This window comes from Panulirus ornatus, chromosome 23 (assembly GCF_036320965.1).
Source record: "Panulirus ornatus isolate Po-2019 chromosome 23, ASM3632096v1, whole genome shotgun sequence".
Classification (NCBI taxonomy): domain Eukaryota; kingdom Metazoa; phylum Arthropoda; class Malacostraca; order Decapoda; family Palinuridae; genus Panulirus; species Panulirus ornatus.
The window spans coordinates 6,096,571-6,168,659 of NC_092246.1; the positions used below are offsets into that span (position 1 = coordinate 6,096,571).

The window sequence follows — 72,089 nt, forward strand, 5'->3', positions numbered from 1 at the left end:
TCCTTGTGGCTACTGGTGGAATAACAACACAAGCTGTCACTCGAATAAGACTCGACCTTTATTTAGATGTAGCGAAGGAACGTCTGACGAGGGGATCCTACTGAACCCAGTACACTCCTCCTCCTCCTCCTCCTGCTCTACCTGCAGCGCCAGCTCCCTCCCTCCTCTCTAACACTTGTCTCCTCCTCTTTCCTCCAACGTTCGCTTTCTACCCTGCCCTCCAACACACCCCCACCTCCTCTTCCCTCCAACACACCCCCGACCATCACCTTGCCTCTCCACTTCCCTCTATTATATCTCAGTTTTTCACTTCCCTCCATTATTCCTTGCCCTCCACTTCCCTACAGTGCTCTTTCCTTCTTCCCTTGTGTTCACCAGTAGCCCCACATGTGGTGAAATTCTGTATCAATAAAGATAACTTGTTCCTCTCTCCCTTCTAACTTGGGACGTTGGGACGTACTATCGCTGCTAAGATGTGTCTCTGGACTAGAGTAAACTTCAGTGATGTCTTGTCTCATGATAGATTTTGTTATATAGTTATATAGTATTTAGAGAGTACAGCCATATGGGTGTGCGGGAAGCTCGGCAGAGAAGCAGAGATGGGTGAGGCAGTTGGCGAGAGGCATGAAGCTCTCGTATGTCCTCCACATGAAGATAAATATGACACGTCAAGGGCACCACCGGGTTGCTGCCGCGTCAAGGGCAACACCGGATTTGCCTCCTCGGAGGCAGAGACCCGCTGGTACACTCACTAGTTTCACTCCACACTAATAGTTTGCCCAGGGAGGTGGTAGTTTGCCTGGGGAGGTGGTAGTTTGCCTGGGGAGGTGGTAGTTTACCTGGGGAGGTGGTAGTTTACCTGGGGAGGTGGTACTTTACCTGGGGAGGTGGTAGTTTACCTGGAGAGGTGGTAGTTTACCTGGAGAGGTGGTAGTTTACCTGGAGAGGTGGTAGTTTACCTGGGGAGGTGGTAGTTTACTTGGGGAGGTCGGCGGTGCAGCGGGCGCTTGCTGCACAGGTAAGGGGTACTGTGGGAGGTTGGTCTGAGTTTGGCCATAGCTGGGACGCGAGCGGATTCCTCAGAGAAAAACGGGAGGGAAAAACGAGAACCCTCACCCTCCTCCTCCCCCTCAAGTTACAACTTCACCTCAGGGGATGTCGAGGAAGGTCGCGCGTCGTGTCTGTTGCTGGCTCGACTGGGGAGACAGGAGAGTGACTTGATGTACGTCACCTTGTGCACGGCGGCTCTGGCCTTTGGGTAGGATGATGTTAACCTTTAAGGTGACCTTTTGAAGGACTTAGGTCATTGGTGACCTTATGATACTGGAGGCTTGTTACTATCACGCTCGAGAGAAGATGTTTCGAACCAACCCATAGTACTGTAGTCTCCCGCCTCTGGTGCTGCCCAGCGCTGTGTCATACATACGCAAGTGACCATACCCGTATCTTGTGTCCTCTGCCACAGCGACGATTCCTAGAGCGCCCTCTGCCACAGCGACGAGTCCTAGAGCGTCCTCTGCCACAGCGACGATTCCTAGAGCGTCCTCTGCCACAGCGACGATTCCTAGAGCGTCCTGACGATTCCTAGAGCGCCCTCTGCCACAGCGACGAGTCCTAGAGCGTCCTCTGCCACAGCGACGATTCCTAGAGCGTCCTCTGCCACAGCGACGATTCCTAGAGCGTCCTCTGCCACAGCGACGATTCCTAGAGCGTCCTCTGCCACAGCGACGATTCCTAGAGCGTCCTCTGCCACAGCGACGATTCCTAGAGCGTCCTCTGCCACAGCGACGATTCCTAGAGCGTCCTCTGCCACAGCGACGATTCCTAGAGCGTCCTCTGCCACAGCGACGATTCCTAGAGCGTCCTCTGTAAAAAAAAAAAAAAGAGAGAGATAGTCGACTGTGGCGAACCATATTGCCGCCTACTAGACCATGCAAACCATCAATGTTGTTTCCTTCTTCTCGAAACTTTGGATCATGATTTCTGTCATGATTTTCGGGGAGGCATATAAGCAGCCGAGTGATCTCGCCCTCTGTAAGAAAATGAGTGAAATAATCTATTTCTATCCTCTCAATCCTGTTTGCAGTAGTTACCTGAATGTAAATAATGCAGAAATATACCTTTCACTTCATCCGGCATCTCTCTAGCTACCTGATTTTTTTTTTTTTTTTTTTACGTTGGGTTCAAAATGGAAATTAGACAAGCTAGAAAAAAAAGCCTCAAATTAGGCAAAGATCAAAGCAACAAGAAATGGCCAGATCATGCCTGGGAAATTGAGAGGGAAGACCTTAGCTCTCTCGAACCCCTCATCAAGAACTGGGGAGTAATGATGCAGGGTGAGAGACAGGGAGGGCTTAATATGCAGCTAGGTTTCCACTCAACGGAGAGGTTCTGACGTGGAAATCTGGTGGAAGAACTTCCATCAATTCTTCAACTAAGTTCATAGAATGTAAAGGTTTATTCTCTCAACCACGAAGGTACGACCCTTCGAGATGACGGCCAGGCCTTTAATTCAAGGGTCGTATCGTCGTGCTCACGGGAGTACACTACCTCGATCAGGTGTGTACAGTACCTCGGTCAGGTGTGTACAGTACCTCGGTCAGGTGTGTACAGTACCTCGGTCAGGTGTGTACAGTACCTCGGTCAGGCGTGTACAGTACCTCGGTCAGGTGTGTATAGGAAGTATATGGCTGGAGACGAGACATTCATCCGTCTTTGCAAGACGTCTTCAAGACGTACTTCCTCGTGTAAACGTATCTTGTCCCATCTCGAGACACGAGCCTATCGAATAACGAGGTCAAGCCTAGTGGCACGCATTGGTCGAGGCTCAGTGTGGGACAGTCCCAGGACTGGTGGTGGTACGGGACAGTCCCAGGACTGGTGGTGGTGTGGGGCAGTCCCAGGACTGGTGGTGGTGTGGGGCAGTCCCAGAACAGGTGGTGGCGTGGGATAGTTCAAGGATTGGTGGGGGTGTGGGACAGTTCAAGGACTGGTGGCGGCGTGGGACAGTCCCAGGACTGGTGGAGGCTTGGAACAGTCCCAGGACTGGTGTTGACGTAGGACAGTCCCAGGACAGGTAGTAGCGTAGGACAGTTCCAAGACCGGTGGTGGCGTGGGACAGTCCCAGGACAGGTAGTGGTGTGGGACAGTCCCAGGACTGGTGTTGACGTACGACCGTCCCAGGACAGGTAGTAGCGTAGGACAATCCCAGGACAGGTGGCGGCGTGGGACACTCCTAGACTGCAATCTGCCTGGCTCTGGCAGGTATACTGAATTTCCCCAGCATGGGCGACCCGCCCTTCCGCCTCAGTGACCTTGTGTCATCAAATTTTCCTGACCACTGGGTTCATCGGGACGACGTAACGAGCCCCGCCCGTTTGTTGGCGCGTTCTTTGCCTAACTGTGACCCTTTTTTTTTTTTGACTAATGTCTCAGACTCTTCATCCGCTCCCCAAGCTTTGATATATTTCCAGACGTAATATTGTAACGATGTTGATCGCCACGGGCGGCGGGAAGCAGGAGTGAGGGCACACGCGCGCGCGCTCGGACCTTTGAACAAGACGGTGTGTCGTTCCTCTGGTCCACACGGCATCTCCCTGACGACAGTACACGTCGCTCTCCCACGGTGAGAGGATATGGACACAGACCCGACGTGTCCATTGGAGGAGCGATGATCAGACACACACCGTCACGGAAAGGAACGGGTCGATCAGATTCCACCGTCGCGGAAAGGAACGGGTCGATTAGATCCCACCGTCGCGGAAAGGAACGGGTCGATTAGATCCACCGTCACGGAAAGAAACGGGTCGATCAGATACACCGTCGCGGAAAGGAACGGGTCGATTAGATCCACCGTCGCGGAAAGGAACGGGTCGATCAGAGATCCTATATCGTTGATGGCCACGGATTAATCAAACCCACTGTCACAGAGAGAAACGAGTTGGTTAGACCACACATAGGAGCGGGTTGATCAGCTCCTATTACTAGCAGATGATTGGATCATGCAGGGTTCCGCAAGGCTCTTGGTTGTATGCCGCTGACGCCACAAAATTCGGAAATATAGCCCAAACAGAGGAAACCTTGACTGATTCGTGGACATCTAAACAAACGGATACTAATCTAAATGGACGTCACTGTTAGACATACGTGAAATAAAGCCTTTTTGAAACATTGATGTTAATGTTTGGTCTACCATTATTAGAAGTACAGTAGATGAAAAAAAAAAAGATAAGTAACGTTCTTGAAATACGCATAATGATTCATAGTTGCATAGCAATAGATCGAACGGAATGCTAGGGAATCATAGCTAGAAATATAAACAGTATTACGAATGACCCAATACATGTCCTTTACAGCGTCCCTGTCAGAGCAAACTTAGAATACGGTGGTCAGTTCTGGTCACCAAACTTCATCAAGAGACGAAGAGTAACTTAGGGCGAAGTACTACACAGAACAAAGCCTAATTTCGCCACTGTGCTACAAAACTGGTGAAGAAAGACACAAACATCTAAGATTATTATTTTCTCTGAATAACTGCAGACGACACAGAGGAGATGTATTGACGTTTTCGAGGCATTATATAATTTGGATGATGTAACTACGATAATTTTTTCCACATTACATACACAAACCGGAAATAAGGGTGTGAAGCAGAAGGAAAGGAGTATTGATAAATATGACATGGCTGCTGATAGATACATAGATCGAATGTTTATATGAATGTTGATAAGAGGGTATATATGGTGGGATAAAAACCACCGCAAAAAAAGAAATGTCAGAGAGAAAAATTCTCCAACAAATCTTAATACAAATGGTTCGGTTAGTAGGTACATGAATTACAAATTCTTCCCATGAACTTCAAGTCACAAGGGAAATGAATTGAGTAGGGAGGTGATGTATGGGGTCCACAAGTTCCTGGGTTAATGTTACCGCGCGCCGAAAACTTGCAAACAGTCCGAGTCCCATGTTGACTTGGCCCCCTTCCTCCCACTGCCGCAGGTCGCCATGCAATGGCACTTGGTACTTTACTACTAGGCCACGCCCGACCTTCGGGGCTCTACCCGTCGCATCTCTGAGCCAGCACAGTTAACTAGGGACATGTCGAGGGCGTCTGGACGACTAGCGTCCCAACCCGATGCTGTTTTCTTGCCCCAACGTTGATTTCATTTCCATTTGTTTCGCCTGCGAGTCCAGCCTGAGGGAGTGGTCACCACTATTCCAGGATGGATCTGATGTATGACGAAGGCTTTGATCAGTTGTTTGTGGGGACGCATTCGATTTTTCTGAGAGTGTAGAGGATGTGAGGAAGATTAGATGCCCTTTAGGAGATGAGCTCTTGACGTGGTCTTGCCAAGAGAGGTCGTTGGTGATCGTGACTCCCAACAATTAACAACTATTAACTACCCGGATGATGCTGTTGTTAACAATCGTTAAGTCCCGTTTGACTGGGGGGCTTCCTCACTCGTAAATAGATGTATAACTTGAAACCTTTGTGTGTTGATGAAGACATCGCTTCCTGACGCCCAGACACGGAGGTCCTGAGTGACTTGTTGTGTTGTTGTGTGTGTGTGTGTGTGTGTGTGTGTGTGTGTGTGTGTGTGTGAGGGAGGGAGAGGTTATGCCTACTTCGAGCGTACACGCTGGATGTAGAGATCGTCGACCTCCTTGAGTATCTCGGGGTTACTTGTGTATCTAGTTAGTTTGTGTCCAAGCTCAGTGTCACGTCTCCACCAGCGACTCTGCTTCACCATTCCTACATGGCGGAGGGAGTAGGGTCAAGGAGCGGCGTCAAAAGACTGACACAGTGACACGAGATATTGCCAGCCACCATAGGACGCCATAATTTCCCCCCCAGGTGATGGCCATCTCCACGCGCTACCGACCTGCACTGCTCGTGCCATCCGCCTACCCTGCTCGCCGCTCAGCAGGCTGCCAAGGCCGACGACGGACGACGAGAGTCGCAACAGCAAGCTCCTTCAGCAGCAACAACTCGCCGCTCAGCAGGTTGCCGACGAGAGACGAGCGTTGCAACAGCAGTTTCAAGACATGATGCAACGGGAACTGGACCGTTCCACAGTCGCCGAGTAGAGAGTACGGCCACCACCGGGGCTCAGAATCCTGACGCCACTCCAACAACTGCGTCAGCCATCACCAGCCCAGCCTCACACGCTCGAGTCTAACGCCTCTCTCTCCGCGAATTTAGGTTGTGGAGTCGTGTTTGGTCGGACGACGCAGAACTGCTACAGTTGAAAAGTCGGCCACAACGCACACAACAAGCACACCTCGGGTCCCGCCTCACACCATTGGGGTTACTGACGACACCAATGTGGGTATGGAAGACATCCTCCAGTTCGTCAAGGATCACCTCAAGCGCCACCGCAACTTGACCTTACGTCGAGTGCGCTTCGATGAAGGCTGCCGGCATGAGCTTGCTTGAGGATGCAGAGTTGAGTGAACACTGCATAGACGCCCGTCCAGTGACTCCCATCACGTCGGGCATCCGGAACCAGCAGGAAACTGGGAAGAAACTCCTGGTCATCAACCCTCCACTCGAACTGTCCAACACCCTCTCCCTCTGCCGCTGCGAGATGTCAAAGCGTCGCAAGCGCTCGACCTACACAGTCTACCTTCAGCGTGTCCGGGAGATCCGTCAACAATGTCGCAAACACGGCCATAACCATGACCCGTAGCAAGTTTGTGTGTGCCAGCCAGTCTGCCGAGGGTTTGACAGCAGACCCAGGTGAGGCGACTGTAGATTTCCCCATCCCCACCAACATCAGGAACCTCAGGTCTCGTGAACCAGCCAGCAGACTTCACCACGAGCAGAGCAATAACGGCAGACACCCTCCGCTCCCGTCTCAACCCCAGGAATGATTTCGTGTGGACCTCCGACCACCACGCATCATTCGAGAGAGTGAAACAAGCCCTGACCTCGACTCCAGATCTCGCCCACTTCGATCCCCCTTCTTACAGCTCTGCAGACATCTGATGCTCTGTACATGCCTTAACCCTCTCAAACAATACCTTCCCATATAATTTCCCAGGCATACTCAACAAACTTATACCTCTGTAATTTAAACACTCACCTTTCTCCCCTTTGCCTTTGTACAATGGCACTATGCATGCATTCCGCCAATCCTCAGGCACTTCACCATGAACCATACATACATTGAATATCCTCATCAACCAGTCAACAACACACTCACGCCTTTTTTTAATAAATTACACAGCAATACCATCCAAACCCGCCGCCTTGCCGGCTTTCATCTTCCGCAAAGCTTTCACTACCTCTTCTCTGTTTACCAAATCATTCTTCTTGACCCTTTCACTTCGCACACCACCTCGACCAAAACACCTTATATCTGCCACTCTATCATCAAACACATTCAACAAATCTTCAAAATACTCACTCTATCTCCAATACTTGATGTTACCTCCTTATTTGCCCCCTTCACCGATGTTCCCATTTGTTCTCTTGTCTTACGCACTTTATTTACCTCCTTCCAAAACATTTTTTATTCTCCCTAGCATTTAATGATACTCTCACCCCAACTCTCATTTGCCCTCTTTTTCACCTCTTGCACCTTTCTCTTGACCTCTTGCCTCTTTCCTTTATACATCTCTCCAAATGCCTCTCTCTTCTCTTTCACTAACAATCTTACTTCTTCATCCCACCACTCACTACCCTTTCTAATCTGCCCACCTCCCACCTTTCTCATGCCACAGGCATCTTTTGCGCAAGCCATCACTGCTTCCCTAAATACATCCCATTCCTCCCCCACTCCCCTTACGTCATTTGCTCTCACCTTTTTCCACTCTGCACTCAATCTCTCGTGGTACTTCCTCACACACGTCTCCTTTCCAAGCTCACTTACTCTCACCACTTTCTTCACCCCAACATTCTCTCCTCTCTTCTTAAAACCTCTACATATCTTCAGCTTCGCCTCCGCAAGATATATATATATATATATATATATATATATATATATATATATATATATATATATATATATATATTAAATGATATAGCCTTGATTAGAGCATCATCTGCCCGTGCCGTCTTACCAAAAAAAAAAGGCCTCACGAATATAAAACCATTCCGAGGAAATGGTGATTACACGATATTTTATAATTACAGACGCCAATCCCTGAGTTATTATCTGTATCACTCCATATTTCATTCATCACAATGATTTTTTATGCCAAGTGATCTTGATTTTGAAGTTATCCCCATTCTCTCGCCTAAATTCCTCCATCATTACATACAGGTACGGCCCCAAACATATTCATTAAATACCCTATTGCTAAAAGCGATATCATACGAATAAATGAAAGGTATAAAAAGTATATATATGATATTTTTTATGTAAATGCCATATTTTTAAGTAGAATCTTTTAATTCACGCACTGAATATATTCAAAGTTGTACATTGATTTAGCTTTTTCTCCCGAGTTTCATCTACACAACCCGGAAACATTTTGTTTACAAGAGACGACCTGGGGCTGGATTAGTGTTATATCGTTCCACCTCCCAATACATCAAGCAACCCCAAATATTAAAGAAGACATTACGCCGTTAGCAAATAACATTATTTCTGTAAGGTATGTCACCTCATCTGCCCCTTGCATGCCACTGGAGGAATATCTAGATAGTGTAATATCACCGGGTGAGGAATGTTTTTAGTGTGGGTAGAAGACCGACCATTTACGTAGTGGTAAAATTGCATTACCGATCGGTCAGACTTTTCTTGTAAATAGACCAGTTTGCATTATTACCACATTATCATTGTGTTATCGAATTTCGTTATAAGACAGGTTGATTAGTTATCAGAAAACGGACGGTCAAGATATAACTCTGGAATCACATTAATCCTACGGAATCGGTGTTTAGTGTATAGATAAAGAATTAGGAATGTGGGTTTTGGACTTTCACCATCATTCTTCAATACTAAAGATTATTTTATTGAAAAAAAAGACCATTATCCTTTGGTAATAAAGAATTTAGTAGAGGAAAGTGTTATGAGGTAGAAGAAAAGTGTAGGGTTTGACATTTCAATTTAGGACCACCACTGAAGTAACTTATACATTGGTAGAATTGCATAGCAATATGAATTCCTTATACTTAGAAGTGATTATGAATAGGAGGATATGATTTGGAGCATTATGATTAATGCTGTGGCAGTAGTTAATGATAATGAGGGGCTTTGGTGAACATGAAAAATATGAGTTAAGATTAAGGGAAATACTTCTAGAAATAAAAGTAATTTTTAAAAACCACCAGATTTCCCTTTTCAACATAGATTTATGATAAATCGATGTTGATATATATATATATATATATATATATATATATATATTCCTGGGGATAGGGGAGAAAGAATACTTCCCACGTATTCCCTGCATGTCGTAGAAGGCGACTGAAAGGGAAGGGAGCCTTTCATTGTGCTACCTGAACTACTATTAATTATTACCCATCATTGTTTCAGATGATCAGAGCTGAAAGATTCTAGTGTGACACATACATGCACATGTTTGCACAGCATCATACATGTGATTTTAGTGTGATAAATGCTAAAGGGAAACACTGGACCGCAACATTCTTCATGGCAGTTGCTTGGATGTAAATACTATCATATTTCTTTGAAGTATGTGACATGCTGTCACAGTCGTCTACACACTTAAATAAGGTAAGAAATGTTGATTCGTCCAAAGCCTATCCTGTATTTGATTAGTCGTATTTTGTGTGAAATATATTTTCATCCCCACATTTTACCTGGATTCCAAAGCCACTCCACTTGCAGAGTTCACTTATGGTTGCAGACAGATTGGGGAAGATATTTAGTTATTTTAAAGAGATTTTTTTTTCCTAGCATCAAACCAACTGTCCTCTGAAGTCATTAACAAGAAAAATTGTTATTTAGATATTTGTGTGCTTGCTAAGTGTTGTCTTGGTCACTATAGGTGATTTCTTTAGAGTCTGCCATTCTTTTTTTGTGTGGTTATGATCTCATGCTTGCCAACCACAAAACACTAGAAGGGAGAAAAATTGGTTTTGAAGAATGAAAAGCCATTCCTCTCAGAGATGGTGCCCTTCAAGCAGGTTTTGTAAAGTTCTCTTACCTTGCTTGGCCCTCCCATCTGTATTATAAAGTTCTTTTTTCCTGTTCCTTTTGCTGGCCGCTTTTAGTTAGTGCCATGATCCTTGAAATTGTTAGGGGTTTAGTTTCTATGAACAAATGGGAAGGTGATATCAACCAGAGAGCTGTCATTGATTGGTTGAGTGAACCAAGACAATCAGACTTAGGCTCTTATGGTCTGTGAATCATCCAGGAAGGTTATTTTCCCACCAATCGTATGAGGTAGGATGGAATCCCAACTTGATCTTCCGAGGATATCCCATGGTGGTAGGACACCGCCCTGAATACAAAAGATTTTTCATTCTTATAACCCACATTTTTTGTACAAGAAGGATGAACCTGAAGGTAACTTGCATACTCTTTAATAGTAGTTATCAAACCGATATTTACTGGTGAATTTAGTTTTTGCTGGAAAAGAATCTGGTTTGTAACACTAGCTTTTACATTACAATTTATCTATCTGGCTGTATTTCTGATGCCAATTTCTTCTTTGAACTCCTTCAAAGGGATGGCCTCAGCAATAGTCTCGATAACTAATGAACATCATTGCCACTTCTTAGCCAGTAGTGTCTCACCCTTAACAGGCCACTGGCAGAGGGTAACTCTAGTGCAGTGTTTGCAGAGCCACCTACCTAATGGTCTGACCAACTACTTGTACCTAATGTTCCTGCCTGATGATCTTACCAACAACTTCTAATACTCCTGCGTAAATGTTCCTACCCACTACTTCTATCTATTGCTCCTACCATTTTGCTAAAAGGCAGGGTTGATACATAGTGTGTACCACAGGAATATCTAGTCCCAAAGAAAGGCTGTGTGAGTTAAGTGTTGTCAAGTATGACAAAGAGAGATTGAATGTTTATGGAGAGAATGCCAGTAGTCATATGTGAATGAGACAGAAAGAAAAGACAGCTACCTGAGTCAGAGGAGTGAAACATGACAACCACATTACACACTACTTTGTGTCTTTAGTGTTGAACCCCAAACAAAAAGTTGAAAGGGTTTTGAAAGACATGGAAAATGTAGAGTTGATTTGGTCCTGGGCCTCTCTTAAATTCTCCCGAGACAAATCATCAGCCTCACCCACTGACTCTAGTTCAGATTCCAAACCAGCAAAGAAGGTATCACACGGCTTCACTTTACCAGTTTCATTCTCAAAGGGTGTTCTCAGTCTCTATGTCTCACTAGATTCCAGGCCAGCAAAGAAGGTATCGCACTGCTCCACTTCACTGATTTCACTCTCAGAAGGCATTCTTAGTCTCTCCCTCTCAACTTCTGTCTCCTCAAGCACACTGTCTTCTTTACTATCTGTCATGGACCCGGTAGCTGCACACTCTGGGTATAACTCTGGTACCTGTTCATCAAGTTGCTCTGTCTCCATAGACTCCACCAGGCTTACAAACAACACCAGCACTGGACTCATTTTTCCTCTTACTAGGTCATTGCCTACACAAATTTTTCCTCTTACTAGGTCATTGCCTTACACAAAGTCTACTCCTGAGACAGGCAACTTACACACAATCCCCACAAAAGCAGGTCCTGTGAAGAGATGTTTTCGCTCACACACATTAGCTAGTAGGGCTGCCTTGATCCTCCACAGCCCATCTAACAATACTTGTTTTTCAGACTCTCCCGCAAGCACCAAACCCTCGTAACATCAGAGACTGTGGCACACCAGAATCACACAATACTCTCACGTCTTTTCTCACTCCACAATTTGACACATAAGCCTTAGATTGGAATGCATTGTAGTTCCCCCTAAAAGGATCTTCAACTACAGAGATATTACCGCTCTTATTCTTACCACTTAAATTATCACATTGAGAGGGGTTAGCCACAATTACATCACTAGGTTGGGTCCAAGGTTGAGACAAGACTTACTGGCCTACCTTTTGTAAAATCTCTGGATCCAGCATTCCCTCACCTGATGCCCAGCTTTACCACAACGATAACATCTCCTAACCCACATGTGGTTGTTACTCTTACTTTTAAATTCATACGGCAAGCAGGGGAATTCAGATGGGGTTACATCATTATTGAATTTTCTCTCACCCACAAAATATTCTGGAGGTCTCCCAGTACCAAGTCTGTGAGTCAGTGCGCACTGATCTGCTAGTAAACCAGCCTTGTCAACAGACTTCTCTTCTCTTTCGACCAAATAACTCATCACTTCAAGCAGCACACTGTGTTTACATTCCTTGAGTAACAGTAATTCTTAAAGTTCCTCAAACTCACAAACTTGTTCAGAGGGTAGCTACTATCTTAATAAATCACCCTTTCCACAAAAATAATCTACATAGGTTTTGTCAGGGTTCTTACACTTATTCCTAGACTTGCATCTGTAAGCTTCTGGAATTAATTCATAAGCTTTCAACACGACATCCTTTACTACCTCATAATGAGTACATTGGTCACTAGACAACATTGCGTATGCAGTCCGAGCCTTACCACTAAGGACAGGTTGCAACAAAATCGACCAGAACTTCCTGGGTGAAGAGATTATTAGCCACATTTTCAAATGTGGAAAAATTTAGTTTCATCCTCTTCTCAGAACTTTGGTATAAATTTTACATATTTTGTAAAATCAAACCTTGGTACTGGCTTTGACTCAACTTGTCATATTCTCTCTTGTTCTAAAGTCAGTTTCATCTTCTAAATCCAATCCTTCTGTGCCTGTGTGTTAATTCTAATTATTTCTAGTTGGAACTGCAGGTATTCATGGTTAACATTAAAACTACTAGGGGACTGGGTGGGGCCTAAAATTTTTGCCAACCTCAAGGGTGGAATGGTATTATCAAAACTTTTTTAACATCAGGTTCACCTCCCTCTGCTCCAACCTTAGGCACAGTACCCCTTAACTCCTCACCAACTAACTTATTGCCAAAGCTTCCAACTTGCGTCTACATACATTCCAGTCATACTCCAGTCCTAAAATATTTGCATCAAGCTTCAACTCATAAACTGTTAAAGGTTTAACATCCTTTGGAGAAGGTTCAGACCAACAGAAATCTTCCACGTCAGCATCACTGATTAACGACATGATTAACTACAAGGAAGAGACTCTGTAGGGTAAGAAAATCCTGGCAGGGTTGTCAGTTTCTTGTAATGCAACACGGTCAACACTACTCCAAAGTCATGGAATGAAATTAAACACGGGGATAAAACCTGTTTACATTAAAAGAAACAAACAATACGAAAGGGAATGATTATTTACAGGGCATAAAATGTTACTTTAAACATAATCCAAGTAAGTTTTCAAACCAAGAAATTCTTCCTCCACGCAATTGTAATTATAAAAATGATAATACTAGTACACTTTATACATGGGCGAAATATAGCCCTCCTAAGTTGACAAATAAATGCAGTACAATGCAGTGGCTATAAATTATGGGCAAAAGAAAATTATACTAGTCACTAGGACTATCAGCTTTAAAGAATCGACAGCAGAGCACCTCTTGAGGTATTTATAGGGAAGTAACTAAACAGGGCCAGTTCTGATTGATTGACAAAAAATATGCAAATGAGATACTGACATCGCCTGGGCAGGCCCACATCTCGAGTGTGATTGGCTAGAAATTGAAAACGAAAGACATGAGTAATACTAACATTAGTCGAAAGGTTACTGATGTCATCCGGCAGGCCCTCATCTCAACTCTGATTGGCTTGAGGTCTCTTACCGACCATCACTCCACTCAGTTCTGACATAAATGAGATGCTGATGGCACAGTTGAGCTATGATTGACGCATGGTCACCTACCAGCTGTCACTGATGTCAAACTGCACACCCTCCCTGCTAGCTCTCCCAGCTAAGCCACTGACATACACTTGTTTCACAGTACAGGCACACCACCGAATTACCAGCAACTGTTGGTTCAGCACCTTTAGTCCGGACAAAATTACATGAGGGAACTTGAAATTACCTCGTCCACTAGACTAGTTTACTGGGCAGCCACAGACGGCATTGTGTGTAGGGCACACTTATTTACATTCTTTACACTGCACTTTTTGTTGGTGATACTGCAATTCTGTGAGATTCTTAGCTTATTTTGCTTAAATTTAACCCTAGCTATGGCTTTAAGACATATGAGAGTGTCAGTCATAGTGTCAAACGTAAACACCAGTCCATATCAAATCAAGATAAAGTAGAATTGTTAAAAAAAATGGACCATGGTGTTTCGGTGCGTAAGCTGTGACACCTACAGTATTGGTTCATCAACTGTTTATGATATAAAGAAGCAAAGGGAGAAAATATTGAAATTCTATGCAGACAGCGATTCCAAGAAGCAAATGACGATTAGAAAAACTATGAAAGATTGTAAGAGTACTGAGCACAATCGAGTGATGATGGAGTGGTTTCGACAGTGTCAGAGTGGTGGAGTGGACTTCTCAGGTAACAGGATAATGGACCAGGCTAAGTTTTTCCATAAAGAACTTAAATTACAACATGAGCATGACTATAGTGAAAGATGGCTTCAAAGATTTAAGAAGCGTCATGGAATTTCACTGAATAAAGTGTGCAGAGAAAAGCAGTCTGCAAACCATGAAGGAGCTGCCAAGTATGTGGACGACTTTGCAAAACTTGTAGCTGACAAGTGCCTCAGTCCTGAGTAGCTGTATTTCATTCATTTATTTAATTTACATTTAATATTTGTTTAATTTAAATTTCTAACAGTCCATGGTATACTTTAGACACATGGGAGATTTATAATTAGTGGGTTAGAGGTGTGTTGAAATATTATTACATGACCACAGTTGGTCCGGCAAAATGGTTAATCCTGCAAGTCTTTGGAACCAAGAGCTCCGGGAAATCAGTGGTGTACCTGTACTAAGTCTCTACAGTATAATACAACCCAACACACACAGAATAACACAATTTTATAACAATATGTATGTTGAGATACAAACTCACTTTGAGCATTTTTCTGTGCCTATTGAAAATTTGAATTTCTGAATATCAGAATTTATTGTCACTAGTTTTAGGTATCATGATAAATATTAACTAATATGTGACTTACATATAACTTACAAGTAGATGATCTCTAATGTAAATTCCTTGGGACTGAGGAGTGTTTAGATTTAAGATCTTTTGTGATCAGAGATACCAGTCATTATTTTGATTATTTTTATTATACGTAAATATGTATTATCAAAGAAAGTCAAAAAACAATTATTGTACTTCCCCAGAATTCTTCAACGTTGCTGCTACGAGCAACTTTACTGTATACTAAGATAGAGGGTGGCAGTTACTTAGAAGATGAAATGATAGGAGTGATGTCTGGTTTTTCAAAACATTATTTCTTGGTACTGTGTTATATGGTCATGTTAACAAACCCATAATTCTGACACAGGTTATGCAACAGTTTGTTGTTATCTGATTTTCGTAGAATTTCAACTCTGCATAATGGTAGGTATAACATGCTTCCTCTTCACACTACTGTAAACAGCATCATCTCTTGGATGCTTGATGAACACCATTATAAAAGTAGAATAAGGATGAAAACACTGGAAGCAGCTGAGAAAAGCATGGGGCACTACCTTCTCAGATTCAGATTAAAGAAATTTTATGCCACCTTGGTGGGAATCTTAAGTGCACTGGCAGTCAGATTATGGATTTTTTAAGACTGGGTATTCAATCTGAAGATCTCCTTGTATGTAGCATGATATAGGAAAAATAATGGAAACAAATGATTTGTGACGATTGTAGTGGGTTTGTTATGAGATGTAAGTCACTGCAACAGAGGGATATTTGTGGTCTGTCAATGTGAGATCATTTTATGTCCATCACTTTAATACTGGAGGTTTTTTCTTTGGTGTAAGGTCTCACAGCATTTTTTATATGCATTTCCCATGCTAGCAAGGTAGTGCCGGGAACAGACGAAGAATGGCCGCGTCCGCTTATGTCCATTCTGTAGCTGTCGTGTAGTGCACTGAAACCACAGCTCCTTATCCACATCCAGGCCCTACACACCTTTCCATAGTTTATTCTGGATGCTTCACTTGCCCTGGTTCAGTCATTGACAGCACATACCCCTGTGTACCACATCATTCCAATCGACTGTATCCTGTGCATGCCTTTTTCCCCTTCCTGCATGTTCAGGCCCCAATTGCTCAAAATCTTTTCCACTTCATCCTTCCATTTTCGTTTGATCTCCCCATTCTCCTTGTTTCCTCCATTTCTGACTCATGTATCCTCTTTGACAGCCTTTCCTCTCTCATTCTTTCCATATGTTAAAACCATTTCAGCACACTTCAGCTCTCTCAATCACACTTTTCTTATGATCATGTTTATCTCTTACCCTTTCATTACTTATTCGATCACAACACCACACCACACATTGTCCACAAACATTTCATCAAATGGTCACTTCTCTATTAGGGGCAATCATAGCTGAGTGGTTAGCATTCCCAATTGCCACACAAAGGTCCTGGGTTCAAGTCCTTACCATTGGAGGGCATTATGTGTTCTGTGAGTGCGCATTCATATGCACTATATTCATGTTCAAATACCTCCACATTTGATTGATAGGTTCTGTAAAATGTTAGCTACTGGGAATGTGAGCCTGATGGAGAGTGACTGAACTAGACATCATTGTTCATGGTTGCGAGACGAAGGGTATTCACCATCCACCCTCCTCCAGACAACTTTATCCATAGCCCATGCCTTGCATGAATATGATATTTTTGGAACTATTATACCTTCAAACATATCTATTTTTATATACTTGGATCTCTCTTTCCACACATTCTTTAGCATTCTCAGAGCCTTCACTTTTGACCCACCCAATGACTTGCCTCTGCTTATATGATTCCATTTGCTACTGTGTTCACTTCCAGGTATCTAAAACACTTCGCATCCTCCAGTTATCTTCATTCAAACTAACCCTAAACTAACCTATTTCTCAACCTCACTAAACCTGATAACCTTGCTTTTATTCACATTTACTCTAAACTTTCTCCTTTCACAAACCTTTCCAAACTCAGTCACTGACTTCTGCAGTTCCTCCTTTGAATCTGCCACTAGTGCTGTAGTATTAGCAAACAACAACTGACACTTCCCAGACCCTCTTACCCTCAGTAGACTGCATAATCACCCCTTTCTCCAAGACTTTCGTGTTTACCTCCTTCACCACCCAATTCATAAACAAATTAAACAACCATAGTGACATCACACACCCCTGACATAGACCATAATTCACTTGGAATCATTCACTCTCTTCTTCCAACTCATAGACATGTCTTAAACACTTGATATAAACTTCTCAGCTTCTGGCATCATTCCTCCCACACTATATATTTGTAAGACCTACCATAATTGCCATGTACAAATCCTTCTTACACACATTCTTCCAAGCAAACACCTGATCCACACATTCTGTACCAATTTTTCTTGTGCATGCATGAAATAAATCCCTTAGATTAGTGTGACCCAAGATTTTCCCATAGTAGATTAGGCCAGATGATAGATTTGCATGTTTGCTTTAGAAATGTAGAGTCCTGTTATGATGAACAGTTTTATTAACCTCTGTGGGGAGGGGTAAGTAAAGAGGATTAAAAACTCTGCTGATTAAAAAGGAGTGCTCTTTAATTGAACATACCTCATTCACATGGGCATTCATTGTTCCCTTGCATAATAGTTACAATCAAACTAGGAAAATGTTCCATAGAACACTGTCACCTGCAGTGTGATACTGTATAATTACTGGATGTGATATAAGAATAGGTGAAAAGCATATTTAGCAGGCATTCTGTTTGGGTTGTTGGAGTGGTATAACTGAAAGAGGGGCACAGAAACTCGTTAAATAGCAATGACAGGGACAGTGAGCTACTGGAGGTGTGGGATTATGGTGAAGAAGAGGTAAAGTAAGGAAGATCAAGTAATATGAGACAATTTTGGCAGAGGTCTTGTGATGTTGATAAGCATGCCAGATGAAGCAGGAGCACTTGGGAGAAGTGGATGGCTGGAGTTCTTGTGGGAGGTGGGTGTAGCACATATTGTGGCTCCTGGAGTGGGTGGCAGCTGCCTGTTTGTGCTTGGGTTGAAGGAGTGCTGTGGGTGTGGCTTTAGGTCCCTTGTTGTTACAGCTGCTGCTCATGATGGGTGTAAGCGATGTCCCATGCGAGTCCTGCTGAAGGTTGACATTGGATATGAGGCACCACAGTGAAACCTGCCAGGGAGATGAAACTTCAGGAGTCATGTTGATACTTCTACTGATGAAGGAGACACCGTAATGGTGGCTTGAGTCTGGAGTTGCATCGCCAAGACTTCAGGTACCAGAGTGGTACACTTGTTTTCTAGAGTGAGTCAACTTCCTGACTGCCTTTCTGGGGAAATACCCAGATATATGAGAGGCAAGGAAGGTCAGTTCGTTGAAGGTGAATGTCTCAAGCTCTTACCTTTCTCCATGCTGGTGGACTGAGAGCGGCTCTTCGTATGTAATTATGTAATTACAGAGGCATCTTTTGATCTACCACTACCATACATCACATATGGATGTCATGGGGTAATACCACAGTTGCAGCCACAGGTTGGGCCAACAAACTCTTTTCTCTGAGGATTATTAAGTCAGGTGAGGGCACTTGCTGTGTGACCTGCCACCAAATCAGAGCATCGTCATTAAGGTAACACTTTGTGGAGCACCAGTGGGTTGCTACAGATATATTGAAAATCCTAACTAATGTGGGAACAACACAATAACCTTTCTCAAGAAATTCAACTGCAGTTCCATCTGCTCAAGCCACTTTGATGCACTTCATTTTGCACAAGGCTTTCACCACCTCTTCTATTTTCATCAGACCACTTTCCATTACTATTGCATACTTCCACATCCAAAGCATACCAACCTTCCAGAACATTCACTTCAACCCATCTTCAACTCGTTTCTACCAGTTAGCACTACCCCATTTACCCCATTTGGTGATGCTTTCATATGTTTTTTGTTTTTCTCACTATTAACCTCCTTCCTAAACATTTTCTTTTACTTCCTAAAGTATGGTGATACTGATTCATCCCAGCTTTCATTTTTAACCCCTTCTTCTTCCTCTTGGCATGCCATTTTCTCTTGTACGGCTCCCAATCACTTGCATCCTTCCCCAAAAACAATGCTCATTCACCTTTCTTTTTCTTTTGCAACTTCCTCATCCCACCACTCTTTACCCTTTCTCACCAGTCCACCTCCCACTCTCAGCATGCCACACTTCTCTCACAGTGCTTCTCTAAATACATCCCATTCCTCACCTTTTTCCTTAGCTTCATTTACTCTCACCTTTTGCCAGTCTACACTCATCTCTTCAGGTATCTTTTCTTACAAACATTTTTCACAACCTTCTTTCCACCCTATGTAAACAAGTTCGAAAGTGTTTTCATGGTGGAAGACATTATAACCCCAACATGATTGAAATGGAATGGGAGGAGGCCTTAGGAAACATTGAGATATCAAGAAAAGACATGATAAGATACTAAAGGGTCTTGACCTGTACAGGGCTTATGGCCCTGATGAAATTTCACCAAGTGTGCTGAAGATGTGTGCAGATACACAAGACAGACCTTTGGAAATACTATTCAAGATATTAATGGAGAAAGGCTGTCAAGAGAGTTGAAAAGGGTATACATCATACCCATCTAAAAGAAAGGAGAACTTGAAGAGGCACTGAACTATAGATCAGTATCCCTGATGAGCATGGTCTGTAAGGTACTGAAGAAGTTAACTGAAGAAGTTAATCAGAAAGCAAATAGATGACTTCACAGAAGAAATTGTCTTAGGTGAGAGGCAACACAGTTTCAGGGAAAGGAGGTCTTTGTGCACCAAACTCTTTGATGTTTAAGAGAAAGTTAGGTCTGTCATAAACAAAAGGGAAGGCTGGGTAGATTGTTTGTATCTTGACTGCTGGAAAGTATTTGACACTGTACGACATGAAAGGTTGATAAAGAAGCTGGATCACAAGGCAGGAGGGGACCAAATGACATGTGTTAAAGGAACCCTCTCCAGATGGGTGGAGGTCACCTGTGGAATGCCCCAGGGTTTTATTTTAAGCCTGTTACTCTACTTGATCTATGTAAATGAGTTCCCAGAAGGTTTGGACTTTTACCTAAACATTCTTGCAACTGATCCAAGGGTCATGGGGGGGGAAGTGAAAAGTAGGCAGAATTGCATGTGCTTTCCAGAAGGCATACACAGATTCATAATTTGGTCTGATACATGGTTGATACATGGTAAGTTTGAATGGAGAAAAACTGGAGGAAGTAAAGTGTTTTAGATATCTGGGAGTGGATCTGGCAGCGGATGGAACCATGGAAGCGGAAGTGGATCATAGGGTGGGGGAGGGGGCGAAAATCCTGGGAGCCTTGAAGAATGTGTGGAAGTCGAGAACATTATCTCGGAAAGCAAAAATGGGTATGTTTGAAGGAATAGTGGTTCCAACAATGTTGTATGGTTGCGAGGCGTGGGCTATGGATAGAGTTGTGCGCAGGAGGATGGATGTGCTGGAAATGAGATGTTTGAGGACAATGTGTGGTGTGAGGTGGTTTGATTGAGTAAGTAACATAAGGGTAAGAGAGATGTGTGGAAATAAAAAGAGCATGGTTGAGAGAGCAGAAGAGGGTGTTTTGAAATGGTTTGGGCACATGGAGAGAATGAGTGAGGAAAGATTGACCAAGAGGATATATGTGTCGGAGGTGGAGGGAACGAGGAGAAGTGGGAGACCAAATTGGAGGTGGAAAGATGGAGTGAAAAAGATTTTGTGTGATCGGGGCCTGAACATGCAGGAGGGTGAAAGGAGGGCAAGGAATAGAGTGAATTGGATCGATGTGGTATATCGGGGTTGACGTGCTGTCAGTGAATTGAATCAGGGCATGTGAAGCGTCTGGGGTAAACCATGGAAAGCTGTGTAGGTATGTATATTTGCGTGTGTGGACATATGTATATACATGTGTATGGGGAGGGTTGGGCCATTTCTTTCGTCTGTTTCCTTGCGCTACCTCGCAAACGCGGGAGACAGAAAAAAAAAAAAAAAAACATGGTTGATGACATTCAAACTGTGGAAATGTAAAGTAATGATGATAGGACTGTGAAAGAGGGCTTCAGTATCACATAGCAGGAAACAAGCTTCAGGATTTTGTACATGAGAGAAACTCGGGAGGTGACATCACTACTAACCTGTCACCAGAATCATAAACTTTTTGTTGGCAGATATTAGAATAACACATGGGTAAGGAAATACTTAACAAGTTTTTCATGGCCTATACATGGCCAAAATTAGAATATGCCTCTCAAGTTTGGTCGCTGTACCTAAAGGAGCACAAAGATAGTACCATGATTAAGAGACCTGAGTTACAGGGAAAGGCTGGTTTTGAATTTGCCCACATGGGGTGACCTGATCTCATCCTTTCTTTAAGTTTTTAAAACAAATATGATGTGGGCAGTGAACAGTTATTCAAGAGCTGTAGGGATAGAACAACTGGGAGACATGACATAAGATTAAGTAAGAAACTTGCTGAAAAGGTTTAAGTAGTTATATAGTATAAGAATGGTGGGTGAACAGAATAAAGTGATCATGGACATTGCATATGCAGACCTTACATACATTTAAGAAGTTATATGAAAGTAGAGAATGGTCAAGAGTGGGGCCCCTCAAGTGTAAATTCCCTTCATGTATGTTACAAATTGGTAATTACACATAGGTACACCACCGATTTTCCGGCACTCTTGGTTCCAAAACCTGGTTGGATTAACCATTTTGCCGGACCAACCATGGTCACGTAATAATAATTCATCAACACACCCCTAACCCACTAACTATACATCTCCCATATTTCTAAAGTATACCATGGACTGCTAGAAATTAAATTAAACAAATTAAATGTTTGAGCACCTTAAGATGGTGTCTGTCCTTAGATTCTTTGAATCCTGTGGGGTCTTCTTCGTCTTCTGTTGTTACTGTTTTCCTAGGTGTGCATTGCCAGAATAATGCAGTTTCATCTGCATTATACACTTGCTCAGGACTGAGGCACTCGTCAGCTGTGAGTTTTACAATTTCATCCACATACTCAGCAGCTCCTTCGTGGTGTACAGACCGCTTTTTTCCACACACTTTATTCATGGAAATTCCATGATGCTTCTTGAATCTTTGAAGCCATCCTTCACTATAGTCACACTCATGTAGTAATTTAAGTTCTTTATGGAACAACGTAGCCTAGTCCATTATCATGCTACCTGACAAGTCCACTCCATCACTCCGATGCTGTCAAAACCATTCCATCATCACTTGATCGTGCTCAGTACTTTTACCATCTTTCATAGTTTTTGTAATTGTCATTTGCCCCTTGGAATCACTGTCTGCATAGAATTTCAATTTTTTCTCCCTTTGATTCTTTATATCATAAATAGTTGATGAACCAATACTGTAGATGTCACACAGCTTATGCACCAAAACACCACAGTCCATTTTTTCAACAGTTCTAATTTATCTTGGATCGATTTGGACTGAAGTTTACGTTTGACACCACGACTGACACTCTCATATGTCTTAGAAGCCATAGCTAGGGTTATATTTAAGCAAAATAAGCTAAGAATCTCACTGATTTGCAGTATCGCCACCAACAAGTGCAGTGTGAAGAATGTAAATAAGCGTGCCCTGCACACAACGCCATCTGTGGCCGCCCAGTAAACTAGTCTGGTAGCTGTGGTAATTTCAAGTTCCCTCACGTAATTTTGCCCAGACTAAAGGAGGTGCCAAACCATCAGTTGCCGTAAATTCGGTGGTTTACCTGTACATACATACATGTGTTATTCCTGGGGATGGGGAGAAAAAACATTGCCAACATATTCACTGTGGTCATAGAAGGTGGCTAAGAGGGGTGGGAAGGGGGATGGAAGTCCTCCCCTCCTGTTTTGCTTTAACAAAGAGAAGGGGGCCAGGTGAGGATTTTTCTCTTTGAGGCTCAGTCATCTGTTCTTGGTGCTACCTTACTAGCATGGGAAATGGCAAACGTGGGGAGAAACATAACAATTTACAGTTTCATTTTGCAATTCTTTTAAATGTTGAAATGTCAGTATGATTAACAACACATTACAGGTAGATCTCCAGTCAGAATATCCTTTGTTCAGACACATCCAAATTTCTGTCGCCTGCACATTTAAAATTTGGATCAAGATTTTGCATGGGTTTTCGAGATTTTAATTTGACACAATAGTCCTGCATGCTTTCCTCAATTACTGCTGTGGTTTGTGCCCTTATAATGGTGTCCTACAAGTTTTCATCCTCCAGGACTTCATGTAATAACAAAACTGTAGTTTACATAGCACTTATCAACAGCTGGAACAGATAAGTTTGGGTAAGTACAGTAAATAATTTTTAATGTTTTTTTATATATACATTTACATATGTAATTTATGATTAGCATTTAAAAGCTAAACCTCCCCAAAAGATCAGTATCTACAACCCGAAAGATCCCTAATTGAAATAGTACTGAGTCCCAAGGAATTTGGAGGAGTTGTTCTACCTGTAATATTGGAATGTGATAAGGTCTTAGATGTGTTATGAACTGAAAGTCTGTTTAACTGTTATGTTTCTTATTACAGATTAGAAGAAGTAGAGAGTGCCACAAGAGTTTAGACTATTATATATTTTCAAAAGAATACAAATAAAGAAAAAATGAGTTCTCCAGCCAAAAGCTATGCAGATGAAACTGCTAATAAAGCATCATTATTACAGATAAATCTTCTTAATAGAGATGCTTTGAATCCCCCTGTTGATTACACCAAAAATCACAGTCACTTCTCTGGAGCTCGATTTATAATTGAATGTGGTATCAAACTGAAGGCAAGTGTGTTAACTACAGCTATTGCTGCTACATATTTCCACAAGTTCTATACAGTAGCAACTCTTAAGGAATATGACCCATACCTTATTGGTTCCACATGTATTTACTTGGCTTCAAAAGTGGAAGATGATGATATCAGGGTACGAGATATAATAAATGTCGGAATCAGCTGTGTACGTCGAGGAGAACCTCCACTGTCTCTAGATCCATACTTTTCCATGCATGACTCGCTTATCCAGGCAGAACTGCTCCTGATGCGCGTGTTAGGATTCAGAATGAAAGTAGATCTACCGCATAAATATTTACTTCTCTATATACAGTCCTTGAGGGATTGGCTTGGGAATGAAACATTTAATGAGCAGCCAATAGTCCATCTGGCTTGGACTATAATCCAAGATATTTATCATTCTTCTATGGTTATAAAATATTCTCCTCAGTTGATCTCAGCTGCCATTTTGAATGCAGTCTTGCAGGTATATGGAGTAGTGGTACCAGGAGATGATGAGCTGAATGATAACTCCTGGTTTACTGTTCTTCACCCAGACTGTACAACCCAAGCTGTTTGGGATTTGACCACCCAGATTCTGATAATGTACAGAGAAGAAGAGGACTTGGTTTTAGTATCTTGATGACTCCTGTTAATTGATGAATTGTGAAATATGTCACCTCCCAGAACTTTTTTAGTAGCTATGTTGCATGTGAGGATTTTTCAGCTTTTATTGTTGACATAATTTTCATGATACCCTTGATATTATGAAGGTTACTTACATATTCCCATGATTATTTTGAATGAAGACTGATTGCTTATGTAAATTTGATTGCACATAAACATCTTTGCCCTGCTCCTCTTGTTTGTTTTTTTTCATTTTATCCTTTATCAGAACAAGAAAACAAAGAGTTGGGGTGAACTTTAGGGAGAATATGATGTTTTGGTTATTGTTGTGGGAAGAAAGCTCCTATAAGCAGTGCGAAGTTTTTATTGAGTGAAAGCTATGTGTATGAGTAGGAAGAGAGGAGAATGAGAGGGCCAAACGAAGGTTGGCCTGTGGCAGGGATGTGTGATGTCACCATGGCTGTTTACTTTGTTTATGGATGGGGTGATGAGGGAGGTAAATGCAAGAGTCTTGGAGAGGGGGGGTGAGTATACAGTCTGTCGGGATAAGGTGGCCAGGGAAGTGAGTCAGTTGTTGTTTGCTCTTGATACATCAGTGGTGATAGATTTGAGTGAGAAACTGTAGAGGTGGTGAATGAGTTTGGAAGAGTGTGTGAAAGGAGGAAGTTGAGAGTAAATGTGAATAAAAGCAAGGTTGTTAAGTTTAGCAGGGTTGAGAAACAGGTTAGTTGAGATGCGAGTTTCTTCACCACCGCCAATTGTATCCATACTTTCCCACATAAGGGCCTGTTGCTATTTGAATTCCTTTGTCTTCCTCTGTATTACTGTTTACCAATTTTTTTTCATACTTGATTACCATTTCTCACGATGGCAAGGTAGTGTCAGGAACAAATGAAGAAAGGTTGCATTGGCTTACATCCATTTTCTAGCTGTCATGTGTAAAGCATTGAAACCACAGCTACCTATTCACTCCCAGGCCCCTCAGACCATGGTTGAAGCAATTGCACTTTAAGAATTGAATTATAATTACAAATACTTTCCCTTTTTTTAAATGTTATAATTGAATATATTTGGGAAAATTATTTTGCTTTGTAAGGTTATCCTTTATTTACAAATGTGTCACAAACTATTTTGAAAACAAAATTAAAGATTTCATTGTAGTAAAAGTTGCAGATGGTAACAAAAAAGCAGGTAGTTTTCCAAACAATGGACATTGAAAGTGATACTAAGTTGAGCTCTGTTAGCAGTGAAAATAATTTCTAGCAATGCTGAAAACACACGCCATATATTCTTAATACCTTCCATAGAGCATCTCTATCAACTCTTATCATATGCCTTCTCCAGATCCATAAATGCTACATACAAATCCATTTGCTTTTCTAAGTATTTCTCACATACATTCTTCAAAGCAAACACCTGATCCACACATCCTCTACCACTTCTGAAACCACACTGCTCTTCCCCAATCTGATGCTCTGTACATGCCTTCACCCTCTCAATCAATACCCTCCCATATAATTTACCAGGAATACTCAACAAACTTATACCTCTGTAAGTTGTTAGAAGCAGTGAAAAGTTTTTATCGAGGATGTAAGGCATATGTACATGTAGGAAGAGAGGAAAGTGATTGGTTCTCAGTGAATGTAGGTTTGCGGCAGGGGTGTGTGTCGTCTCCATGGTTGTTTAATTTGTTTATGGATGGGGTTGTTAGGGAGGTAAATGCAAGAGTTTTGGAAAGAGGGGCAAGTATGAAGTCTGTTTTGGATGAGAGAGCTTGGGAAGTGAGTCAGTTGTTGTTCACTGATGATACAGCGCTGGTGGCTGATTCATGTGAGAAACTGCAGAAGCTGGTGACTGAGTTTGGTAAAGTGTGTGAAAGAAGAAAGTTAAGAGTAAATGTGAATAAGAGCAAGGTTATTAGGTACAGTAGGGTTGAGGGGTCAAGTCAATTGGGAGGTAAGTTTGAATGGAGAAAAACTGGAGGAAGTAAAGTGTTTTAGATATCTGGGAGTGGATCTGGCAGCGGATGGAACCATGGAAGCGGAAGTGAATCATAGGGTGGGGGAGGGGGCGAAAATCCTTGGAGCCTTGAAGAATGTGTGGAAGGAGCATTATCTCGGAAAGCAAAAATGGGTATGTTTGAAGGAATAGTGGTTCCAACAATGTTCTATGGTTGCGAGGCGTGGGCTATGGATAGAGTTGTGCACAGGAGGGTGGATGTTCTGGAAATGAGATGTTTGAGGACAATGTGTGGTGTGAGGTGGTTTGATCGAGTAAGTAATGTAAGGGTAAGAGAGATGTGTGGAAATAAAAAGAGCGTGGTTGAGAGAGCAGAATAGGGTGTTCTGAAATGGTTTGGGCACATGGAGAGAATGAGTGAGGAAAGATTGACCAAGAGGATATGTGTGTCGGAGGTGGAGGGAACGAGGAGAAGTGGGAGACCAAATTGGAGGTGGAAAGACGGAGTGAAAAAGATTTTGAGTGATCGGGGCCTGAACATGCAGGAGGGTGAAAGGCGGGCAAGGAATAGAGTGAATTGGATCTATGTGGTATATATATATATATAGAAGAAAGAGAGAGAGGTGCCAATGAGACCCACCTGCATGCAGAGGCACTGCAGACAAGAAGACCAGAGGTGTTCCATCTAAAGCAGACTGTAGTTTACACTCAAGAAAAGATTGGGATGCTGCTAGCAAAAACCATGCCCTTCTGGAGCTTCCTGCCCCAAACACTCACTTACCCATGCTCCTGCTTGGAGTGCAGTCCCAAGCTGTCCCTGGCTGTTATACCAGACCATGGTTCATACCCAAACATCTTCACATTCACACAAATTTTTTGACTTCAGGGAGATGATGGACCTGTCATTATCTCCCACCTATTTATATAAGTCAGTAACATTAAACCTAACCCTGAACCACCAGCACACCTCTGCATATGGTGCCAAATGCCTATCACCAAAAAGCACCACTCCATCAGCATTCATTGGTATCACCTTCCCTGAACATCACTCTCATCCATAAGAGTGTAATTGGAACAATGGAAATACAATAAGCCACCCAGGCAACAACTCCCAAAACCCCATCTCAGACCCCTTCACTTCTGGAACAAACTCCCAACAAACATAGCAGAAAGCACACTCATCTCCACAGAACCTAATGACAAACTGAACACCTTGCAATTCAACAATAGTGGCATCAGGAACAAAAAACACATGGAAGTATTTGACAGACTTAGAGAACACAGTATCCACAAAGTGCTCATCCAAGAAACCAGACCCACATCCACATCTGAGATTTTAATCCTCACCATTCCACTTAATACTTACTCCCGTGATCCCTACAGTGAACTACTCATTAACCAACTAAAACTACTCATATATCCTCATCCTATGCAACCAGCCAACCTGACTCCCAACCCACCACGTCCAGCTGCTGATTTTGCCAAATATCACATTCTGCTCACATGCACTATACGTAAGGACCAACTGGAGTGCTTTACACAAACCATCCTCTGATAACACTCCATTTAGCTCACTCAGTAAGCACAACCACCAAAAAGACTTACATTATAGGAAAGCAAACTGGTCAGCCTTCATACAGTCCATGGAACAAAGCCCCAAAACTTCAGTATAGATGATTTATCATCCCTACATCATGCAGTCTCACCCTTCACCAGCATCTTCAACCAAGCTACCAAAAAGCACATACCACACAGGCATAGAAAGAAATATAACCCAAATTTTTTCCCTTAAATTACACTATCTATATCCCTGATGCCTGTTCCAATAGCATATCCATCAAGGGGATGGCAATGGCAATAGAATCTCCATAACTGGTGAACTCCTGCCCTTTTGTGCCTCACCCTTAACAGGCATTGGCAGAGGGCAACTCTAGCACAGTGTTTGCAAAGGCTTCTACCTAATGTACCTCTGACTACTTCTACCTAATTCACATGCATAAATGTTACTATTTTTCATTCTTAAATGTTACTACCTACTACTTCCATCTATTCCTCCTACCATTTTGCCAAAAGGCAGGGCTAGCCCATAGTGCTCACTACAAAAATATCTAGAGTTACAAAGAATGAGCGGTGTGTGTTACGTGTCTGGTGTTACGTATGTCAAGGAGAAATTGTATGTTTGTGAACAGAAAGCTAATATTTCATGTGTCAGTAAGGCAGAAAGAAAAGAAAGCTACCTGGGCCAGAGGAGTACAATTTGACAACCACTGAAAGGCTGGCTCACTAAGCAGCTGTCAATAACCCTCCCATTACTGGTAATATAACTCCTTGATCGCTGGCTGCCTCCCAGCTATTACCTGTCACAAATTACATACCCCATAAAGCAAAGAAATCAGCTTAGACACAACTATTCACTAGCAATAGATATAAGAGAATAAATCCAAACTCCATATAATGCCAGCACTGACCTAATTAGAAAAAACAGAGTGAATCACAGGACCCACAGCAACCAACACTGGCACACATTAAATAGAATCCATACAAGTCCAGCCCCAATTTGTAAAGCACTCATAACCCATTCTAGTGAGATCCCTGCTCCCACAGAACTCAAACTCATGAGATACTACTCAAAAACCACCCCTAAGCAAGAGAGTCGTGAAAAAGCTGTACAAAATCCAAAACCCGGAAACAACTGCCCACCCACCCTTCACTTCCAATGGTACAAGCATTGCAATTGAAACCTTAAAGAACTCTCCTGCTAAAGGCCCTAACAACATATCAAATTTTCCCCTAAAACACTGGCCCATATGCAATCCAAGCGCCTCAGCTACTCCTGGCTACACAACAAAAGCCATAACGCCTGGAAACTTACCAAGACAATATCAGTCCTATAACCCCTCCAAATCACCCAACTCCCCCACCTCCTACTATACTATTTCAATTATATCATCAGTATCCAAAATGTGTGAAAAAAAAATTAACCACGACAGAATCAAAGAGATCATCCCACTCTAAACTACACAGTATTAGCTTCAAACCCAAACACTCAATCACCATAGTACATACACACTGAGCTCACACAGCATATCCTAGGATTCAACCAACCACAATCCCACTCCCACACAATACTGATGGCAATAGACATCAACAGAGCATTAGACACTGTCCATGACACCCTCACACAAAAATTATTCGACTTCATCCTCATTAATTACCAAAAGTGGTGGGCCACTTAAGCTCTGCAGTGGAGGTCCACAAGGAGCTTGTTTTCTCTAACTCTCTTCAGTCTCTTTGTACACAACCTCCCATTATGTCAAGGAAAAAGTACAGATTAAGGTTGTGGTAATGTTGAAGCACTTGAAGAGTACGTAAATGGGTGTCGCAGAAATGTGTAAGAATTGGTTGGGGAAAGAGAAGGAAAACATGGAATGAAGATGGAAAACGAAACTAATAGAAAAAAATACTGAAATGAGATAGTTAATCTATCAGAAAGTAGTTAAAGAGTAAGAGTCAAAGATTGTAGAGCATGTGATCATTGAAAAAAAATGAAGAATGAATGGTACACATTAACGAAAGGGAAGCAAGTAAGAACTTCAGGAAAAAAGATGATTTAGAATTTAAGGGAGAACAGCAAGTTATACATGAAGTCAGTAGGTGCACAAAAGGAAGTGAAATGAGGATGCTCTAGACAAGGTAGGTAGTTTGTAGTTGACAGGCACCCATCAACCAGGGAGGTATTTTACTGGTACTGCCTGCATGGGTATCATGAGTGTTAGTGATGGCCACATACTGAGCCAGCATTTCAGGGGTTGTCAAGTTACACTCCGATCCAGGTAGCTGTCTTTTCTTTTTGCCTCTCTCTCACATGGACTGTTGGCATTCTCTTTATTAATATACAGTCTCTCCTTGTTGTACATAACACGACAATTCTTAACTCCCATGACTGATTCCTTGCAGCTCATTTTTCTGCATTGAGCACTATGCGTTAACCCTGCCTTTTTGCAAAATGGTAGGAGCAATTACTAGAAGTAATAGGTAGGAGCATTAGACAGGAGCATTTGGTAGTAGTAGGTTAGTAGGTAAGAACATAAGGTGGAGCATTAGGTATAACTAATAGGTTGGAACATTATGTAGACACATTAGGTAGAAGTATTTGATATGAACATTCGGTAGAAGCCTCTGAAAACACTTCGCTAGAGTTGCCCTCTGCCGGGAGTTCGTAAAGGGAAAGGGCACAAGAGATATAGATAAGATAGGACAAGTCACAGAAATTCCATTTAATGTAGGATGAAGCGAGACGTGTTAAATGCTGAAAGAGTATTGTAAAAGAATGTAGCAACTGTATAAGAGCTCTCAGGTGACCAATACTAAGATAGATAAATATAAACAAGTGACATGGTTAGAAATTATTGGTACATCCATGCTTTCTAGCAGCATTATGCTTTCATAAAACATGTTCCTGCTACTTATTTTATTCTTGGGAAGCAGAGTATTGTTTCTAAAGTGAATTAAAGTTACAAAAAAAATGATCATAGGTACATGTAATAATAAGGAGTCACCATGCATCATTATATGCTATAGTTTTTTATCCTTTGATGACTTTGGGTATTCCATTCTATTCTGTCTTGGTGTTAACATTCTCTTTTGTTCTGCTAAATTTATTTTGTTTATTAGCAGGAGTAATAAGTGTTCTTACCATGATATTATTATATTCACTTAGGTCACTCGAGAAGATGGGTTCGTTGGGCTGCCCTCTCTGCTGTCAGCAAGATTTTGTGTCTGTTGTGGCCTTGCATGACCATCTCCTTTACTATGTTTACCGGCCCCTCCAGTGTGGTGTGTGTTGTGCTTATGTTGGGGGAATTCAAGGGCTCACACGTCACCTTGAGAGGCACATGGGAGATGGTATGCCTAACTCTCTACATGCACACAGAATCAAATCAATAGTGTCAGTCTTGGCTGATTCTGGGCCAGATATAAGAGCTGAGGATCAAGACAGGGCAAAAGGTGAGCTGGCTTTTCTTTTTAGCAATTTCTGTTGTTCATCTTCATAATGTTAGGTTGGTTTTTTAGTGAAATATAACTTCCAGGACAAAGTGTTTTTTCATGGAGACACTAGCTTGTTAGAGTTTTTCAAGTTTCTAGGATCCTCATTACCTCAAGATTAGAACCTGTTTGGTATATTTTGTTATGACTTAATGCTGAAACTTGATGCTGGTACACCTAAGCGTGGTTAAAACATTTTGGACTTGCAGTACGTGAGGAATTAGAATACATCGTTGATTTGCAAGACATATGCTACATAGTACATGCATGAAATTTGAAAAATAAAATTAGCTTTGTATCTCTAATGTATGTAATATTTTCTTTTAATAATTAACTATCTTAACATATTGTAAGGTATTTTTGTACATATACATGCTTTAAGGTTGTCACAGCAGAATCGTATTCAATTCATATCACATCAACTGGCAAAATACATTCATATCCCACCCTCTGTCAAACAGCATGTTCTTCATTTCCCACATTAGCAAGGTTATGCCAAGACTAGACAAAGAAAGGCTGCATTCACTCGTATCCATCCTATCGCTGTCACGTATAAAGCATCAAAACCCCTAATCACAACCATGCCCCATAGATCTTACCATGGTTTTCCCCCCAACTGTTTCATATGCCCTAATTCAGGCCTTTGACAGCTTCCAGTATTCACCAAATCACTCTATCCCAGCACACCTTTTTTGACTCCATCCTTAAATCTGATTACCCCTTCCACATCTGACACATCCTCTTTGTCAACCTCTCCTCACGCGGTCTCCCCAGATGTCCAAACCACACTTTTCTTATTACTACACCTCCCTCTTACCCCTTTATTACCTAGTTGATGATGATTTATGTGTGTAATGTATATGTGAGGGAAATAGGAATTGATATTAACAAACAAATTTTTGAACATGAGAGAGAAGCAAGAGTAGGAAATTATAAAAGTGTTGTTTTTGTACAAATAAGGGACTTTGATCATAGTATTGATTTTAGCAACTGTGACATTGTTTTTAAATTGACATTGATCATGGTATTGATTTCAGCAACTGCGACATTTTGAAATCTAATAATTATGTTAAACACTTAATTGTCACATTCAGTCTAATTAGCTCTGTGCATAATTTTAATGTATCTCAGGCCAGTTGTCATTAAACAAAATTATATGGAATAAAGTTAAGAATGTGTAAAATTGCTTACAAGCTTAGGAAGAGTCTGTGGGGTCACTTAATCACTAGGCAGGGCAAGACGTCATGTTAGGCTAGAAAACAGGCGGTCATGTCTGGGGAAGATCTCAGATATATATATATCATTTGATTCTCTGTTCCTGGTGTCATTCCAATTGAGAGGGGCTTGTGAAAAGATGAAACTGTATTTGATTTGAAAATAAACCATCATTTCATGTAGGTAGTGGTAGGTAAGCAACCACTAACCAGGGGGGTATATTATATTGTTACTACCTGCCTGGGTATTATGAGGGTTAGTGATAGCTATGGAGTGAGTTGTACTTCTTTGTCCCAGGTTGCTGTTTTTTCTTTCTGCCTCACCCACATGTGGATTGCTGGTATTCTGTCCACAAGCATCCAATCTCTCCTTGTCACAAATAACAGTTGACAACACTTAAGTAAAACAATTCATTCTTCGTAACTATAGATTTTTCTGCAGTGAGTGCATTGCGCTAGCCATGCCTTATGGCAAAATGGTAGGAGCATTAGAAAGTAGTAGTAGGTACAAACGTGAGACAGGAGTTTTAGGTAGAAACATAGGTTGAAGTAGTAGGTAGGAGCATTTAGCTGGGAGCATTGGATAGAAGTAGCAGGTTGTAACATTAGGCAGGAATATTAGGTAAAAGTAGTTGGTAGGAACATTAGGTAGAAGTACTTGGTGGGAAAATTAGGTAGGAGCCTCCCATAACACTGGGCTAGAGTTGCCCTATGCCAATGGCTTGTTAAGGGTGAGGCAATAGAGGTTAAGAAGCATCATTTGAGTTCACTAGTTATGGAGACTTGCTGTGGCCACCACCATTAGGGAGTTCCAAAAGGGAACAGGCATTAGGGATAGATAGTCCTCATGAGGAGTGCTTTTAACCTAGATAAATAGATATCTCCGTGAAGTGTGGTTTTAACCAAAGTGCTTCTTTACGATTTTTTTTTTTTTTTTTTTTTTTTTTTTTTTTTTTTTTTTTTGCTGTCTCCCGCGTTTGCAAGGTAGAGTAAGGAAACAGACGAAAGAAATGGCCCAACCCACCCCCATACACATGTATATACATACGTCCACACACGCAAATATACATACCTACACAGCTTTCCATGGTTTACCCCAGACGCTTCACATGCCCTGATTCAATCCACTGACAGCACGTCAACCCCGGTATACCACATCGATCCAATTCACTCTATTCCTTGCCCTCCTTTCACCTCCTGCATGTTCAGGCCCCGAACACACAAAATCTTTTTCACTCCATCTTTCCACCTCCAGTTTGGTCTCCCACTTCTCCTCGTTCCCCCCACCTCCGACACATATATCCTCTTGGTCAATCTTTCCTCGCTCATTCTCTCCATGTGCCCAAACCATTTCAAAACACCCTCTTCTGCTCTCTCAACCACGCTCTTTTTATTTCCACACATCTCTCTTACCCTTACGTTACTTACTCGATCAAACCACGTCACACCACACATTGTCCTCAAACATCTCATTTCCAGCACATCCATCCTCCTGCACACAACTCTATCCATAGCCCATGCCTCGCAACCATACAACATTGTTGGAACCACTATTCCTTCAAACATACCCATTTTTGCTTTCCAAGATAATGTTCTCGACTTCCACACATTCTTCAAGGCTCCCAGGATTTTCGCCCCCTCCCCCACCCTGTGATCCACTTCCGCTTCCATGGTTCCATCCGCTGCCAGATCCACTCCCAGATATCTAAAACACTTTACTTCCTCCAGTTTTTCTCCATTCAAACTTACCTCCCAATTGACTTGACCCTCAACCATACTGTACCTAATTACCTTGCTCTTATTCACATTTACTCTTAACTTTCTTCTTTCACACACTTTACCAAACTCAGTCACCAGCTCCTGCAGTTTCTCACATGAATCAGCCACCAGCGCTCTATCATCAGCGAACAACAACTGACTCACTTCCCAAGCTCTCTCATCCCCAACAGACTTCATACTTGCCCCTCTTTCCAAAACTCTTGCATTCACCTCCCTAACAACCCCATCCATAAACAAATTAAACAACCATGGAGACATCACACACCCCTGCCGCAAACCTACATTCACTGAGAACCAATCACTTTCCTCTCTTCATACACGTACACATGCCTTACATCCTCGATAAAAACTTTTCACTGCTTCTAACAACTTGCCTCCCACACCATATATTCTTAATACCTTCCACAGAGCATCAACTCTATCATATGCCTTCTCCAGATCCATAAATGCTACATACAAATCCATTTGCTTTTCTAAGTATTTCTCACATACATTCTTCAAAGCAAACACCTGATCCACACATCCTCTACCACTTCTGAAACCACACTGCTCTTCCCCAATCTGATGCTCTGATACATATGTATTTTTTTATATGCAACCGCGGCTTCCTACTTCAGCGAGGTAGCGGAAGGAAACAGATGAACAAAGGCCCAATCACTCATATACATATATATACATAAATGCTCATTCACACACATATAATTACATGTTGGAAAGGATCACAATTTTGCATGTGATCAAGATATTCCTATGAGTTTTATTTTCCCCGTGGACTCATAGGAATACATACATATACATATCAACATTATTTATTATACTTAACCGCCATCTCCTGCATCATCAAGGTAGTGCAAGGAAACAGACGTATATACATACACAGACATATACATATATACACATGTAAACATTCATACTTTCTGCCTTCATCCATTCCTGTCACCAATCTGCCACACACGAGGTAGCACCAGAAACAGACAAAAAGGCCACATTTGTTCACACTCAGTCTCTAGCTGTCATATGTAATGCACCAAAACCGCAGCTCCTTTCCACATCCGAGCCCCACAGACCTTTCCATGGTTTACCCCAGATGCTTCACATGCCCTGGTTCAATCCATTGACAGCATGTCAACCCCAGTATACCACATCATTCCAATTCACTCTATTCCTTGCATGCCTTTCATCCTCCTGGATGTTTAGGCCCTGATTGCTCAAAATCTTTTTCACTCCATCCTTCCACCTCCAGTTTGGTCTCCCACTTCTACTTTTTCCCCCACCTCTGACACATATATCCTTTTTGTCAATCTTTCCTCCTTCATTCTCTCTACATGACCAAATCATTTCAATACACTGTCTTCTGCTCTCTCAACCACACTCTTTATTGCCACACATCTCTCTTACCTTTTCATTACTTACTCGATCAAACCACCTCACACCACATAGTGTCCTCAAACATCTCGTTTCCAACACATTCACCCTCCTCCACACAACCTTATCAATAGCCCATGCCACACAATCATATAACATTGTTGGAACCACAGTTCCTGCAAACATACCCATTTTTGCTCCAAGATAACGTTCTCACCTTCCACACATTCTTCAACTCTCCCACCCCCACCCTGTTACTCACTTTCACTTCCATGGTTCCATCCACTGCCAAATCCACTCCCAGATATCTAAAACACTTCACTTCATCCAGTTTTTCTCCATTCAAACTTGCCTCCCGATTTACTTGTCCCACAACCCTACTGACCCTGATAACCTTAATCGCATTCACATTTACTCGGCTTTCTTCTTCCACACACTTTACCAAACTCAGTCACCAACTTCTCCAGTTTCTCACCCAAAACAACCACCAGCACTGTATCATCAGCAAACAACAACTGACTCACTTCCCAAGCACTCTCATCCACAACAGAGTGCATGCTTCCTCCTCTTTCCTAAACTCTTACATTCACCTCCCTAGCAACCCCATCCATAGCAAATTAAACAACTATGGAGACCACGCACCCCTGCCGCAAACCGACATTCACTGGGAACCAATCACTTTCCTCTCTTCCTACTCATACACATGCCTTACATCCTAGATAAAAACTTTTCACTGCTTCTAGCAACTTACCTCACACACCATATACTCTTAATACCTTCCACAGAGCATCTCTATCAACTCTATCATATGCCTTCTCCAGATCCATAAATGCTACATACAAATCCATCTGTTTTTCTAAGTATTTCTCACATATATTCTTCAAAGCAAACACCTGATCCACACATCCTCTACCACTTCTGAAACCACACTACTCTTCCCAATCTGATGCTCTGTACATGCCTTGACCCTCTCAATCAATACCCTCAAACATAATTTCCCAGGAATACTCAACAAACTTATACCTCTGTAATTTGAACACTCATCTTTATCCCCTTTGCCTTTGTACAATGGCACTGTTGTTCGTTTGCGGCAGGGGTGCGTGATGTCTCCATGGTTGTTTAACTTGTTTATGGATGGGGTGCAAGTGTGCAGTCTGTTGTGGATGAGAGGGCTTGGGAAGTGAGTCAGTTGTTCTTAGCTGATGATACAGTGCTGGTGGCTGATTTGGGTGAGAAACTGCAGAAGCTGGTGACTGAGTTTGGTAAAGTGTGTGAAAGAAGAAAGCTGAGAGTAAATGTGAATAAGAGCAAAGTTATTAAGTACAGTAGGATTGAGGGACAAGTCAACTGGGAGGTAAGTCTGAATGGAGAAAAACTAGAAGTGAAGTGTTTTAGATATCTGGGAGTGGATTTGGCAGCAGATGTAAACATGGAAGTGGAAGTAAGTCACAGGGTGGGGTAGGGGGCGAAGATTCTGGGAGCGTTGAGGAATGTGTGGAAGGCAAGAACATTATCTCGGAAAGCAAAAATGGGTATGTTTGAAGGAATAGTGGTTCCAACAAAGTTATATGGTTGCGAGGTGTGGGCTAGAGATAGGGTTGTGCAGAGGAGGGTGGATGTGCTGGAAATGAGATGTTTGAGGACAATATGTGGTGTGAGGTGGTTTAATCGAGTAAGTAATGAAAGGGTAAGAGAGATGTATGGGAATAAAAAGAGCATGGTTGAGAGAGCAGAAGAGGGTGTATTGAAATTGTTTGGTCACATGGAGAGAATGAGTGAGGAAAGATTGACCAAGAGGATATATGTGTCGGAGGTGGAGGGAACGAGGAGAAGTGGGAGACCAAATTGGAGGTGGAAAGATGGGGTGAAAAGGATTTTGAGTGATCAGGGCCTGAATATGCAGGAGGGTGAAAGGCGTGCAAGGAATAGAGTGAATTGGAACGATGTGGTATACCTGGGTCGACATGCTGTCAATGGATAGAACCAGGGCATGTGAAGTGTCTGGGGTAAACCATGGAAAGTTCTGTGGGGCCTGGATGTGGAGAGGGAACTGTGGTTTCGGTGCATTATTACATGACAGCTAGAGACTGAGTGTGAACGAATGGGGCCCTTGTTGTCTTTTCCTAGCGCTACCTCGCACACATGAGGGGGGAGGGGGTTGTTATTCCATGTGTGGCAAGGTGGCGATGGGAATAAATAAAGGCAGAAAGTACAAATTATGTACATGTGTATATATTTATATGTCTGTGTGTGTATATATATGTGTACATTGAGATGTAAAGGTATGTATATTTGCGTGTGTGGATATGTATGTATATACATGTGTATGTGGGTGGGTTGGGCCATTCTTTCATCTGTTTCCTTGCGCTACCTCGCTAACGCGGGAGACAGCGACAAAGCAAAGTAAATATAATAAAAATATATATATATATATCATTCATATATCAACATATATGCATATACATATGTACACATACATATACAAAGACATATACATATATACACATCTACATAATCATACTTCCTTGCGTTCATCCATTCTTGGTGCTACCCTGCCCCACAGGAAAACAGCATTGCCCCTCTCTCTCTCTCTCTCTCTCTCTCTCTCTCTCTCTCTCTCTAGCTGTCATGTGTAATGCGGTAAAACCACAGAAATTCACATTTGGTCTCCAGCTGTCATGTGTAATGCACCAAAACCACAGAATTTCCTGGGATGATGATATACATAAATATTTATTTACGCCTGAAAGAAAAAATTTTTGCCCTACAGGGAAGGTAGCAACCACAGATGAAGCAAACAACAGCTTCTGCAGTTTGCCTACCAGGACCAATATAGGAAGTCATGTCACCAGCGAGGAACCAATTGAACTCATCTTGCGAGCATACTTTTGCCAAACTTGTGGGGCAAAGGTGGTTGGTAAAGATGCATATATTTTACATATTAAACAGCATAGTGTTGTACCAGGTACCCAGAAGTCTGAGACTTTTTTCACCCCAGTTGAATCTTGTCCTCAAGTCTTATCTCCAGCAGGTCAGAGTGAAACAGATGCCCTTAGCTCTAACTTGGCTAGTGATGCTTCAACCCCAGGCATTTTTACCACAGACACAGAGACTGTACCTGTCAATGACTCTGAGGACCCTTCTGAGCATCTGTCAGACTATATCGAAGAAACTGATACAGCAAATCAGCTCTTGAAGCTACGTGAATGGCAGCTGGAAAAATTGGGAAAAAGCTATAGAAGACATAAAATTTCATTTGGCAGGTCTCCAGTGGTATCAGAGATGAGTCCAACTAGTGGGAAATTAACTTGTAATAGCAGTCCCTCAACCATTATTGATCCAGGTTCAGTAGAGAGAAGACCACAAAATCAAAATTATTCTCCATACACAAGTGTACAATCAAATATCACATATTCATGCTCTGTTGGAAGGTCAGACTCTTATATTCCTCTATCATCAGTAGATGGAGATTCATACCCTGTAGAAAGATCCAGTTCTTGTAACCCTTCACCATCATTAGACAGAGAATCAGTTGATATAGATCCATGCCATTTGAGAAAGCCTGATTCCCTTACCCCTTTACCCTCAACAGATGGAGAATCAGTTAACATAGAGTCATGTTCTACTGAAAGACCTGACTTTGTTCATCCACAACCATCATCTCAGAGCAAATTTGTTGACATAGATCACTGTGCTAAAGAACAGTCCAGTTCTTCCTTCGTGACTGTTAATTCAACTGCAGAAACTGTCTGTGACAGTATTCAGATATCTTCAGACTGTTCCAAGTTTGGCTCAGACACAGTCAGGAGTGATGAAATCATTACCTCACACCAGCAAGTGACTGCCCCATCATCAGTTTTGCAACATCAAGTCGAACTTATGGAAAGCGTACCACAAACAGTTCATAAATTTTCACCAAGAATTGAACGAGATATATCACTTTACCAGTGTTTAGACAAATCAAGTGCTCAAGAATGCTTACCAAGTAGCCCAAATTTACCTGGTAATTTGGGTCATTTTGTTGGAACCTTCGACCATGAAAGCCCTCCACAGCTTGAGAGTATACATTCACCAGCATTAAATTCACCTTTTATTTCTTCACACCATTCTCTCCCAGATCTTGAACTACAAACTTTTTCCAAACCCAAATCATCTATCACATTGTTAAATAGGAACTACTGTACTTCAAAATCTGTTGCTGAAAATTCAAAAGTACTGGACTCGGCATTTAATGGGAAACACATAAATGAACAGCTCTCATTTCAAAAATCTCAAGGATCTAGTCAGTCTGTAGAAGTGGAAAAGTCTTCTTACAAAGGTGCCAAATCTCATTATGAACATAGTGATATACAAGAAACCACAAAACTGTTGGATTATAATTCATGCAACCAGGTACTTAGTACTAGTTTTGGAGGCAATGAAACAAACACAATTCCTTCTCACGAACTCAAAGGCATGGAAATTTCAAGTGAAGAAAGAACACCATATAAAATTAGTAATATAACAGAAAACAGACAGCATATGAAACTTCCTACAGAAGTTGCATGTGAAAAAAATCCTTCAAATTTTGATGATGCTGCAAAGCACCATACTGATAGCTCAACCCTTGTTAACTACCCTTCAGTTGGTCATAATACTGATAGTATAGAAACTAATTGTGCTGAATCAGTACCTTACCTTCACAAGAAATTCCACCACGACCAAGAGCGAAAAGTGATAATCACACCTGGAGTTGGCCAAGGTGCTGATGTAAATCGATTTATTCATAACTTTCAGTCTCTTCTGGTAAGTAGGTTGAATGGTACTCTGGGTACAGAGATGCCATTTAGATCAAGTGAAATTTGTTCAGATACAAATGCAAATAAAAAAAGAGAGATTAGTCCAATGAATCAGTCTTTAAAAATACAACAGCAGCCTCAATCAAAAGAGTACATATGTGAAGTATGTACATTAAAGTGTACAAATCGCTCGTTATATAAGTCACATTATAAAACACATGAAGTTGAAGGTCAGAAAAATTTCTTGTGTCAATTTTGTGGACAAAAGTATTTTAAGAAGTGTTCTAAGGATCTTCATGAGAGGAAACATACTGGTAAAAAAGTTCATCGTTGTGGCCAGTGCTCAAAGGTGTTTACTAAAGTGTTTAGTTACCTTCGCCACCAAAGAGAGGTGCATGCTGTTAAAAGAGCATTCATTTGTGCAGAATGCAGTAAAGGCTTCAGTACTCAAAGGCGTTTAAAGGAGCACATTGGAATCCATCAGAGTGAAAAAGCTTATAAATGTGTCCAGTGCAATCATTCATGTTACACAGCTAGTGGACTAAGGACACATATGTTGGAAATTCACTCTGAAACGCAAAATCGTTTTCACTCGTGCGAGATATGTGGAGAAAAGTTTTCCAAGCAGTATGGACTTAAACGACACAAGGAGCGTAAACACTTAAGACAACAACTGTCTTGTGAAGTATGTTCAAAAGTTTTTTCCTGTAATGAAGACCGTCTTCAGCATGCAAAATCTCACATGAATAATGAACCTTTTAAATGTGATCATTGTGAGAAGATTTTCAGCACTTCTTGGGCTCTTCAGAGACACTCCAAGTCACACCAGGCAACTACTCACCAATTCCAATGTAGTAAATGTCCTATAACTTTTACAAGAAAGGATTCACTGATTTCTCACTTAAAGATCCATGCCCAGAAGAGAGCTTTCATCTGCCATTGTGGAAAAAGATTTGTTAAAAAGAGTCAGCTGAAAGAACATGAAGATAAACACAGCAAAATCCAAAAGTATTCTTGTGATTTATGTAAACACTCCTTCAAATTTAGAGTATCATTAAGGAATCATAGCTGTAAAAGAAATGTTCCTTCTGTCATAACAGCCCATAATGAACAGAACTGAAAATATGAAGGTTTACTCAGGACTTCAGTGGAACGTAAATATCTCATTTTCAACATGTCTTCATAGTGCTCAGTTTGTCTTCTTTTCACTTGATTCTGACTGTTCCCATGTACAACATTGACTTATTCAATCTCTGACACCCTTGTTTTCAATCTACATGAGATTAGTTCCATTTGAGTGATCGTTTTTTACCCTAAGCTCCATAATTCCAACCCTATCCACATGAATCCTACCTCTCATGTTTTGAACTCAAACAGGGTGTCCTTGCAAAACAACAAGGTTAAGTTCCAGCAATCTGTTGTCTCTGCAAAATTTGTATGAGTAATTAAAACCAATGGTTTCAAAGCTACATGTTGCATGGGTCAGTCCCAGTACCCTTCTCGTTAATGCTATAACTTTTTCTATTTCTCGTTATTGTTATAACTTATTCTATATAGCTATCTATCTATTGTCTGATGCATGTTCCTTTCAGGAACTCACAGGGAGGAGTCAAGGCAAAAGTCTCCATAGCTGGTGAACTGTAATGCCACTTTGTAGCCTTTAGTGTCTCACTTTTTACAGGCCATTGGCAGAGGGCAATGCTAACAGTGTTTTCAGAGGCTCTTACCGACTCCTCCTACTGAATGTGTATGCCTAATGTCCCAACCTACTACTTCTACCTAATACTCCCATAAGTACCAGCTACTTCAACCCAATGCTCCTTCCTAATGTCCCTACTACTTCTACCTAATACTCCCATAAGTACCAGCTACTTCAACCCAATGCTCCTTCCTAATGTCCCTTCCTATTACTTCTATCTATTGCTCCTACCATTTTACCAAAGGGCAGGGCATTTACTGAGCGTTCACCACAGGAAATCAAAGTGTTTCGAAGAAGCAGCTGTGTAAGCTAAGTATCGTCAAGTGTTCTATGTGACAATGATAGATTGTATGTTTGTTGACAGAGTGCCAGTAGTCCATGTGTGAGTGAGACAGAAAGGAAAAACAGGTACTTGGGTCAGAGGAATGCAACTTGACAAGCACCAAAGAAATGGCTCACTACACAGCAATCACTAATTCTTCAGATATCCAGGCAGGTTGTACTGTTAATATACCTCCCTGATTGGTGGCTGCTGACCAGCAACACTACCTAAAACTTAACACAGTGGTTGCCTACACAATGGAATTTAAACTAGATATGATACAGTACACACAAGAACATGATAGCAGGGCAGCAGTGAGTTGTTTTGGGTAACCGCCTAAAGAAAAAAATAGGTGGAGGAAAGAAGGCAGCCAGTGACCAGGAGGTGTTGGGAGGGTTAGTGACAGCTGTGAAGTTAGCCAGCACTTCAGTGGTTGCCAAGTTCAGTTCTTCTCACCTTGGTGGCTGTCTTGTCTTTCTGCCACTCCTACAAGTGGACTAATGGCAATCTGTCCGTAAACATACAATCTATCCTTGTCGTACGTAACACTTGATACCACTCAACTCACACAGCTCAATCTGTATAACTCTTAGATTTTCCTGCAGTGAGCACTATGCACTAGCCCTGCCTTTTGGCAAAATGGTGGAGATAGAAGAAGTAGGTGGAAACATTTAGACTTGAGCCTCTGAAAACACTTTGCAAGAGCTGACCTCTGCCATTGGCCTGTAAAGAGCAAGACACTAAAGGCTAAGCAGCAACATTGGAGTTCACAAGTTATAGAGACTATTGCCATGGCCACCCTCTTGAGGGAGTTGCAGTTGGGAACAGGCATCAGAGATATAGATAAATAGTAAAATGTGAACAGTCTAGATAAGGGAACTGTAAAATGGTTACATCTGAAGAAGTTAGAAATATATTTTTCTCTAAAGATCACTAAAATCTATGTGAATGTTTTCTTATCCTATAGTAGCAATAAAAGAGAAGAGTAAATACACATATGACAGAGTATTCTGAAAGATTCTTCCAAAAATGTTTACTTATAGTAGAAATAAAAGTGAAGAGCAAATACACATATGATGGAATATACTAAAAGATTTTTCAAAACTCGGGGTTTATCTTAAAAAAGTATGATTAAAAATTACCATACTTGTGGTACATAAGGTGCATCTCAATTTTTTAAAAATATAAACCACAAAATATGGTGAATAATTAATCATACTTTTTTCACTGTCTCCCACAACAGAGACAGCACCTAGAACAGAGGAAGAACAGCCTCATTCACTCGCATCCAGTCAGTAGCTGTTATGTGCGTTACACTGAAACTATAACCTCTTGCAGACTTTTCCATGGCTTTAACTTGACACCCTCACATGTCCTTGTTTATCCCATCACTCCCTGTATAGCATATTGCTCCTTTTCATTTAATCTCATTTTCCCCATTTTCTTTGTTCCCTCTATTTCCGACATGTATGCCCTTTGAGTCAGCCTCTTCATTCATCCTCTCCATGTCTAAACTATTTCAGCCCACCCTCTTAAGTTCTCTTACACATACTCCTCTTACTACCACATCTCTCTCTTATCCTATCATTCCTAATTTTATTAATTCCCCCTCCCACCAAATATTGTCTTCAAACATGTAATTTCCAATATCCACCCAGTCCGCTACTTTTTTTTTTATCTAGGGCCCACACCTTGCACCCCTATAACACCATCAGGACTTTGCACCATACATTTAGTTGGGAATATTTTCAGAAACTGGAAGCTTTTCAGTGCCAACCTTGCCAGTTAGTAAAAAATAAATGTCTTTGCCTAAAAGTGACACCTCTTTCCACACATTTCTCAGTGCAACCAGGACCTTAGTCCCCTCACCCATCCTATGGCTCATCATCATATTACCCCTGGACCCATGGGAGTGGATATGGCAACAAACAGAAGCTGAAATAAGCCATAGGGTGGATGAGAGGGCAAAGGTCCTGGGTGCACCGAAGAGTTGTGGAAAGAGAAGTCACTGTGACAGCAAAGACAGGCATATTTGATGGTACAATAGTCCTGATGATGTTATATGGATGCCTGGCGTGTGGGAAAAAAGAACAAGGTGGATGTGCAGGAAAATGAGATGTCTGAGGAAAATATGTGGTTCATTGAACAGAGATGATAGGGTTAAAAGAAGAGAGTGGTAAAAAGAGTATGTATGAGAGCTGAAGAGCAAGTCCTACAATGGTTTGAACATATAGAAAGGATCACTATGAAAGAAACCATGTTGGAAGCAGATGGAACAAGGAAAAGGGGGGAAACTAAGGAGGCAATGGAAGGATGGAGTGAAAGATCCTTCGTGAAAATGGCCTATACATACAGGAGGGAGTATGCAGGGATAGGAAAGTACAGACACAATTGTTGGGATAATGGAACTTACCTGAACAGGATACTACACATGTGTATATTCATGTTGTCTACTAATACTGAAGACATTTTTGTTTGTTAACAAAATGTACCTGAATATTTACAATAATATAAATAATATCATATGTACAACAATGTGCATCTCTTGCACACGCCATCACAGCTTCCCTAAATACATCCATCAGCTTCCTTAAATACATCCATATTTTTCCTATGTGGAGAGGGAGCCTGGCTCTCGTGGGGGCCAGGTGGGATAACAAACCCAACCCACTAGGCCAAGGGTGGGCCACCCTAGAACATAGGGCCCACACCTCCTAGGTTGTAGGGAGGTTTAATCACAAACAACAACAACATGGATAAAGAAATGTTGCTCAACTTAAACTGTGGATACAGAAGTTTGCAGTTAAATTTTCAGCATAGATGTGCCCATTTTATCTTTCAGTGTGCAGCCACTCAGAAGATAAAAAGCTTAGTTAAATCATTTATTAGTCAATTTACCACAATGTTATTAAGTATTAAGATCAATTACAATTAACAAAAGTCCATCTGTGATAATCACTTTTAATCTATTATGACAACAGTCCTTTCAGTTATACCCATTATCTCAAGAGTATACTGTCATCAATATAAGAACTTATAAATTTATAGAACTCACTTTTCATAAATTTTTTGACAATAAAAAGATTAATTTTTCTAAAACCATTTTAAAATGTTTCCTAATACAGTAACTTTATTCTGAACAGCACAACCTTGATATGTAAGAACTTCAGTTTACTACTGCTTATACTGGAAGTAACTGTAAGCAATATTTATATTTAAAGATAAGTTCATAAGGTACTTGCATTTCATATACTTCAATTTTGTAAATATAATACTGCTTTTTTGCAATTATGTTAAAATTGAAAAGTAATTTATCTAGATTCAAAGTGACATTCTTGCAAGTTCCTCAGTAATGTAAACATCCATATGGTGAAAATCAATGTACAGCATCACTCAAACCATCTTTGAGAATATATTTATATTATTTGTTTATTCATTTTATTTATTTTACTTTGTCGCTGTCTCCCGCGTTAGCGAGGTAGCGCAAGGAAACAGACAAAAGAATGAATATATTTACCTTTTACATTATCCTCACTACATCCATGAAAATACTTGTTTAAACAAATACCTTCTGTACAAAGATACTTATGCCTAACTTTAGTTTCTAAAATTAATGAGAATAATCATGACCTTAAAATCTATACACTTTTAACCTTCCTTAAAGTATATGCTTTGAGATTTAGACTTGTAAACAGGTTATAATTATCTAGTAATGGAATCCTTAGCTACATAATATTGCCAATACAAAACATTTTCTATGTGTAAACCAAAAAAAATTTTGAAAATCTCATAAGCATTAACACCAGTACATATGTAATAATGAGCATATACTATCCCTTACACAAGCTGAGTATATATCTATGAATATTGCATTTCTGGTACTTAAATCAGCGGCCTATAATTTCCACTGATTTCATGCACTGTAGGATATAGTTTGAATACTGTAAGTTCTGTAAGTTCTAAAAAGATGGTAAAAGACAGTTTTTCACTTATGCATACTGCCAATACAAAATGTTTTCAGTGTGTAAACTTCAAATGAAATGTTGAAAATCTCATAAGCACTAATCTAATTTACAAAACCAATATCTATGAAATGACCACTACATTAACATCAGAACAGATGTAATAATGAGCATTTACTATCCCTTAAACAAGCTGAGTATATATATATATTCCTATAAGAATATTGCATTTTTGGTACTCAAATCAGCTGCCTATAATTTCCACTGATTTCATGGATTCTAGGATAGTTTTAATACTGTAAGTTCTAAAAAGATGATAAAAGATACTTTTTCACTTATGCAGCTTAAACAAGGAAAGTCTAGAAATGCAATATAAAATAACCAGTGATACCTCTCCTAAGCCTTGACTATCTTCAGACTACCTTCTCCATCTGAGCAAAACAATGGCAACTGAAATCGCTTCTGCACATCTAAATGGTACCACATTCACCCTTTCATGGATACACAAGTCATACACTGCCTTACTGATGGCTTCAAACTTGGGCAAAAGTTTAAATGGTATCCTTCATTTTAGCCATGCGAAGCTCAATAGTAAGGCTGAAGGCTCTTAGGGTCTCTCTGGCAGCCTGAATATCATACACAGTTGACCTGCCAATATCACAGGCTGATAATGTCTTTCATCAGCACTCCGTATCTAGTGTGTCTGGAATTTTCAACTTTTGTGATAAGCACAAGTTTCATGGGTGCCTTCTTTGTACTACACTTCAGCCTAGTTACCATACATAAACTATTAAATGGAGGGATTAAGTTAATGATGAAAAAAGAAACAATACACTACTTTCATAAAATCCACATTAAATGACAAATAAAGTACTGTAATACAATGCACTCCTACATAGTATCAATAATCATAAAACACAGAAAGTGTACTAGGTTTCAGAGTTCCAGGAAAGAAATTGGAAGTCTACACACAATGAAATGGGTCAGTAAATAATAGGATTAGACGAATACTGGAAAGGTTGACAGGAGCAATACTCGTCAAAAGGATGAGAGGAATGCTTGAAAGGTTGACAGGAGCACCACCAGCTGATCTGATACTTCTTTATGAGCATTAACCAATCAGAGCTGTTTTCCAAAAAGGATGTGACAGAGCAGAAATGCACCTACTCAGAAAAATGAATACTTTCTCTCTCTTTCAATATTAGGTCTTCCATATATCTGAGTTTTGGAGAATCTGGCATTCAGGTCTAGGTTTGGGAGGTATCACTGCAATCTAAAATTTCATGTAAACATATATTCATTTGAATGCCTGTCCTACCAACAACCTGTGAATTGATTATATGGGTTTCTGTCTACACATAACAAACATGAAAGTTCAAGTCCAACTCCATTAACAATTATTGCAATAAAAAGAAATGAAAATACTGTACTAGAAAGTGGAGACTTCAAACTTGCTCTACTCAAACCCCTATATCAGTGTTTAGCTTGTCATGTGTTGACTGTTAAGTAGATGACACAATTCTTTAGCTCACCTAAGGAACAACAGCACTGGTGGCCATTTGGTTGACACCACATGTACCATCACCACGATACACACGGTAATAGCCCTGAAAAAAATTTTGTTCACTTAAAGTTGTAAAATATGTGAAGCAAATATAAATGAATAACTTACAATCATACCCAATCAGAAATGTGAAAAAATTTCCTGAAAAAAGTATTAAAGTACTTTCCCAAATTTGTTCATCATAGAAGTCTTCAATCACTCTTTTCACCCCATACAAACATGAACCTAGCTCATTCCATCCACTCATCTGGAGTGGACAGTCTCTCCGCAAAACAACCATTCAAGGCATCATATGACATTCACTCTCCAATTGAATTACATCAACCCAAAAGCAAAACACAAACTATACGCCATAAGAACACTAACTGGCACCAGAATTGGACAAGAAAAAGAATCCCTCAACATCCTATACATACAGTTCATCCACTCCATTTAACACTATGCCTCATCTACTTGATCTTCTACCCTTTTAAAAGCAAAGATGCAAATCATATTGAATAGTGCACTAAGAACAATCACTGGCTGCCCAGCAACCACAGGCACTTACACCACAATAAAACAAATACCTTCCCAACAGAGTCCCATCCCAACATGAACAGCATTCAATTCTATGCAACAGCACTAGACCCCTTCCACCTATACCACTCTGAAACTATCCACCATCCCCCAAGTAGAAATAAAAAGCTAATCCCTGCCTCACTTTTTAGGAAACTCTACTCACAGATACCTCCACACCCAACAAATATAACAAAGACAAAACAAATATACATTGGACTAATTAAACAAGCACTACAAAGCCAATCTTCCAACTCGGTCTTATATTCTAACCCACTATACATACATTCATCAGAAACAAAACTACCCACAATTTCCCATCTATGCTCTGGACATCAACCACTGCCACAGCAATATAAACCTTGTTTCAAAAATATAACTACCATAAAGAAGACATCTGGACACTTCTACTCAGTTGCCCTCCACTTGCTACACATAAGACACACATCACAATACTTCAAGACCCATGGCCACAACCGGTGGACATAGCAATCCCTGAGTACTACAGGAAACTCACAAAGAAGGTATCTCTGTGGCAATAAGTAGGTGAGAAAGAATTTTATTTCTGTATTCTCCACACGTCGTAGACAGTAACTAAAGGGGGTGGGAGCTCAGGGAGAGAAAGACCCTCCCCTTCTTGAATTCCAGTTTCTACATGGGGGAAACAGAAGGAACCAGGCATGGAGTGCCCATCTTCCTCAAAGGCTAAGATTGGGGTATGAATGTGTGTGGATGTAACCAAGATGAGGAGAGAGGAGTGACAGACAGTATGTTTGAAGAAAGAAGCCTGAATGCTCTGTCTCTGAATTAATGAAGCTCATGGATAAAGGGGAAAAAATCTGGAAAAATGTCAGGAGTAAAGTCAGGGGTTGCTGAGAGGACAAGAGCTAAAAAAGAAGCACTAATCCAGAAGCAGTTGTGGGAGTGTGTGATAAAGTGTAAGAAAGTAAATTCTAGAATGATATGGGTAAAACTGAAAGTGGATGGTGAGAGATAGGTGATTATTAGTGCTTATGCACCTGGCCATAAGAAGAAATATCATGAGAGGTAAATGAAACCTGGCCATAAGAAGAAAGATCACGAAAGGCGTGTTTTGGGAGCAGCTGAGCCTTCAAGGAGGATGAGCACTCCCCACTTGACTCCTCTTCAATTTCCCTTTTTAGAAATAGAAATACAAGGATGGGTAAGTTTCCAACCCCCTGCTTCTGCCCCCTTTCGTCGCCTTCCATTATATATCAATATCATTTTATTAAACTTGATCACCATTTTCCACATCAGCGAGGTGGCACCAGGAAACAGACAAAGAACGACCCATCCACTCAAATGCATGTATGAACAAGGGGACAAGAAGTGGGAGACCAAATTGGAGGTGGAAAGATGGAGTGAAAAAGATTTTGGGTGAAAAGGGCCTGAACATGCATGAAGGTGAGAGGCATGCATGAGACAGATCGAATTGGAGCGATGTGGTATACCAGGGTCAACGTGCTGTCATTGGACTAAACCAGGGTATATAAAACATCTGGGGTAAACCATGGAAGGTCTGTGGGGCCTGGATGTGGATAGGGAGTTGTGGTTTCGACACATTACACGTGACAGCTAGAGACTGTGTGAGAACGAATGTACTCAAGGACATATTCATGCTTGCCTTCATCCATTCCCAGAGCCACCCTGCTCCAGAGGAAACACAACTGCAACCAGCAAAGCAGTACCAAGTAACAGACAAAGATCGGCCACATCCACACACTAGCTGTCGTGTGTAATGCATCAAAACCACAGCTCTATCCACATCTGGGTCCCAAAGATGATCCCACATCATTCCAATTAACTCTATTCTGTGCATGCCTTTCATCCCCCTGCATGTTCAGTCCCTGATCACTCAAAATCTTTTTCACTCCATCCCTCCACCTCCAGTTTGGTACCCCAGGTTTCCCTGCTCCCTCTACCTCTGAAACACATATCCTCCCTGTCAACTGTATGATTTAAGCATACACTTTGTCAGAAACATTTCCATACATTTCATGTATATCTAAAGAAAGGGAATTTTGTGGTATGAACATCTACACAAACTGCTCAATACCTGAAAGGTAACCAAACAGGCCTGTCCTCAGATGGCATTCAGCATCCTCCATCCCCCCCTCCTCACAACCTGAACCTTTCTTGAAATTGTGGTGGGAAAGCTCAAGGCATACAAATACATGTAGAGTGGTTGCCAGACAGACATATAAGTATGTGCTGAATATATGAGTAAATTGTCAGAATCAAATTAAAAATACATGTAAACTAAAAATCAAATGTTTTCTGGAAAGTTATGAATAACAATTATTCTAATGATCGTAATATTTAATAAGCTTTTGTGCCCACCACATGGAGGAAAGCAAACAGCAATTTTTCACATCACACACAAACACAACATATCAAGTCACTCACCATAATGAAACAATTATGAATACAAAGAAAATCTGTAAGAATGTTACAAGGAGGAGCTGACCCCCAGAATCCACTCAAGAGTAAAGAATAAGACAGTTACAAGATCTTAAGCTTCCTCTATATGCCATTAAGTGGCATCTTTGAAGCAACGCTACTTTACGCCTAAACTAGGCAGATACACACAGTGAACAAACACATCTGGATGAATACTGGATGGGCAGAGGAGTAAGCAGAAGTATGGCTGGTAAGAAGTTCCAAAGAGTGTTGAGATGATTATCATACTGCATTTTATCAATCACCCTCTAATATATGAAAGTATGTGTCTATTAGACTGGAAGTGAGACAACAGAGAAAGAGTACATGCATATAATTAAACAGAGGACTGAAGTATCTTCACACATGTAACTGGAGAACCCAGGTGGCAACACAGGAAAATGTAAACAAATGATCCCAACCAAACATCACTAGATATTTCCTTACAAATTTCTAAATGCTGTTTTGAATATTTATAAGAATCTTTGAGTTTATAAAGAGTAAGAGCTCATTCTGTGATAACAAACACAGTAGTCAATAACTTGAAGCATATGCATAGAAAACAGTCAAATGGTAAAAAAAAAGTGAATGACAGCCTATGTCAAGTATTTAACACCTGTCTGCAGCCTTTCTTTACCACTCCTCACCAATGAGGCACTTAAAACAATTATATACTCTCAGAGGAATGTTTGTAGCCTAAACATTTCCTAACTTATTTTCATTGTTATATGAAAACCTGAAAGTACTAGAAAAATTTTTTTGATCAAACCTTAAAATCCCTGAATTTATCAGTTTTTTGGGCAGAGAAAAGAAACCAACCCTGGAAATTCAAGATTCATCTAAATATCCAGTACAGCATTGTACTGCAGTATTGCATTTCCACTGTTGAGTCTGCAATCTCAAAATAGTTCTCTCCTATATATCATAAAATTCATTTTCTCCCAAAAGAAAAGTCAAGTTATTCCAAGTTTAAGTATTCTGTTTACATTACCATCCAGAGTGATGCTACCTTCACTCAAACAATCCCATCCTCAATACTTGCCTGTTCACCCCAATCCTCTCCCCATGAATTCTTAACAATCCAGAATGGTAGAGTCTTCTTGAACACTGGGTAAGCTGCAAGGAAACCCAAAATTAGCTAGCAACTACAAGCACAAATCAGTCAGTAAAAGGTTTAACAACTGGGTTGGATGTTCTAAGGACTGTGTGTACGCCATTTTCCTTTGGAAATGAGTCGCACATAGGAACATACAATTCCAGAGACAAACCTTAAAACTGTCTACATAAAGATTATAACACATACCTGCTCACCCCAGTCAGCCCCCCAAGAGTTCTTGATAATCCAATAAGGCTGCTTTCTGTGTAGGTATTTGGTGGCTGGAGAGACAGAATTAGTAATTATGTCAATTAAAATAAAGTCAATGATATTCTGCACTGTAAAGCTGCTTTCATACCCTACTCTCAGCTACTGAGTTACTGTTTTGCTTCTAAGACCCAATATTGTGTATAATTCACTGCACACCCTTGTATGCATTTAAAGGGTATTCAAATTCATCTTTTTTCCATTTCAAACAAGAACATATCAACAGTTCATTTGTTTTGGTCCTAATGTATATGTTGTTATGAAATTGTGTTCTTCTGTGTGTGCTGGGTTGTATTATATTGTATAAACTTAGTACTGTGAAACAATACTAAGTACATGTCCATGGCTTAGCCGTAAGAGCCAGCGGGGGAATGTGCAATTGATCTCAGCAGAGTGACAGCTGCTAGGCAACCATGCATCAATCATATCTCAACAATGATGTCAGCATCTCATTTATGTCAGAGTGGAGTGATGGTTGGTAGGGGACCTCTAGCCAATCACAGCTGAGATGTTGGCCTGCCTAGGTGACATCAGTCTCGACTAAGGTGTCAGCATTACTCACATATTTCTTATTTTCAATTTCTAGCGAATAACAGTCGAGATGTGAGCCTGCCTGGGTGACATCAGTCACCTCTCAACTGATGTCAGCATTTCTTTTACGAAAGAACTGAGTGGAGTGATGGTCAGGTGAATTCAGTATCTCATTTGCATATTTCTATTTGTCAAACAATCATAACTGACCCTTTCTATTTGTCAAACAATCATAACTGACCCTGTTTAGTTACTTCCTCCTATAAACACCACGTGAGGTGCTGTGTTGTTCATTCTTTCAAACTGATGGTCCCAGTGAGAAGTGTAATTTTCTCTTACCCATAATCTGTAGCTACTGCATTGTATTTTCTTGCATTTATTCAACTGTTAACTTAGGTTGGCTATATTCCGTCCATGTGTAAAGTGTACTAGTATTATCATTCTCATAATCGTGCTTGTGTGGAGGAAGAGATTTCTTGGTTTGAAAACTTACTTGGATTATGTTTAAAGTAACTTCTTGTGTCCTGTAAATGATTTTGTACTAAATGTTTCTTTTAATGTAAATAGTTTTTATCCCTGTATAATATCATCCCTTAACTTTGAAGTAGCAATGTCCACGTTGTGCAACACTGTGTAAACAACCTCCTCTGCTTGTGTGTCCAAGTTTGCCTAGAGGTTGTGAGATTCCAATAACACTATATTTTTTATATATCAAGTCAATGGAAACAATCTAACAAAATAATGTACCACATTCTCCTCTGCAAACTAGATAGCAATGGTGAAAATGCACTTGAGTCTGGATTATAACTGTCTAATATCTATTTCCACATCAAAGTGCTACATATATTTTCTTTAATGTAATCAGAAAGAAATGGATGCAACCAAAAGCAAAGATGTGTCCTGATTTAACAAACTTAAAATAATATACCTCTTTTATACTTAAAAAAAATCTTCTTTTCAACACTCTGGGTATTTAAAATTTTTCTTCATTCCAGCAACTGAAAGAAAAAGTTAATAAAACAAGTTTCAAATGCCAACAACTTCAATAAAAATATCAAGCTAACAAGTTCTAAAAACCTAACACAGCACTTGCAAAAACATATCAAACCCATAAAAGAATCTTTATGCATTAAATTGTCAACTTACTGTGGACACCAAAGCCGACGATGAGCATGCCATGATCCAGGTCTTTAGGATTACACAAGAACTTCAAGGGATGAGACACTCCACCATTATAGAACTGCAAATATTGGACATTTAAAAAGTATAATATTAAATGTTCAACTACATAATAAGGTTTATACTTTCTTCAACTGGTCCCCATATTTTGCAAGAACTTTAAGCAACAGTTTCTTTAATACTGTATTTCAAATAAAATATCCTACATATATTATCATCAATCAAACCAAGTACAGGTACACCGCCAATTTTCCAGCACACTTGATCCCAAAGCCTTGCCGGATTAACCGTTTTGCCAGACCAACTGTGGTCTCATAATAATAATTCATCAACACACCTCTAAGCCACTTATTATACATCTCCCATGCATCTAAAGTATACCAAGGACTGCTAGAAATTTAAACAAATATTAAATGTTTGAGCACCCTAAGATGAATCCTGTGGGGTCTTCTTCGTCTTCTGTTGTTAGTGTTTTCCTAGGTGTGTATCGCCAGAATAATGCAGTTTCGTCTGCATTATACACCTGCTCAGGACTGAGGTGCTCATCGGCTATGAGTCTTGTAAATTCGTTCACATACTCGGCAGCTCCTTTGTGGTTTGCAGACCGCTTTTCTCTGCACACTTTATTCATGGAAATTCCATGACACTTCTTGAATCTTTGAAGCCATATTTCACTACAGTCATGCTCATGTAGTAATTTAAGTTCTTTATGGAACAATGTAGCCTGGTTCATCATCATGTTACCTGACAAGTCCACTCCATCACTCCAATGCTATCGAAACCATTCCATCATCACTCGATTATGCTCAGTACTCTCACCATCTTTCACTGTTTTTCTAATTGTCATTTGCTTCTTGGAATCGCTGTCTGCATAGAATTTCAACATTTTCTTCCTTTGCTTCTTTATATCATAAACAGTTAATGAGCTAATACTGTAGAAGTCACACAGCTTATGCACCGAAACACCACAGTCCATTTTTTCAACAGCTCTACTTTATCTTGGATCGATATGGACCGGTGTTTACATTTGACATCACAACTGACACTCTCATATGTTTCAGAAGTAATAGCTAGGATGAATTTAAGCAAAATAAGCTAAGAATCTCAAAGAATTGCGGTATCACCACCAACAAGCGCAGTGTAAAGAATGTAAATAAGCGCGCCCCACACACAATGGAATCTGTGGATGCCCAGTAAACTACTCTGGTGGCCACAGTAATTTCAAGTACCCTTACGTAATTCTGCCTGGACTAAAGGAGGTACTGAACCATCAGTTGCCGGAAATTAGGGGGTGTAACTGTATTATGCAATAACTAAAAGGATTTCAAATTATATTTCAACCTGTTGCAAATTACATAAACTAGGACTAACCTGAAGAGGGTTGGCATTTATTCCAATGGAAATTGGTCCATTCTTCATAAGCCATTTGGCAAGGGCAACCTCATCTTTAGGCAATTCCAATGATCCATTTACAGTTACCTTCACCTGTACACAAACAATCATAATCAATACTATCCTAAACTTACAGGAGCAAAAAATTATTTTGATCTTTATTACAGTAAATAAGTAATTCAAGAAAAAATCCAAGCATCATACTGTGCTAAAAGTGGCAAAATAAACAACCTAACTCACAGACAAGTGAAAGTTTAGAGTAAATGTGAATAACAGCAAGGTTATTAGGTTCAGTAGGGTTGAGGCACAAGTTAATTGGGTTGTAAGTTTGAATGGAGAAAAATTGGAAGTGAAGTGTTTTAGATATCTGGGAGTGGACTTAGCAGCAAATGGAACCATAGAAGTAGAAATGAGTCACAGGGTGGAGGAGAGGGCAAAAGGTTCAGGCAGCAATGAAGAATGTGTGGAAAGAGAGACCGTTATCTCAGAGCAAAAATGGATATGTCTGAAGGAATAGTAGTTCCAACAATATTGTATGGTTGTGAGGCATGGGCTAAATATAGGGTTGTACAGAGGAGGATGGATGTGTTGGAGAAGAGATGTTTCAGGACAGTATGTGGCGTGAGGTGATATGATTGAATAATAAATGAAAGGGTAAAAGAGATGTGTGGAAGTAAAAGGAATGTGGTTGAGAGAGCAGAGGAGGGTGTGTTGAAGTGATTTGGACATAGGGAGAGAATGAATGAGGAAAGATTGACAAAGAGGATATATGTGTCAGAGGTGGAAGGAAAAAGGAGAAGCGGGAGACCAAATTGGAGGCAGAGGGAGGGAGTGAAAGAGATTTTGAACAATCAGGGCCTTAACATAAAGGAGGGTGAGAGGCATGCAACAAATAGAGTGAATTGGAATGATGTGGTATACCGGGGTTAACATCCTATCAATGGACTGAACCAGGGCATGTGAAACGTCTGGGGTAAACCACGGAAAGGTATGTGGGGCCCGGATATGGATAGGGAGCTTTGGTTTTGGTGCACTGCACGTAATTGCTGTTTCCCATGTCAGCAAGGTAGTGCCAGGAAAAAGCAACAGGACAATAGTTGGAGGGGTTAGAGTGGTCACCCTTCTTAAGAAAGGGATGAATCAATGCATGCTTCCAAGAAGGAAAAGTTTTGGTTTTGAAACAGAAACAGAACAGATGAGCAAGCACAGGTGCAAGTTCAGAGGCAAACTCTTTTAGTACAGGTGGATGGATGTCATCAGGGCCATAAGCCTTGCTGTGTCCAGTGATAGCAGCACTTTTCGGACAGTCCAAAAAGAGATTACAGGAAGGGGGATATGATTAGTAAGAGGTGCATCAAGGGGTGAGAGAATGTTAGTCATCCAAGGTGGTTTTAGAGGAGAAACAGGAACCAGAGTGGCTTTGTCTAATGGCAGGGACAGCTATATTACTGTCAGAACAGAAAAGTGAAGGAAAGGTACAGCTACAGAAGTTGTTAGAGATGAACTTAGATAAAGACCAGAAAGATCTATCAGTGGATGACAAGGAGAGGTTATTACCCTTACTTTGAATAAAGGAACGCTTTGCTTCAAGGGTGAAGTACTTGCAGTAATTATGGGTAGTGATAAAAGCTGAATGTGAGCCAGAGGAAGGAGAGTTTTTCCAAGCCCAATATGCCTGATTCCATGCCTGAACGGCCTCAGAACAGGAACAGTTGAACCATGGATTGGGTGAAGAGGTTGTCTTGCGGAAAGAGGGGATGAATGTTTCCATTCCCACAAGAATAACCTCTGCAATGTGTCTGGCAGAGACAAAAGCATCCTCACATAAGATACAGTAATTTACCGAAAGATAATCAGAAAAGGAGTCACATAAGTTATTCCAGTCAGCTTTGTTGAGGTGCCAGTATTTACACATAGATGGGACTGCTGGAGGGAAAGGTGACATTAGCATGGATACATTAATAAGGGTGTGAACATACGAACCAACTGGCACGATTATGTTTATACAGCGGGATGGACCAGAGGTGAAAAACAAATCCAAAATATTTGGAGAGTGGTCACAGTAGTCATGATTATGAGTAGGGTGGGAGATAATTTGCTTTAAATCAATGAAAATGAAGACTGTGAAGGCTTCAATCCCTCCAGCATCCGTATGGGAGGAATTCAATCATTCACTATGGTGAACACTGAAATCCCCAAAGTAGAGGATCTCAGCTTGCAGAAGAGAGGATGTCACAGTCTCATGGCAGAAGTATAGACAGTCAAAGAAAGACATAAAATTTGCAGAATCTGGAAAGCAATAAGTGAAACAGAGGAACAATGTGGTAGTTGAGAGATGGACCTTGAGCCACATAACATCAAAGTTTGGGAACTCAAGGGCACTGAGGCATCTACGACAGGTAACAAAAGGGCATGTGTGGCAGTGGCCAAGCAATACAAATACAGGTGTTCACATATATGTAGGAGTTAGAACTATACATCAAGCTCAGATCATGTAAGCACAGAGGCTTAAATTATTTCTGTATCACTGGCACTGAATCAAAACCTTAAACACAACTAAATATCCATTAATTATCGCCCAAAATTCTTTAAAGTTAGCTTAACATGAACTCCAGCACCCTACACAACAGTCCATTATCAGCCACTGAGGGCCCAAACATTCTTTGTGAGTAAAAGTTACAACCCAAGCTACTGTATGTATATTTCTTATTTATGTCAACATAAGTATATATTTGTAACTAGATCAATATCATTATTCTTCCACAATAATTTCCAACTTACTTTTTCAAACATTATTTTTCTTAAAACATATCCCTTACCAAGGATTTGTTGAAATGGCACTGTTCTTCTTCAGCATCATATGGGTAATCACTTTCTGTCTCCAAGCCACCCATTCTCTTAATTTCTTCATAGGCATTCTCTGGTAAGCCTCCATGACAGCCTTCATCACTTTTGTCACAGTCAACAAGTTCTGTGGAGAGAATCAAAGAATTTAAAAACTTTTGAAGTTTCCAAACAAAAATACTGTATTCAGCATTTCCATTCTGTTTTCTCTTTATAAAATTTCTAGTTTCTTCCTAAGTAAAGCAGAAATGTCCAAAAATAAGCTTCATATACTGCAGCTGTTGCACTTTTCCCAATTTCTTGTCTATTCTAGTCAACATCAGGGTATGCCATTTTCATATCCACTTCTACCTACGCACCACTAAACTTTTGAATTCCTTTCCTTGTCGTGTTCTCCCTTTAAAATCTCCTCCCTAGCTTCAAAAATTACTTGTGTCCACAAAAGGAGCTTTTCATATATTGTATATATATCTATATCCCTGGGGATCGGGGAGAAAGAACACTTCCCACATATTCACTGTGTTGTAGAAGGCAACTAAAGGGAGCAGGAGCAGGGGGCTGGAAACACTCCCCTTCCTGTACTTCAATTTCTAAAAGAATTAACAGGAGTCAAGCGGGCATTGCTCATCCTCCTCGAAGGCTCAGATTGGTTTGTATGAATGTGTGTGGATGTAACCATGATGAGAAGAAAGGAAAGGTAGTATGTTTGATGAAAGAAACCTGGATGTTCCGGCTCTGAGTGAAACAAAGCTCAAGGATAAAGAGGAAGAATGGTTTGGAAAAGTCTTAGGAGTAAAGTCAAGGGTTGGTTAGAGAACAAGAGCTAAGGAAGGAGTAGCACTACTCCTAAAGCATGAGTTGTGGGAGTGTGTGATAGAGTGTAAGAAAGTAAATTCTACATTGATGTGGGGAAAACTGAAAGTGGATGGAGAGAGATGGGTGATTATTGGCACTTATACACCTGGTCATGAGAAGAAAGATCTTGAGATGCAAGTGTTGGGAGCAGCTGAGTGAGTGGGTCAACACTTCTAGTGCATGAAATTGGATATTTGTAATGGGAGATTTAAATGCAAGGTGAGTAATGTGGCAGTTGAGGGGTTAATTGGTGTACATGGGTATTAAGTGTTGTGAATGGAAATGTTGAAGAGCTAGTGGATTTGTATGCTGAAAAAAGACTGGTGACTGGGAATACCTAGTTTCAAAAGAGAGATATATACAAGTATGCATATGTGAGTAGGAGAGACGGTCAAAGGGCATTATTGGATTATGTGTTGATAGGTGTGTAAAAGAGAGATTTATGGATGTTAGGTGTGTAAAAGAGAGACTTATGGATGTTAAATAAGCTGAGTGGGGCAGCTGGTGGGATGTCTAATCACTATCTTGTGGAGGCGAAGATGAAGATTTGTAGAGGTTTTTAAAAAAGAAGAGAGAATGTTAGGGAGAAGTGAGTGGTGAGAGTAACTGAGCTTGGAAAGGAGACTTGTTTTGGGAAGTACCAGGAAAAACTGAATGCAGAATGGCAAAAGGTGAGAGTAAATGATGCAAGGAGAGTAGGTAAAGAATGGGATGTATTTAGGGAAGCAGTGACTGCACGTGCAAAAGATGGATGTGTTCAAAGTAAAATATTTGAGGACAGCATGTGGTGTGAGGTGGTTTGATCAAGTAACTAATGAAAGAGTAAGAAAGATGTTTGGTCATAAAAAGTGTGGCTGAGACAGCAGAAGAGTGTGTGCTGAAATGCTTTGGACATATGGAGAGAATGAATGAGGAAAAGTTGACAAAGAGGATGTGCGTCAGAAGTGGGTGGAACAAGGAGAATTGGGAGACCAAACTGGAGATGGAAGGATGGAGCGAAGATTTTGAGCGATCGGTGCCTGAACATGCAAGAGGGTGAAAGGCATATACAGGATATAGTGAATTGGAATGATGTGATATAATGGGGTGGACAAGCTGTCAATGGACTAAACCAGGGAATGTAAAGCACCTGGGTAAACCATGGAAAGGTCTGAAGGGCCTGGCTGTGGATAGAAAACTGTGGTTTTAGTGCATTACACAACAGTTAGAGGATGGATGTGAGCAGATGTGGCCTTTCTTCATCTGTTCCTGATGCTACCTTGATAACCCAGGAAATGGAAATAAGTTTGAAAAAAGAAAATATGAAAATACTAAACATTTTGTGATGGAATGAAGGTTTGAAAACAGATATACCCTTCAATTCCTGCTATCTTGGGTCCCAAATTTACACTATGGTCACAATTTTTCTTCTATCAATGAAACTGCACTGCCAAATTATTGGGCTTTGTCAATTTTTGACAACTACTAAAACCTTAACTTCTTAAAAAGTTAATAACTTCATCCAACAATACTTAGTTACATATTTTTCAAAATTCAGTATCAAAGCTTCACAACCACATACACTGCACTTTATGTGTTACATGAGTTTCATGAATATATAACCCTTAGAAACTTCATCTCACCTTGTTCTGAAAGAGAGTACAAATGCTTATGCTTGATAGCCCACTGACCCTCCACATTGCCAGTGACAGAAAACGCCCAACAAGAGCCACACATTCCCTGAAAAGACATGTTGGAAACATAATAGGGAGAGTCAAGACCTACAGCAGAGTACTGCTCATTATAAGTAATGTTTTTATACCCTTCAAAATAATTTATTTACATGATCACTGTTACCTGCATTAACGAGGAAGCACCATGAAAAAGTTGAAGAAAGACACATCCACTCACATACAAATATATACACATATACGCACATACACATACATGTACATATATTTTTTTCTTATTATTACACTGGATCGCCGTTTCCTAAGTCAGCAAGGTAGTACCAGGAAACGATGAAGAACAGCCCATACATTCATATACACACACACACACACACACACATATTTTTTTTTTTTTCATACTATCCGCCATTTCCCGCGACAGCGAGGTAGCGTTAAGAACAGAGGACTGGGCCTTTGAGGAAATATCCTCACCTGGCCCTCTTCTCTGTTCCTTCTTTTGGAAAAAAAAAAAAAAATATATATATATATATATATATATATATATATATATATATATATATATATATATATATTGGAAAGGATCACAATTTGGCACATTGGAAAGGATCACAATTTTGCACGCGATCAAGTATATTCCAATGAGTCCACGGGGAATGTGAAACACGATAAGTTCCCAAGTGCACTTTCATGTAATAATCACATCATCAGGGAAGACACAAGAGAAAAATATAACAGTAGGTTGATGTGCAACGAGGAGACGTAGCTAGAACACCATTTGGTAAACGTGATTGTCCAAGACAGACAACGAGCGTTTCATGAACTTATTATGTGGACAAGAAGGTGAATTGTTTACAAATTTTATTAACAATAAAGTTATTTAATTTGTACAGACCTTCACTAACAGTGACATTATAATTCTTTGTGTATCTAATAATAGAAGATTCAATGATATTTCTTGTGGTACTGAAGTTAGAGTTAATAACTGAAAAGGCATCAAGGAATTTATCATTGAAAGATCTAGGGTACATTAACTTAGATCCAATAGAATATATCTTCTCAAACTCATCATCAATATACTCTGGACTACAAATACATAATGCCCTAAGGAACATAGGTTGAAATGATGATAATTTAACTCTGTCATGTTGAGATGAGTAATAATGGATATATAAGCATACATTGGTAGGTTTTCTGTATATACTAAACTTAAACTTGTTTCCTTGCCTATGGATCATGCAATCTAAAAATGGTAACATACCATTACTTTCATATTCTACATTAAATCTGATGGAAGGTACTAAATTGTTAAGTAAGGGGAGAAAATGAAAATAATAGCATGTTATCATTTTTAGATTGCATGATCCGTAGGCAAGGAAACAAATTTAAGTTTAGCATATACAGAAAACCTACCAATGCATGCTCATATATCCATTATTACTCAACATGACAGGAAGGTATGCTCATGTATCCATTATTACTCATCTCAACATGACAGAGTTAAATTATCATCATTTCAGCCTATGTTCCTTATGACATTACGTATTTGCAGTCCAGAGAATATTGATGATGAGTTTGAGAAGACCATTCTCAAGGGCCATTCTTTCGTCTGTTTCCTTGCGCTACCTCACTAACACGGGAGACAGTGACAAAGTATAATACATATAAAATAAATAACTTGCTAAAGTGCAAAGGGCATGAACACACCCTGTGACCAAACAAATCATTATTTTTCTCATCAATCATAACATAGCACTCAAAAACATAAAGCCACAAAAAAATCATAAGGACATGTAAGGAATATGAAGCTTTATCTAACCTGATCTTTTACTGAAGTAACAACACCATGGTCCCTCCAGTCAAACCTTGTTGGCACTTCAATGTCTTGAGGGATGACTGCTAGGTTTGCTGATGAATGTTCTGGCTTCAGGTCAGGACGGAAACCCAGCATTTTCCGGAATTCTTGCTCTAAGAACAGACATATCAGACATGCATAAGTTACAAACATATTTTCATCATGGAACTGCCTGAACTGCCTCATCTTTGAATTATCATGAATTTTTACTATTGCAAATTTTGACAATAACATGGTCCAACTGTACTTCCATAGTTGCAAAGGAAACTTAAAAGGTATCACACTTATAAGTTCCAGTCTCATATTTCAAGGCATCATTAAAGCACTGTGGAATTCAGTTTCATATATGTTGGTTGAAACTTAATAGGTATCATACTTAAGAGTTCCAGTCTCATATTTTGTAGCATCATTAAAGCATTGTGGAATTCAGTTTCACATATACCAACATAAGATATGCTGAATCTGTTTACCTGTAAGGTCAGCAAATCTGGTAGGTCCATACTTTGCTGAACCTCTCTCATTCTGCTGAAAAAGGTGAACCTTCCTCATATTTTGACGGAAGATACTGAACCTTTTCTTGAACTCTGCCTGGTTGTTGTATGACTTGTTGTACGTCTTCATAAAGTTCTTGAACACACCAATGTGACCCAAGTCATGTAAGTCACCACCCATTTTCTGTTTTAATGTAAAATTTGTTAAATAGTAAATTTTTCTTGCAACAATTCAAGAAATGGTATACCTTCAATGCAACAAGGTTATTTTCCTACATTAAATTGCAATATTTCTTGCATTCTTAATTTGATTTTCCTATTTGATGCTCACCCAAATTACCCCCATTATTTCATGGATACATGCAAAACTTCTAAATGTGTGTGGAAGCCCTAATATTAATGGTAATTCCTGATAGGATTATCACTGATTTCACCTATTTTTTGTAATATTTTTCTTAATAAGTTGAACCTGAATTCAAGCATTAGTTAAAAACTTGAAGAACAGAACTGTGTAGAATATATTATACTTTATATCATACTATATCGTTGTTTCCTGCATCAGTGAGGTAACGTTAGCCAGGAAACAGACCAAGAATGGCCCATCCACTCATATACACATATTTTTTTTTTTTTTTTTTTTATACTTTGTCGCTGTCTCCCGCGTTTGCGAGGTAGCGCAAGGAAACAGACGAAAGAAATGGCCCAACCCACCCCCATACACATGTATATACATACGTCCACACACGCAAATATACATACCTACACAGCTTTCCATGGTTTACCCCAGACGCTTCACATGCCCTGATTCAATCCACTGACAGCACGTCAACCCCGGTATACCACATCGCTCCAATTCACTCTATTCCTTGCCCTCCTTTCACCCTCCTGCATGTTCAGGCCCCGATCACACAAAATCTTTTTCACTCCATCTTTCCACCTCCAATTTTGTCTCCCTCTTCTCCTTGCTCCCTCCACCTCCGACACATATATCCTCTTGGTCAATCTTTCCACACTCATCCTCTCCATGTGCCCAAACCACTTCAAAACACCCTCTTCTGCTCTCTCAACCACGCTCTTTTTATTTCCACACATCTCTCTTACCCTTACGTTACTCACTCGATCAAACCACCTCACACCACACATTGTCCTCAAACATCTCATTTCCAGCACATCCATCCTCCTGCGCACAACTCTATCCATAGCCCATGCCTCGCAACCATACAACATTGTTGGAACCACTATTCCTTCAAACATACCCATTTTTGCTTTCCGAGATAACGTTCTCGACTTCCACACATTCTTCAAGGCCCCCAGAATTTTCGCCCCCTCCCCCACCCTATGATCCACTTCCGCTTCCATGGTTCCATCCGCTGCCAGGTCCACTCCCAGATATCTAAAACACTTCACTTCCTCCAGTTTTTCTCCATTCAAACTCACCTCCCAATTGACTTGACCCTCAACCCTACTGTACCTAATAACCTTGCTCTTATTCACATTTACTCTTAACTTTCTTCTTCCACACACTTTACCAAACTCCGTCACCAGCTTCTGCAGTTTCTCACATGAATCAGCCACCAGCGCTGTATCATCAGCGAACAACAACTGACTCACTTCCCAAGCTCTCTCATCCCCAACAGACTTCATACTTGCCCCTCTTTCCAAAACTCTTGCATTTACCTCCCTAACAACCCCATCCATAAACAAATTAAACAACCATGGAGACATCACACACCCCTGCCGCAAACCTACATTCACTGAGAACCAATCACTTTCCTCTCTTCCTACACGTACACATGCCTTACATCCTCGATGCACATATACATATACATATACATATCAACATATACAGACATATACATATAGATACATGTACATATTCATACTTGCTTACCTTCATCCATTCATGTCACTACTCCACCACACAGGAAGCATTCCCCCACCTTCAGTGGTATGCATGAAGGAATTGTAGATCTCACAGTTATATGGTTGTGAGACGGGATATAGATAGGGTTGTACGGAGGAGGGTGGATGTGTTGGAAATGAAATGTATGAGGACAATATGTGGTGTGAGGTGGTTTGATCAAGTAATGAAAGGGTACGAGATATGTGTGGTAATAAAAAGAGTGTGGCTGAGAGAGCAGAAGAGGGTGTATTGAAGTGCTTTGGACATATGGAGGGAATGAGATAGGAAAGATTGACAAAGAGGAAATATGTGTCAGAGGTGGAGGGAACAAGAAGTGGGAGACCAAACTGGAGATGTAAGGATGGAGAGAAAAAGACTTTGAGCGATTGGGGCCTGAACATACAGGAAGGTGAAAGGCGTGCAACAAATAGAGCGAATTGGAATGATGTGGTATATTGGGGTTGATGTGCTGTCAATGGATTGAACCAGGGCATGTGAAGCATCTGGGGTAAACCATGGAATGGTCTGTGGAACTTGGATGTGGATAGAGAGCTGTGGTTTCGGAGCATTACACATAACAGCTAGAGACTGAGTGTGAACGAATGTGGCCTTTTTTGTCTTTTCCTGGCACTACCTCGCTGGAGGGAGGAGGGAATGGTATTTCATGTGTGGCACGGTGGCAACGGGGATGGATGAAGGCTGGGAGTTGTAGTTTCAACGCATTACACATGACAGCTAGAGACTGAGTGTGAAATAATGTTACCTTTTATGTCTGTTCTCCTAGTGCTACCTTGCTGATGTGGTGGGTGGCGATGCTATTTCCTGTGGGACAGGATGGCACCAGGAAAGGATGAAGGCAAGTGAGTATGAATATTTACATGTGCATATATATATATATGGTTGTGTATATATATGTATGTATATGCGTATATGATATGTATATGTACATGTATGGGCAAATATGTATATAAGAGTGTACATGAATGGATGGGTCTTTCTTCATCTGTTCCCTTACGCTACCTCGCTGACGCGGGACACAGTGATCAAGTATAATAAACAAATCAATCAGTGGATGTTTAAATTATAGAGGTATAATTCAAATGCATGTGCAGTTGGTATGGTGAAGTGGAAAGATGTGACTGGGAAGACAGTGGCATACGCAAAACATGTGATCAGATAGGAGTTGTGTCTACAGGAGGTAGAGGTTATGTGGACCAGGTGTTGGCACTGAAGAATTTGTGTGAGAAACATGTGAAGCAAGAGTGATTTACATGTAGCATTTAAGCATTTTGGAAAAGCTCATGACTGGAATGACAGATGCCTTAAAGAAGATGCTACAAAAACATATTCAGTTAACAGAAAATTATGAAATGTAGAAAAGAGAATTTACCAGAACAGTAAGGAGGGTGAGAGGTTCTCACAGCAGGTAGGATGCACCAAGGGTGTGTGATGTCACCAAGGTTGTTTAATTTGTTTACTGACAGGGTGGTGAGGACGGTAACTGTACGAATCTTAGAGTGAGGGACAGGTCTACAACATACTGGGAGTAAGAAAGTCCAAGAGGTGAATCAATTGCGGTCTGCAAATAACAAAAAGGTGAATCAACTGCTGTTTGCAAATAACAAGTTTCTGGTTGTGAACCTGAAAGAGAAACATAAAGCTGGTGACAGAGCTTGGGAGAGTGTATATAAGGAGAGAGATGTGAGAATGTAAACAAAAATAAGGAGAAAGGATGCAGCAGGATGAGGCAAGATGATCTGAGAGTAAGCAGGAATGAGAAGGACCTGGAATAAGAAAGTGCTTTAAATACTTGGGAGTACTCTTGGCAACAGACAGGACCATGGAAGCTAAAGTGAGTCACAGAGAAGTATAGGGGGTTAACGTCTTGGGCACAATGAGGTGTATGTGGAAGGCGGGCAGGATCACTGCCTATGAGGGAAATGGTTCATATGTCTGATGGTATTGAGTCCTCATGGTGTTACATGAGTTAGAATCTTGGACCCTGAATGCACAAGAACAGAAGAAGATGGACATGTTGTATACTCACATATCTCCTTACCCCATCAAACATGACACTCACAGAGTAATGACTCAAAAAGCACCAAAAAATCCACTAACCTGGTACAAATGAGTTGCACTTTCTCATCTGCATTCTACACAAGGCCCACCTCTATTATATCACAATAATCAATTCAACATACAATACGATCCCTCATACTCAAGATGCAACTTCCTCATTCAAGCCATGCAAAACCTACTTCTCAATTATCCCCCACTCACCTCACGCAAATATAAACACACCATCTCACTTCTCGACCTGTGGTCCCACCTGGTGGATGTAGCTGGCTTTCTGAATACTGCCCAGACCCTAAAAAGGATTTCCTGAGACAGAAAAGTAAGTACACACGTGTCAGAATCTGCCAGTGAGATTACACCTCGAACCACAAGCCACCTTCAGCAAGGCTTCATCATCATCGTTGAAAGGATTACAATCCCATCAAGGACCTTTTTGTTCCAAAGGAGATTTTCAAAGAGTCCATCATTTCCTCCAGCATGGAATGCAATTAAAAATCTGCAACCCTACAAAAGGGGTCCTAATGTATAATATCAACATATGCATAAACATCAAGGATAATGCTAAATGTCTTAAATCTATTTCAACTATGAGTATAATTTACCTTGCCATGTTTCTTGTAGTCATGGTCTCCTTGCCCAAGCATATGCTGTTGCTGCCAGAAAGATACAAGATATTACTTTTGTATACAGATATACAGCTTTGGATTTGGATTACCACCATATTTACTGAAATATTCATTAGTAATTGGATACAGATTCATACACAGAAAGTTCTTAATCATCCAGCAATCACCAAGAAAGCTATTGTATATGGAATTTCCAACATCTTTTAATAAATCAATCCACTTTTATCCATCATGTTTTGACCATCTCTGAGACCATTTGAAAAAATCATTCATTCATATTGGTGACCACTACCGCTGCTCTGCAGTGCTCTTCACTGTCTTCCCACCATGCTTCAGTTGCAAAGCAACATTACAAGCTGATTTTCGTTTTGGACATTTTCCTTTATCCCACACTGTGTCATCAAATACTTTACCAGTAAGACATCATTACACAGACATTGCAAACGAGTGCAAAGTAAAATGAGTCTTATTAATGCATCAGAAATCAGACATTTGTAAAGTGCTTCAGAGAGAGAGGTAAATCCATACACTTTTATACATCACGATCTGACCATCTCGAGACCATTTGATAAAATCATTCATTTATTTTGGTTACCACTACCGCTGCTCTGAAGTGCTTTTCACTGTCTTCCCCACCAAAATTAATAGCTCAAGTTTCTTTTGCTAAAACAGAAACATATAAGTTAAAAGTAAGAAAAAGCTTAAAGCCAAAATTGGAGCTAGTGAACATCACACAATATAAAGGATTCAAAATTAAAAGACTTTAAGATGCACAAGGTTTAAGTCTAACCCTGATTGATTCATGTAATTTTTTTTCACCTTTACTACCTGTCTATGTTTATCAATAATAATGCTGTATGTAAATACTGTACCCTACTGCTTTTATCTCCTGCCCAACTCCCCATGTCTCAATGACTCATAATTCAACTTTACAAATATATCGAAGTGGCACATGCAGAATCTCTGCATTTCATTTTGGTTGCTAATGATAGTATCAACATAGGATAAAATGAGAGCAAGAGATTCTGACACATGGAGAGAATAGAAAGAAAGATTTGGAAGGAAAGATGTGGGGAAATGGGAATGAAAATAAGAGAAAAAGCGTTGGGGAAAAGGAAAATATAAGGGAGGGGACAGTAAGATGGACAGTAAAGAAGAGGGGAAGATATGAGGATGAGGGAAAGAGAAGAGGGGGAAGGGGCAAAAGAAAGAGACAGAAGGTCATTAAAGTAGTAGAAGAAAGTGCAAAACTGATTTGAAAGAGTCTAAAGGAGAAAGAGAAAGAGACTGGGAAGTAAGTATAGGGAGGGACAAAAGATGCAAAGAAGGATAAGAAGAGTCATAAGTTAAATACTGGAAAAGGATGAAAGAGAACAGTAGAGCAAGAAAAGGATGAGACTGGGGACAGCTCCAGAAAAGGAAGGGCAATAGCAGCAGATGTGAGATGAATGGGGAAAAAAAGGAGGAAGAGAAAGAAGATTGGAGTAGGGAGGGACAAAGAAGGAAGGGAAAGGACAACACAAGGGAAGAGAAGCCGAGGAGGTAAAATAAAAAAGGGGAAAGGAGAATACCCATGAGTATCTATGACAAAATTTTGTCAATAGGAAAGTGCCTATGAGAAGGAAAAGGAAGACAGCATAGCAAGGGAGAGGGAAGAGGAAGCGTGAGAAAAGAAAGAAAGGTCTCTATTCATTCCACTTTCATACAAAAATGTTTTCACTGCATTCAATCCCTAATCATTCTTCTGACATCTTTATCTAAAACATCACCAACCTTAATCTAATTTACCACTACATCTATCCTATCCATCTCTTCCATGGTCTAACCCTTCAAGATGATTTCGAATTATCAAATCAAGAATAGTTCCTGGAAACATACTAAAACAAATTTGACAAAACAACAAAAGTGTCCGGAAAAGAAGCTCTAAGTTATTTAAAGCAATATTACGAGCATTAACTGTCTCAAGGTTTTCATAATCTCTACAGCTCTGACACTGTTCCAACTGGAACTCCCTCAACAGGATGGCCATGGCAATAGTCTCCATAACTAGTGAACTCCAGTGCCACTTCTTAGCCTTTAGTGCCTCACCCTTAACAAGAAACTGGCAGAGGGAAACTCTCACAAAGTACTTGCCAAGGCTCCTACCTAATGTTCCAACTGACCACTTCTGTCTAATGCTCCTTCCAACTACTTCTACCTAGCATTTCTACCTATGGCTCCTGCCTAAATGTTCCTACTTCTATCTACTGCTCTTACCATTTTGCCAAAAAAGCAGGGCTACCACATTGAGCTCACCTTGGGAAAATCTAGAGTTATGAAGAATGAGCAGTGTTGTCAAGTCTCACATATGACAAGGAGAGGTTGTACATTTGCAGACAGAATGCTAGCAGTCCACATGTTCGTAAGGCAAAAAGAAAAGATAGCTACCTGGATCAGAGGAGTGCAACTTGGACAACCCTTAAGTGCGGGCTCACTAAGCAGATGTCACGAACTCTCACAATACCAAGGCGGGTAGTACTGGTAATATACCTCCCTGACTGTTGGCAGCCTACCAACTAATAACAACCATAAGCTAACTGCATATGATCGAAGATGAGGTCTTAAAAATTTCAAACTGTATTACTAATGTTTACCTGCATATAAGTCTTAAGAGAACAGTTTTGCTCATATGTCTTGAGCCATATCTCCCTACCACCCATCCCTATTAATCCCATCCTCCCATCAATTTGATCATTATCTTCTTGTTCACACTTGATTTCTTGTGAGATTAATTATATGCAGTTGTTTCTGTATCATTCATCCTAATTTTTCTTTTTTAGAGAATGAGTGAATAAATTGGTTGCTACATATACACTAAAAATTATGAGTTTACATTTTTAGCTATTCAGAGGCTCCTTCCTTGTGTTCCTACTGGCTACTACTATCTAATGCTCCTGCCTAATGTTCCTACCTACTACTTCCACTTAATACTCCTGCCTAAATGTTCCCAACTACTGCTTCAATCTATTGCTCCAACTATTTTGCTAAAAAGCAGGGTTAGTGCACAGTGCTCAATGCAGGAAAATCTAAGAGTTAACAAGAGTAAGCTATGAGTTTAGTGTTGTCAAATGTCATATATGACAAGAAGAGATTGTATGTTTGTGGAGAGAAAGCTAGTAGTCCACACATGTGTGAGGCAAAAAGTAGACAGCTATCTAGGTCAAAGGAGTGCAACTTGATAACCATGAGCTAATTCACTACACAGTTAAGCAAGTAGTACTGGTATTGTACCTCCCTGGTTGTTGGCTGCCTACCAACTACCTTACTATCCACATCTCAGTATGTCCCATGCCAGTAAACTTCATCTATGCATTTTAACATTTGTCCTTTACAGTCTCACAACAATCAACTACATTTTATTCAATTTACTAAAATAAAAATGGATATATTCAGATGCTCTTACCTTCTTGTGTGCCTTTCTGTCATGATCATCACCTCCCAGTTTCTAAGTAAAAAAAAACAAAGAAAATAAGAGAATGGATTCCTTATATGTTATACATCACTTCTAGTATGGCAAAAATTTGACTAATCAGTTACCCTCTATCAGGCACTTCACCATGAACCATACATACATTGAATATCCTTACCAACCAATCAACAACACAATCACCCCTTTTTATTATTATTATTATTATTATTATTATTATTATTATTATTATTATTATTATTACTTTTATTATTATTATCATTATCATTATTATTATTATTTATTATTATCATTATTATCATACGTAATCGCTGTTTTTGGCGTCAGCAAGGTAGTGCCAGGAAACAGCTGAAGAATGGCCCATCCATTCCTCACATGTCGTAGAAGGCGACTAAAGGGGACAGGAGTGGGGGGCTAGAATCCCTCCCCTCCTCGTATTTTAACTTTCTAAACAGGGAAACAGAAGTTTGGAGTGAACCAGGGCATGTGAAGTGTCTGGGGTAAACCATGGAAAGTTTTGTGGGGCCTGGATGTGGAAAGGGAGCTGTGGTTTCAGTGCATTATACATGA

General features: G+C 40.5%; 2 protein-coding genes across 7 annotated transcripts in view; one reads left to right on the top strand and one right to left on the bottom strand.

Moving 5' to 3' along the window:
• The first annotated feature begins 8,467 nt into the window (after positions 1–8,467).
• LOC139756743 (uncharacterized) lies at positions 8,468–43,673 on the top strand. Its single transcript, XM_071676481.1, has 4 exons — positions 8,468–8,601; positions 9,486–9,686; positions 31,248–31,534; positions 38,702–43,673. Exons 3-4 carry the CDS (start codon positions 31,261–31,263, stop codon positions 41,827–41,829), a joined length of 3,402 nt encoding a protein of 1,133 aa, XP_071532582.1. The 5' UTR covers positions 8,468–8,601; positions 9,486–9,686; positions 31,248–31,260; the 3' UTR covers positions 41,830–43,673.
• Positions 43,674–45,598: 1,925 nt separating this feature from the next.
• LOC139756744 (cathepsin L-like) overlaps positions 45,599–72,089 on the bottom strand; it is a 48,209-nt gene continuing 21,718 nt past the window's right edge. For 4 of the 6 annotated variants that reach the window (XM_071676485.1, XM_071676488.1, XM_071676486.1 and 1 more), the window contains 10 exons: positions 71,496–71,537; positions 68,030–68,080; positions 63,428–63,632; positions 62,922–63,070; positions 61,058–61,154; positions 58,556–58,707; positions 55,716–55,829; positions 54,312–54,405; positions 52,575–52,648; positions 45,599–48,299 (listed from right to left, as the gene is read on the bottom strand). In XM_071676485.1, the coding sequence (XP_071532586.1) occupies positions 48,225–48,299; positions 52,575–52,648; positions 54,312–54,405; positions 55,716–55,829; positions 58,556–58,707; positions 61,058–61,154; positions 62,922–63,070; positions 63,428–63,632; positions 68,030–68,080; positions 71,496–71,537 (1,053 nt within the window). In that variant the 3' untranslated portion in view covers positions 45,599–48,224. Of the gene's footprint in view, positions 48,300–52,313; positions 52,388–52,574; positions 52,649–54,311; positions 54,406–55,715; positions 55,830–58,555; positions 58,708–61,057; positions 61,155–62,921; positions 63,071–63,427; positions 63,633–68,029; positions 68,081–71,495; positions 71,538–72,089 lie in introns of all 6 variants that reach the window. The other 2 variants (XM_071676487.1, XM_071676484.1) reach the window with 1 other exon arrangement.

What these genes read in the sequence shown, in the direction of transcription:
- LOC139756743 (XM_071676481.1), top strand. Translation starts at nt 31,261, where the DNA reads ATGGGTTCGTTGGGCTGCCCTCTCTGCTGTCAGCAAGATTTTGTGTCT. An exon ending in GGATCAAGACAGGGCAAAAG is followed by an intron (nt 31,535 to 38,701) that starts GTGAGCTGGCTT and finishes TTTGCCCTACAG; the next exon opens with GGAAGGTAGCAACCACAGAT.